Source organism: Ascaphus truei, chromosome 12, assembly GCF_040206685.1.
Source record: "Ascaphus truei isolate aAscTru1 chromosome 12, aAscTru1.hap1, whole genome shotgun sequence".
NCBI lineage: Eukaryota > Metazoa > Chordata > Amphibia > Anura > Ascaphidae > Ascaphus > Ascaphus truei.
In genome coordinates, this window is record NC_134494.1 from 16,242,679 (window position 1) to 16,314,767 (window position 72,089).

Genomic DNA, 72,089 nt, shown 5'->3' on the forward strand with positions numbered 1-72,089 from the left:
CAAGCTGCTATATGGTTTTAGTAAAGCTGTACTGACTGTTCAGAGAAAATGTTATCATGCATGTCGAATGTGATAATAATTATGTGAAATGTTTTACTGTTATTTTCAGGTTATCTTCAAGGATTAGACATAAGCGTGGAAGTTGGGGTTCCACCAGAGGGAGAGTGTAGCCAAGTCACCTGATGGCTACTATTCTGCCCTTGCGCTGGCAGTAAACGCTGGTACAATGAGGTTGCCAGTAGTTGATATGGGGTTTTCCCCCTCCATGGTACTGCACTTGTGTGACAGCGGGAGGTGGTGACATCAGGCCTGGGCATGACCAATCATGAGCCAGACCTGGTGCCCTCCTCTTGGCTGTACTTAAGGGCAGGTACCGCCCAAATTTAGTAGTGCCTTCACCCACGTGAGGGAGGCAGGTCACACAGTGGAGAGGCTGATTATTGGGCCTTCTCCAGTCCTCTTCCCTCCGGGGGAGAGTGAGTATGGACCATACCTCTGCCTCTGCTAGGGAGACAGGGAAGAGCAAGGATGGCTGTGGGGGCCCTTGGCCTGTAGTGATGGTCCAGGGACCATCCTTCAGTGGTAGCTGAGTGAGACTACATTGGGAAGAACCCTGCCTTGTTCCTGTGCTGTACAGAAGAGGTAATAAACCGTTCCTGTTGTTATATACCTCCTGCCTGGTGCGTGACCTTACTGTGGGTAGAGGTAATAGTTCTACCGTGGGAGATCACCTTCAGTTCCTGGAGCCTACGGCAGATGGAGGCGCTGCACTGCTAAAGAGATATGTAGGGTATGAACCCCAGAAGCCTAGTCCTGTGTCTCCATTACCACTGGCACACGACTCAGCCCTCCTGTTACCAGCAGGTATCATGCACCACACGATAAGTAATGGCCAAATCTCCCAACGGGTGGGGGAAACACTGCTACACATGTAAAGAATTTGCTAAAAGTCTCCGTGTTAGCCTTCAACAGAAGGTAAAAACACATAAACCGGCGCCTCAAAGAAATAAAAATAATAGTCTGACCGAATATAGTCCAATAAAGCTGGGATGAGTTCCAAGGAAGTATCTTCAATGTAGACTCAAACAAACAAACATAAAAGACGACAACATAGAAGAAAAAAAGAGAAAAAAGATCATAGTGCAACTAAAAACAAAAGATCACTGATAAGGTATGCAAGAAATGATAGCAGTTTAATACAATGAATAAAAATAAATATAAAAACAACAAACACTTGATTGTTGGGCAAGAGACACTAATAAAGCAATGGCATCCAGTGGGGATAAAATTAAAACCCTACTTACAGCAAGGCTGATAAACGTGAGCCTGTAGCACAATGTCACTTTTCACTCTGAAGCACATGTGCAGCATCCAAAACAAAAGAAGGTAGTTTCTCTATATATCCATGTTTTAAAAAGCGTGTGCTGTTCTGCTTTGGAGCACAGTTCTTGGACACCTTTTTTTGTTTGACTCGGTGGATTACAAGAGCTCCCCGGCACTCGCGTGTGTTCTTCCCCTGTCCCTGCCTATAGTGGTGACGTCACTGACATCGCGAGACCTCTGGTCCGCGTGGTTTGCTTCAGTGAGTCCCCCGGCAGCACTGAGTTCAGGCTGTTGCCAGTTTTGCTTCCTGCTCATGTGCTGACTCGTGGGTGTGTGGACAGCGGTGTTTTTCGGCGGTGTGGACCCTCAAGAGCGGTGCTTCCCAGCGGTGTGGAGCTTCCAGAGCTAGAGCTGTGCCATCTCTCTCCCAGGCTTCAGAGTGAAAAGTGACATTGTGCTACAGGCTCACGTTTATCAGCCTTGCTGTAAGTAGGGTTTTAATTTTAGCCCCACTGGATGCCATTGCTTTATAAGTGTCTCTTGCCAAACAATCAAGTGTTTGTTGTTTTTATATTTATTTTTATTCATTGTATTAAACTGCTATCATTTCTTGCATACCTTATCAGTGATCTTTTGTTTTTAGTTGCACTGTGATCTTTTTCTCTTTTTTTCTTCTATGTTGTCGTCTTTTATGTTTGTTTGTTTGTTTGAGACTACATTGAAGATACTTCCTTGGAACTCATCCCAGCTTTATTGGACTATATTCGGTCAGACTATTATTTTTATTTCTTTCAGGCGCCGGTTTATGTGTTTTTACTGTGTATATTGGTTTGTGTGACCTATTTTTTTCCTGGCTGCCTCCACTCCAATATTTGAGTGTGTATTCCTATTATGTTAGTTGCTTAATTGTCACTAATTTTTTATATTAATTGCATTAGCGCTGTTCCCACTGCCCTTCCCCTTCTTCAACAGAAGGTGGCAACCCTGGGTAGGAGGGGTAGAGGGGAAAAAGGGTGAGAGAAGGGAGAGTGTAAGAGAAAGGGCGGGGGAGTGTGAGAGAAATAGAAGGAGAGAGGCGGGGGGCAGAGTAAGAGAAAGAGAGGGGGGAGGGCCTCGCAGGGGAAAACTAACGGCAGCCCTGTGTGTATACATGTCGTGGTGTGACAGTGTGTGTGTATGAGTGGGGGAGGCTGGTACTGCGGCTGCCTGCACTGTACCTGTGCTGTGTATATATGTCATGATGTAGCAATGTGTTTGTGGGGGGGGTTGTGGAGGGGGCGGAGAGACTAGCACTATGGCTGCCTGCACTGCACCTGTCCTGTGTATAAACCGTACAGTCTGGTAATGTAACGCAGAATTTATTACCATGTTCAGGATGAGGCATAAAAACCAAACACCTTCAACTTGGCAAACGTTTATTTCAAATGGATACATTCTGCGACATAACACGGAAGAGAGAAATGATTGATTTGCCTTCACTTCCAGAAAGCAGACAGCGTACAAAATTACCCAAAAGCACAGCAGAGACTAGAGCTCAATCAATACATTCACCAATCGGTCAAAGGTCAAAACCAAGTGGCTGCTGAGTCGTTAAGATGCAGTGTATCAGGTTGCTAAGCAACCTAATAACCACCCTTAACGCCCATGGCTATTTTAATTGAAAGGTGTAATATAAATCTTTTTGTTTAGGATCCCTTTAAAATCTATGGGGCAACTGATATTACATAGTAGATGAGGTTGATAAAAAAATATATGTCCATCAAGTTCAACCTATGCTAACTTTAGCGACAGAGGGTGATCCTACTGAAGTCCACTGGGCCAGCTAATCTGTGTAAGAGGGTAAACTTATTGACTTCTACCGGGGCCAGCTGAGCTGTGTATGAGGGGAGTTGAAAGGTTTGCAGCTTAAATGGAGACATTCTAGCTCCGCCAAATAATGCTACACACTAGCAATTAATTAAAGTTCAATTAACACAGTATTTAGGTTTAACCGATTTTTAAAAGGCCGGAAGTTGGTTCCTTTGGGATTTTCGGACTTGTAGAGTCATCATTTCTTCCTCACCAGAGATTTGGGTAGCGGAGTATCTTCACTCAGGCTGGCGATGAGATGGCCAACTGCTGGACATATGGACCTGCTGCTCCTCTGAGTGGCTTCCAAAGCGTCATTGTCTGATAGGCTGCCGGAGACAAGAGGGTTGTTCTCAAATTTCCCCTGATTGACCTTAATGAAAGAGCCCCTTTAACCCTCCCACTAAGAGTAAATATGTCTTCCAGGCTTCCTGTTGTAGGCGACCAATCAGTAACAGGGACCAAGGGTGTCTGCTTTTCTGATTGGCTCATGAGGCAGGATGCTGATTGGCAGCAAAACTATTGTTGATTATTGTGCAATTCCACCCTGAAATGTATTTCAAAAACATCTCTGACTCTATTCTATACCATGGTGACTGTGGCTGCTATTCCCTCTCCCAGAATCCTTTACTCGTTTCCCCCTCCAAAGTGGGGCTAGTGACATCCACAGACTGGAATGAAAGCTTCAGCTCATTCTAGCTGCCATTTTCTATCCCGCACATCAGGTATTTTCAGAGGCACAATTAAATATTTCTTATGTCAGAGATGGCAACCTTCAAAAACCAAAATAAGTGAGACTGGAGGGTTCTGGCCTTAAAAATGGCATTTTAATAGAAAAGTGATCATTATTATCTGTGAGCTTTCACGAATACTAAAAATCAATGAGCATGACCCCAAATCAGTGAGTCTGACTGGCAAATTTATCATGTTTTGTCCAAAAAAGGAAAGGGTTAATTTCTGACCCGGGAATTTGGGATCCGGGTGTGCGCTGGTATTTCATTTGATCTTTACCTCTCAAACTCACCTGTCATTCAGAAAGGTTTGGTACAACCAGATAAAGCAAACTTCCTCAAATGTATGATCCCCTTCCTCTGAACTATTCACAAAACGTGGTTCTGTGTTGCTAAAGCAAAGGAATAATAGATTAACCAGGACATCATTCGATGTAGTTGACAATGGTTTTATGTTAAAAAATGGTGTGTGCCATTTATATACATACATACATAGTTACATAGTAGATGAGGTTGAAAAAAGACGTAGGTCCATCAAGTTCAACCTATGCTAAATTTAGACAACAGATACTTTATCCTATATCTATACTTACTTATTGATCCAGAGGAAGGCAAACAAAAAAACCCATTAAGGGGAAAAATTAATTCCTGACTCCAAGAATTGGCAATCGGATTAATCCCTGGATCAACATCCTTCCCATGTATACTTATTTGGTATATCCCTGTATACCTTTCCCATCTAAAAAGATGTCCAACCTTTTTTTGACCAAATCTATTGTATCTGCCATCACAGTCTCCATGGGTAATGAATTCCACATTTTAACTGCCCTTACTGTAAAGAACCCTTTCCTTTGTTGCTGGTGAAATTTCCTTTCCTCCAACCTTAAGGGATGGCCCGAGTCCTTTGTACTGCCCGTGGGATGAATAGTTCTTTTGAAAGCTCCTTGTATTGTCCCTGAATATACGTGTATATGTATTTGTGTATCCCAGGCAGCAGTGGAAGGATTGTATGCAAGAGATAATGGGGGAAAACAGGGGTGCAGACCTGTGGAACGTGAATATGCTCACAAGTGGCATTTTAATTTACTGTATGTGTGTGTATATACAGTATGTATGTATAAATATATATATATATATATCTCTCAAAAACAAGGAACAAAGAGTAGCGCTATAAGTGTGATAAGTAAGTTCTAATGTGATGGTGAATAGGGCTAAATTATTAAATAATCAAATAGTGCTTATATAATATTACTAAATAAAAATTAAAACAATAAGAAAATAAGAATAATAAAACCATATAACGTGACTATCGGAGAACAAACCAGTCCAAATGATGGAAACAGATGAGAAAAAAAGTTCAGATACAGAGATTAATTGTCAGTCAATGTGGAGTAGGCCGCTCCTTGGTTGATCTAGCCAGATCAGAAGAATCTAAAAAAGAAGCACCAGCTCCATGGCATAATATTGTTTGTAAAATTGACAATTTATTAAAAAGGAAAAAGTGGCCGCCAGGAATTGCACTCACTTCAAATAGTGAAAAAGCATTCAAGGGAGACAGTCTGTAAACTGAGACTGTAGGAGGGTAGAAAGCCAGATATTGCTGTAGATATACACAAGAGGTAAATGAGGATACTTATCCGTGGCTGGATGGAAGATGGTAGTCAGTGGAAGCAGGAGGGGTGGTGGTGTTAGGCAGGTAGCTGAAACACCATCCGGTGTAGTAGGAAAATATCCAGTTGTCAGCTACTTCACTCCATGTGCCCGACGTGAAATCATAGTCCCAGCATTCAGACCTTAGAGCACCCAACTCCGCAATAACAACTCTGTTTTGCGCGGAAGTATCCTCTACCTTTCTTCGTGTGTAATAGGAAATTGGCAGACCTCGACACAGCCTCAACCTGCGTGATGACGTCAGTGCGTCACTACGTCACTGCTGGGACTATGATTTCACGTCAGGTACATGGAGTGAAGTAGCTGACAACTGGATATTTTCCTACTACACCGGATGGTGTTTCAGCTACCTGCCTAACACCACCACCCCTCCTGCTTACACTGACTACCATCTTCCATCCAGCCACGGATAAGTATCCTCATTTACTGCTTGTGTATATCTACAGCAATATCTGGCTTTTTATCCTCCTACAGTCTCAGCTGGTTTACAGAGTGTCTCCCTTGAATGCTTTTTCACTATTTGAAGTGAGTGCAATTCCTGGCGGCCACTTTCTGCTTTTTAATAAATTGTCAATTTTACAAACAATATTATGCCATGGAGCTGGCGCTTCTTTTTGTCTTTGTATGTATATATATATGTAAATACAACTGTATGCTCATCTGCATGTCTTAGGCAGGTTTGCAACCCCGCCTTTCCCCATTATCACCCAGCACACAGCACTTCCACTGCAGCAAGGGATTCTGGGAAATGACATGCAAATGAGCACACAGTGCCACTTTTTGCTTCAAAAAACATTTTTAACATGGTTCCCTATAGGCTTAAGCTTGCTGCATGGTCACAGCTTTGAGCACAAATATATATATATATATATATACACATACAGACAGACAGACACATACAAGTGGGGATATTAGGTAGAAAATAATAATTAAAGTGCTTTTGTTGGTGTGTGTATGTAATTTGTCACAGTTTAGTGGAGTTGGCTTTCCAGGTTGGGGAACAATTGTGTGCTGTGTTGAATTTGTACCAGTTAGTACATTATGGGTCACAACTCTTTGGGGCTATTTGGTTTTGGGGAGTGCTCCTCGTCATCAATAATACATCTGCCAGTCCAGAGTTCCAGCAGTAGGGATTACAATGCCGCTGGTTCAAGGTCACTATTGGGCAGCCTGGCAAGGTCATCCGGTTGCATATCATTTTAATAAGCCTTAACGCGTTGTGTGTTTATTTAATTCAAAGGAAGCTAGAGGGCCTCTAGGGCATCCTGTATTCCTGGGACCCAGGAGACACAGGTCTGCACTTAGAGGTAGTTGAGCGGGGCGTACTGCGAGTGGGCCTGGGACAGTGCTTGGTGGGCCTGGCAGAAAAAAGGGGGGCTTGGCCGATCCTGGGAGTTGCGTCCGACTTCCGATAGGAACCAACAACCGGGGGTGGCTGGCCAGTCCCACTTCCCTGCCAGGCCTGGGGTAGTTGGTATGATGCTCCTCCCCCCTGACCGCGGCTCTATAGGCCTGCACCGGTCACACATTCTTGCCTGTACCTGCGTTTGGAGGTGAGAAGAGAGTTGATATAGTTTCTCATGGCCACGTCATTCTTCATCTTGCTGAGCTCGCTGGTAAACAGACCATCCGCGTGTCTCTGAAACCTGCTGTAATATACGGCCAGATATATCATTAGGGACATGCTTTGAGTACAATAAGTCTCTTTAATTAGCGTCCTGCAAAGGGTCTTGATGCAGCTTTTGGACTCTCTGATCCTGCTAATTTCATACTAGGGCAGCAGAGTGCAGTTTTTCACGCTGACACTCAAGGTAATGTAAATATATATGGCACATACATGTTTGCAAAATGTTGAAATATAATAATTTTGAAATCATTTAATATACTGTATCTAAAATGATATTGCAATAAGCTTATGGTCCTTCTACTGTACTTCAAAATGTTTTCCGATGTGGTCTTTTGGAGAACTGGTTGAAGAGCCCATGTGTACAGTATACAGAGCCTCTAGTGTGAGAAGGTGGAACTGCAGCTAGAAATTACGTTTCTCTCTCTCTCTCTCTCTCTCTCTCTCTGTCAGAATATATTGCTATCATAGCCATTATGTGTGTGTTTACTATCATTATATCACATGCTACTGCACCGACACACTTTATTCGAGCAAATACCCAGTATGTACCTGGCAGATACCTGGAATGCGCCGCTTCTCACCTCTGACAAGCCCCGTTGCGTTTGCCTTCCCAGCCTGGGTTCATGCCTGGCTGACGGGCGGCTGATCTGTTAAATGATAATGATTAGGATTTAATAGGCTGCAATGCTTCGCGTGTCTACCAGATGGCATAAATTCATGAATTGTAATGCAGTATATATATATATATACTGTGCAGTATTGCAGCCAGCGGGAATAAAATGCTTCAATCCCTGCCTGAAAATACCTCAATGCACTCGGGCAGAAAACAGTCACAAACCTCAATACACCCGGGTATACCCGAATTCGTGGGACTAGCCGAGCTCGAATAAAGTGTGTCGCCAGTGTATATATTAGTTTATATAACACTGTTGCAGAGTAGATGCAACTACACACGCGGGTTCTTTGGATAAGGCTTATTTATTTTAGCCTTAAAACATACAACACACCAAAAACAAATAGCTTCTCATCAGCAAACAAAAGAAAAATAGCTTATCTTCAACATGGCAAACAAAGCAGGTTCTCTTCAGCATGCAGGACACAACAGTTCATAAAAAATGTACTTTGCAAACAGACCTTATATCAGTAATCTCTTCAGTAACTCACTCCTGTCTCCTGACCAGCTAGCTGTATGTGTGCACATCCTGGGTTTTTTAACACACCTTGATTAGGCAGCTGGGATTCAACTAATTGCCATGAGCTTCCCAGCTGAAGTTAACCTCATCACTGCAGACTAAACATATGTCTGCAAGGCATATAGCTGGTGGCTTTTATTCACCCTGTCACATTCCTCCCCTGTTAGTGTGTGGCTGGGGCTACGTACGGCTGAAGCCGACCATCCACCCCTTCTCTTGAAAAGAAATCAGCATTTGCGTTTTCTTTTTTTCCGGCCTGTGCTGAATTTCAAATGAGAAGGGTTGGAGGGCCATATACCACCTAGTTAACCTAGCATTGGAATCTTTCATACTATTTAACCACTTCATTGGAGCATGGTCCATCACCAAAGTAAAATGGACTCCTGCCAGGTAATGCCTCAAATCCTCGATTGCCCACTTTACTGCGAGGCACTCCTTCTCAATCACTGAGTAGTTTTTTTCCCTCAGGAACAATTTCCTACTCAGGAAAAGGATAGGGTGTTCAACTCCCTCAAACTGTTGTGACAACACTACCCCTAACCCTATCTCTGATGCATCTGTTTTCACTACAAAAGGGATGTTGAAGTCTGGGCTTCTAAGGACGGGACCCTCTGATAGACACCTTTTTATGTCCTCAAAGGCTCTCTGACACTCCCTTGACCATACCACTTGTGTAGGGGCACACTTTTTTGTGAGGTCCGTTAAAGGGGCTACCACTTCCGAGTAGTTGGGGATGAACCGCCGGTAGTATCCTGCTAAACCCAGCAGAGAGCTTACCTGCGTTTTTGTTTGGGGGGTCGGAACTTCATTCAGGGCAACTACCTTGTCGGCTAGTGGCCTTACTTTTCCACCTCCCACTGCATACCCTAAGTATTTGGTTTCCGCCTTACCCAAGGCACATTTCTTAGGGTTGGCTGTGAGCCCTGCCTCTCTTAGAGATTTGAGGACCGCTTTCAGCCTATTTAGGTGGGCCCGCCAGTGTTTACTATAAATGACAATGTCATCTAGGTAGGCTGCGGCATAAGTCCAATGGGGTCTCAGCTCCTTATCCATGAGTCTCTGAAATGTGGCTGGGGCTCCATGCAGTCCAAATGGCATTGTCACAAACTGGTATAAACCCATGGGAGTGGCAAAGGCTGTTTTGCACTTGGACTTTTCCTCTAAGGGTATTTGCCAGTATCCTTTTGTCAAGTCCAGCGTGGATATATATTCCGCGTTACCAAGGGCGTCAATTAATTCCTCCACCCTTGGCATCAGATATGCATCAAACTTGGATACCGCATTGACATTTCGGAGGTCCACACAAAATCTTACCTTCCCATCGGGTTTAGGGACCATAACTAGTGGACTACACCACTCACTGCATGATTCCTCAATCACTCCTAAGTGTAACATTTCTTGTACCTCCTTCTCTACCAGGGCCCTACGACTTTCAGGCAACCTATAAGGACGGGAACGTACTTTTACCCCACGTGCTGTCTCGATCGCATGTGAAATTAAGTTAGTTTGCCCTGGTAAATCAGAAAAAACATCATGGAATTGTGTAAGTATTGCTAACAAGTCCCCTTTTTGTTCAGAGGACAACTGTTTACCCATTGGGATTTTATCATCACCCACGATGTTCTCCCGTGGGGGCTGAGGACCCAAGTCCGTTTCCTCCTCCACCGGGTGGATGAATAGAGACTGCTGCATCTTCCAGGGTTTCAGCAAGTTCACATGGTAAATTTGTTTACCCTTCCTGGACCCTGGTTGAGCGATCTCGTAATCCACATCACCCGTGCGGCGGAGTACTTCGATTGGGCCCTGCCATTTGGCCAGGAGTTTACTCTCGCAAATGGGTAATAATAACATCACCTGGTCTCCCGGGTGAAACACTCTCATGTGAGCATTCTGATTGTAATGTCTCTCCTGACTGTCCTGGGCTGATCTAAGATTCTCCCTAGCAAAATGGCCGACCACATCTAGGCGCTTCCTAAGGTCTAGTACATATTGCAGGGTATTCTTAGAAGGGGACCGTTGTTCCTCCCAGGACTCCTTTCACGTCTAGGCCCTTGTAGATTTGGGCTCTGGGAAAACTCTGGTCTTCCAGGAACTGTTACCGCCTAATGTGTGTTCTTTTGACTCCCCATGGAGTATAGAATGTATACACGACGATGTAAAGCGGTATCCAACGGCCAAAATAAGGCTACAGGTAAAAGGCCAGGAGGCCTACCTCGAAGTAGGAGTCGCTCCTTGGCTCCCTGCCCCCGTTGTGCTCGGCCAGGACTGGCCTTTCTTTTCGGACCTAATGGCTCCAGTCTCTCACGAGGAGCCTTATTCTATGGCTCAGGAGAACCCTGGCAAACTGTTTCCATTCTCGGCAGACCTTTTTCCCAGTAGACACCGGGTTCAAAAGACTTGGAAGCAAAGACGCTCTGACAAACAGGACTGGTTGCAGAAATCTGGGTCTCAAGGTGACCATTCTAATAGCCAGAAGTCACAAGTGATGACTGTGGATGGCCAGAGGGAGGGGGATATGGGCCCTGGAGATTTACCAGACCTATACCTCCCTGATTTTCACCAGAGGCAAAGGGAAGACCAAGTCCTTGCAAGACAGTATGATAAGGTGGTATAAATTGATGAGCAAATTTTGAATGCACAGGGGGTGATAGTATTCCCCCATTTTGAGTTATCAAATGATATCCTGTATAGGGTGAATAGGCAGACACAAACAGGGGAGGTCAACAGACAGATATTGGTTCCCAAGGCGTTTGTTAAATCTGTGTTCACTCTAGCCCATACTGTCCCTTGGGGTGGTCATCTGGTCAGGTATAAAACATTGGACCGTATTTCATCCCTATTCTATTGGCCAGGGATGCATTGCTAAGTTATGTGCGGCATGTCTGGAGTGCCAGCTAACTAGTCCAAAGGGACAAAAAGCAGCCCATTTGGTTCCTCTACCCTTGGTGTCAGTTCCCTTTGAGAGGATTGGGGTAAACTTGGTTGGACCTCTAGAACCTTCTGCAAAAGGACACAGGTTTATTCTTGTAATAGTTGATTATGCAACAAGATATCCTGAGGCGTTCCCCCTGAGAACAGCAACGGCGAAGCAAGTAGCCAACAAGTTGTTGGAGCTGTTCCCACGGGTTGGACTTCCCCAGGTTATGTTGACAGACCAAGGTACAACTTTTATGGCTAAACTGATGCTGGATGTCTTAAAATTACTAGAGGTCATATATATATATATATATATATATATATATATATGTGTGTAACCATGTGTAGTTTTGGGGTTATATGTCTTTCTCCTCCTGTGCAATAATCCCTGGTAAGGGCAGGTTTGCCAGGAGTGATCATGGGGTTTTCCCCCACACACTGGTGCTGTGTATTATTCAGTGAAGGTAGTGACATCAGGCTGTGTCCAATTACAGTGACACAGGGGTGGTGCCTATTGAATCTATTTAATATACAGCACTTCCTGAATTTAGGCAGTGTCTCACCCCTCATGAGTGAGACTAGTCTGACCTCGAAAACTGCCAGGGCTCTGGCAGATTTTGTGGCCCTCCCTTAGGGGAGAGGTGTGGGAGACTATTACCCTTACTCCATCAGGGAGTAAGGGAAGAGCAAGGACAGCTTCTACGGCCCTGACTAGGAGTGGTGTCCAGGAACTTCCTTTGGGTTGGCAACCTACGATGAGCAGCTAAAGACAGGCCGCTATGATGGGCAGCATGTTCATGGAGGCTGTAATAAAGGATGCCAAAGATAAAGAACGCTTCTGTCCTGATTGTGGAATCACTCGGGAAGAAGGTGCACACAGAGGTTCTCTTTCAGAGACTCCTCCCTACTACGCTGGGGGTTTGGAAGAGATGGAGGCGCTGTACCATGAGTGAGTATGTCTCAGCTATACCTCATAAGCCAGTCCTGATGCCATCCCCTATACCATCGCGGGAGAATCAGGAATTCTGTAAGCCAGCAGGTGCACCACACTACACCTCATGTAACATGGGTTGGGTTCCTGGAGATAGGGCTCATATGAGATTGAGCCAGGGAAACACATATATATATATATATTGTGCTGGTCATCTACTTTTGTATGTGGACATCCCTCTGCTGAGCATCCAGGCAGCTAAGTATTGACAAAGTGGCATATAGGGGAGTCTCAAGTAAACAGCACTAGGATCTAAGCAGCCATTTTGTTTGCAGCCATTTTGTTTGTCTGTTCTTGTCCCTGTTTGATGTTTGTCTGCATGAAAGCACTGCTCGGGTTTGAAAGATGTTTTCGCTCTCAGTAATGTGTACGGATACCAGCCCTGGCCAGCCCAGTTGCAAAGGAAGGAGGGAGCGTACAGCCTTGAGAAGTGGGATCAGAGTTAGATTCGACTTCTCAACATTGAAGTGTCTGGTGGAATCAGAGATAGAAATCACTTCTCACATTCACCCCCTTACAGAATACACAAACACCCAGATGCGTATATGGGAGAAAGGTTACTGAGCTTGCATAATGATTTTCAGCTGATTTTCTCATATTCATTTGTTTTTCTTATACATTTCAGTTATTTTCTATGACGTACAAGTCACCCCATACATTGACCACTAATTTGTATTTTTTCTTCACGCTTTCACAGTATATACTGTGTGTGTATATATGTGTTGTTTTTTTAAATATTATATTTGCATTACTATTCATATTATACTATATCTTTGTACACTTGTGAGGTACCCCCGCTACAGCTTTTAATTGTGAATAGAGGAACTGGTGCTGCAAGGGGCAAGTAAAGTGATGTACTAGAAGATGAACAGAACCCCTGTAGATAGCACTCTTTTCCGGTGTGAGATGATGAATAAATTAAAATTGCTTTATTTATTGAACAACTTCGTTAAAACAATGGGGTTTAAAACAATTATTAAATAGTACCAAGTTTTGCCAAATCTTGGAATTAGTGGTTCCAGAGGAGTGTATAAAGGATGTTAATATCCAGTGTTGGGATACTCACTGGCCCTAGTGTCCCTCATATAGAGTGATTGACTAGAGATTGATATGGTGGTAGGAACGGTGATTGGGACCATATATGTAGTGCCACAGTAATTGAATACTAATAGGTGCGCTAACACAATAAACCTTAACTTTGCTGCTATATACTGCAGCCAGTTGTGTAATGTTGATTTGTGAATTGCAAATTTAGGTTGTTGTGCACCCAATGGTGTCCACTTACACCAACAGTGGAATTCATTGGTGTATAAGTGCAAATAGGTTATACTGATATAACGTGTGAGCCCCGGATCTGTGGTAGCAGATCTAAAGTTAACACTAGTATTCATAAATTACTGATGAAAGTAGTGGCACTGCTGAAACTCCTGTATGTTCTAATACGGAGTTGTCTGCTAAGTGCTGCTCCTTATAGGGTGAATAGACCGATCAGCTGTATAAGACCTTTCCCTAATGGGTGCAGTACTACTCCATATGTGGTGATAGACTGGCACTCCAGAGGTTAATGACTGGATAGTCATGTGCATTTATATATAGTCACATTATATAAATATTTTTTTCTTACACCTACAGTACACACACATATAGACACATGCCATATATATATATATACACACACATACCCACATACACACACACACACGACTATGGGGGTTATTCACTAAGCTCCAATAGTGCACTATCACACGGAAACTCCCAATAAAGTTTCACGACTGTCCCCTCATAGTCTCACACACTACATGCTGATGTATTTCCCTCACCTCTCCAGGGCAGGAAGAGACGCGGAGAACGGGAACAGGACAGACAGCAGAACCAGCGCCGGCCCCAAACAGACCAGAGACCCAGCCATGACTCCACACCCTGAAAGGCAAGCACTGACGTCAGGGACATAACGAGCGGCCATTTAAGGAGTCCGCAAAAAATGATTTATCAACAGTTTCTTTGCATCCGCATGAAATAGCTGCCTAACTTTTTCGCTGCAAGAGGTGCTTACGACACTTTATGTTTTACAAGTATACTGTAAGCTTTTTTCCAGAGACTCATTAGAGGAGCGGTTTACCCTGACCTGCTGCTGTATGACCTGGCTCTTTGAATACATTTTTAAATATTTAACATTTACACAGGCAGACGCGCTCATACACAGGCAGACGCGCTCATACACAGGCAGACGCGCTCATACACAGGCAGACGCGCTCATACACAGGCAGATGCGCTCATACACAGGCAGACGCGCTCATACACAGGCAGACGCGCTCATACACAGGCAGACGCGCTCATACACAGGCAGACGCGCTCATACACAGGCAGACGCGCTCATACACAGGCAGACGCGCTCATACACAGGCAGACGCGCTCATACACAGGCAGACACAGTGTTACACAGGCAGACGCACTCATACACAGTGTTACACAGGCAGACGCGCTCATACACAGGCAGACGCGCTCATACACAGGCAGACACAGTGTTGCACAGACAGACGCACTCATACACAGGCAGACACAGTGTTACACAGGCAGACACAGTGTTACACAGGCAGAGACACTCATACACAGGCAGACACAGTGTTACACAGGCAGACGCACTCATACACAGTGTTACACAGGCAGACACGCTCATACACAGTGTTACACAGGCAGACGCGCTCATACACAGGCAGACGCGCTCATACACAGGCAGATGCGCTCATACACAGGCAGACGCGATCATACACAGGCAGACGCGCTCATACACAGGCAGACACAGTGTTACACAAGCAGACGCACTCATACACAGGCAGACGCACTCATACACAGGCAGACACAGTGTTACACAGGCAGACACAGTGTTACACAGGCAGACGCGCTCATACACAGGCAGACACGCTCATACACAGGCAGACGCGCTCATACACAGGCAGACGCGCTCATACACAGGCAGACGCGCTCATACACAGGCAGACGCACTCATACACAGGCAGACGCGCTCATTCACAGGCAGGCGTGCTCATACACAGGCAGGCGTGCTCATACACAGGCAGGCGCGCTCATACACAGGCAGACGCGCTCATACACAGGCAGACGCGCTCATACACAGGCAGACGCGCTCATACACAGGCAGACGCGCTCATACACAGGCAGGCGCGCTCATACACAGGCAGACGCGCTCATACACAGGCAGACGCGCTCATACACAGGCAGACGCGCTCATACACAGGCAGACGCGCTCATACACAGGCAGACGCGCTCATACACAGGCAGACGCGCTCATACACAGGCAGACACAGTGTTACACAGGCAGACGCACTCATACACAGTGTTACACAGGCAGACGCGCTCATACACAGGCAGACGCGCTCATACACAGGCAGACACAGTGTTGCACAGACAGACGCACTCATACACAGGCAGACACAGTGTTACACAGGCAGACACAGTGTTACACAGGCAGAGACACTCATACACAGGCAGACACAGTGTTACACAGGCAGACGCACTCATACACAGTGTTACACAGGCAGACACGCTCATACACAGTGTTACACAGGCAGACGCTCTCATACACAGGCAGACGCGCTCATACACAGGCAGATGCGCTCATACACAGGCAGACGCGATCATACACAGGCAGACGCGCTCATACACAGGCAGACACAGTGTTACACAAGCAGACGCACTCATACACAGGCAGACGCACTCATACACAGGCAGACACAGTGTTACACAGGCAGACACAGTGTTACACAGGCAGACGCGCTCATACACAGGCAGACGCGCTCATACACAGGCAGACGCGCTCATACACAGGCAGACGCGCTCATACACAGGCAGACGCACTCATACACAGGCAGACGCGCTCATTCACAGGCAGGCGTGCTCATACACAGGCAGGCGTGCTCATACACAGGCAGGCGCGCTCATACACAGGCAGACGCGCTCATACACAGGCAGACGCGCTCATACACAGGCAGACGCGCTCATACACAGGCAGACGCGCTCATACACAGGCAGGCGCGCTCATACACAGGCAGGCGCGCTCATACACAGGCAGACGCGCTCATACACAGGCAGACGCGCTCATACACAGGCAGACGCGCTCATACACAGGCAGACGCGCTCATACACAGGCAGGCGCGCTCATACACAGGCAGGCGCGCTCATACACAGGCAGGCGCGCTCATACACAGGCAGACGCGCTCATACACAGGCAGACGCGCTCATACACAGGCAGACGCGCTCATACACAGGCAGACGCGCTCATACACAGGCAGACGCGCTCATACACAGGCAGACGCGCTCATACACAGGCAGATGCGCTCATACACAGGCAGGCGCGCTCATACACAGGCAGGCGCACTCATACACAGGGACGCGCGCTCATACACAGGCAGGCGCGCTCATACACAGGCAGACGCGCTCATACACAGGCAGGCGCGCTCATACACAGGGAGGCGCGCTCATACACAGGGAGGCGCGCTCATACACAGGGAGGCACGCTCATACACAGGCCGGCGCACTCATACACAGGCAGATGTGCTCATACACAGGCAGACGCGCTCATACACAGGCAGACACAGTGTTACACAGGCAGACACAGTGTTACACAGGCAGACGCACTCATACACAGGCAGACACAATGTTACTCAGGCAGACACAGTGTTACACAGGCAGACACAGTGTTACACAGGCAGACACAGTGTTACACAGGCAAACTCGCTCATACACAGGCAGACACAGTGTTACACAGGCAGATGCCCTCATACACAGGCAGACACAGTGTTACACAGGCAGACGCACTCATACACAGTGTTACACAGGCAGACACACTCATACACAGTGTTACACAGGCACACGCGCTCATACACAGGCAGACGTGCTCATACACAGGCAGACGCGCTCATACACAGGCAGACGCGCTCATACACAGGCAGATGCGCTCATACACAGGCAGACGCGCTCATACACAGGCAGACGCGCTCATACACAGGCAGACACAGTGTTACACAGGCAGACGCGCTCATACACATGCAGACGCGCTCATACACAGGCAGACGCGCTCATACACAGGCAGACGCGCTCATACACAGGCAGACACGCTCATACACAGGCAGACACAGTGTTACACAGGCAGACACAGTGTTACACAGGCATACACAGTGTTACACAGGCAGGCGCGCTCATACACAGGCAGGCGCGCTCATACACAGGCAGGCGCGCTCATACACAGGCAGATGCGCTCATACACAGGCAGACGCGCTCATACACAGGCAGACACAGTGTTACACAGGCAGACGCGCTCATACACATGCAGACGCGCTCATACAGAGGCAGACGCGCTCATACACAGGCAGACGCGCTCATACACAGGCAGACACGCTCATACACAGGCAGACACAGTGTTACACAGGCATACACAGTGTTACACAGGCAGACACAGTGTTACACAGGCATACACAGTGTTACACAGGCAGACGCGCTCATACACATGCAGACGCGCTCATACAGAGGCAGACGCGCTCATACACAGGCAGACGCGCTCATACACAGGCAGACGCGCTCATACACAGGCAGACGCGCTCATACACAGGCAGACACAGTGTTACACAGGCAGACACAGTGTTACACAGGCAGACACAGTGTTACACAGGCATACACAGTGTTACACAGGCAGGCGCGCTCATACACAGGCAGGCGCGCTCATACACAGGCAGGCGCGCTCATACACAGGCAGGCGCGCTCATACACAGGCAGGCGCGCTCATACACAGGCAGATGCGCTCATACACAGGCAGACGCGCTCATACACAGGCAGACACAGTGTTACACAGGCAGACGCGCTCATACACATGCAGACGCGCTCATACAGAGGCAGACGCGCTCATACACAGGCAGACGCGCTCATACACAGGCAGACGCGCTCATACACAGGCAGACACAGTGTTACACAGGCATACACAGTGTTACACAGGCAGACACAGTGTTACACAGGGATACACAGTGTTACACAGGCAGACGTGCTCATACACAGGCAGACACGCTCATACACAGTGTTACACAGGCAGACGCTCTCATACACAGGCAGACGCGCTCATACACAGGCAGATGCGCTCATACACAGGCAGACGCGATCATACACAGGCAGACGCGCTCATACACAGGCAGACACAGTGTTACACAAGCAGACGCACTCATACACAGGCAGACGCACTCATACACAGGCAGACACAGTGTTACACAGGCAGACACAGTGTTACACAGGCAGACGCGCTCATACACAGGCAGACGCGCTCATACACAGGCAGACGCGCTCATACACAGGCAGACGCGCTCATACACAGGCAGACGCACTCATACACAGGCAGACGCGCTCATTCACAGGCAGGCGTGCTCATACACAGGCAGGCGTGCTCATACACAGGCAGGCGCGCTCATACACAGGCAGACGCGCTCATACACAGGCAGACGCGCTCATACACAGGCAGACGCGCTCATACACAGGCAGACGCGCTCATACACAGGCAGGCGCGCTCATACACAGGCAGGCGCGCTCATACACAGGCAGACGCGCTCATACACAGGCAGACGCGCTCATACACAGGCAGACGCGCTCATACACAGGCAGACGCGCTCATACACAGGCAGGCGCGCTCATACACAGGCAGGCGCGCTCATACACAGGCAGGCGCGCTCATACACAGGCAGACGCGCTCATACACAGGCAGACGCGCTCATACACAGGCAGACGCGCTCATACACAGGCAGACGCGCTCATACACAGGCAGACGCGCTCATACACAGGCAGACGCGCTCATACACAGGCAGATGCGCTCATACACAGGCAGGCGCGCTCATACACAGGCAGGCGCACTCATACACAGGGACGCGCGCTCATACACAGGCAGGCGCGCTCATACACAGGCAGACGCGCTCATACACAGGCAGGCGCGCTCATACACAGGGAGGCGCGCTCATACACAGGGAGGCGCGCTCATACACAGGGAGGCACGCTCATACACAGGCCGGCGCACTCATACACAGGCAGATGTGCTCATACACAGGCAGACGCGCTCATACACAGGCAGACACAGTGTTACACAGGCAGACACAGTGTTACACAGGCAGACGCACTCATACACAGGCAGACACAATGTTACTCAGGCAGACACAGTGTTACACAGGCAGACACAGTGTTACACAGGCAGACACAGTGTTACACAGGCAAACTCGCTCATACACAGGCAGACACAGTGTTACACAGGCAGATGCCCTCATACACAGGCAGACACAGTGTTACACAGGCAGACGCACTCATACACAGTGTTACACAGGCAGACACACTCATACACAGTGTTACACAGGCACACGCGCTCATACACAGGCAGACGTGCTCATACACAGGCAGACGCGCTCATACACAGGCAGACGCGCTCATACACAGGCAGATGCGCTCATACACAGGCAGACGCGCTCATACACAGGCAGACGCGCTCATACACAGGCAGACACAGTGTTACACAGGCAGACGCGCTCATACACATGCAGACGCGCTCATACACAGGCAGACGCGCTCATACACAGGCAGACGCGCTCATACACAGGCAGACACGCTCATACACAGGCAGACACAGTGTTACACAGGCAGACACAGTGTTACACAGGCATACACAGTGTTACACAGGCAGGCGCGCTCATACACAGGCAGGCGCGCTCATACACAGGCAGGCGCGCTCATACACAGGCAGATGCGCTCATACACAGGCAGACGCGCTCATACACAGGCAGACACAGTGTTACACAGGCAGACGCGCTCATACACATGCAGACGCGCTCATACAGAGGCAGACGCGCTCATACACAGGCAGACGCGCTCATACACAGGCAGACACGCTCATACACAGGCAGACACAGTGTTACACAGGCATACACAGTGTTACACAGGCAGACACAGTGTTACACAGGCATACACAGTGTTACACAGGCAGACGCGCTCATACACATGCAGACGCGCTCATACAGAGGCAGACGCGCTCATACACAGGCAGACGCGCTCATACACAGGCAGACGCGCTCATACACAGGCAGACACAGTGTTACACAGGCAGACACAGTGTTACACAGGCAGACACAGTGTTACACAGGCATACACAGTGTTACACAGGCAGGCGCGCTCATACACAGGCAGGCGCGCTCATACACAGGCAGGCGCGCTCATACACAGGCAGGCGCGCTCATACACAGGCAGGCGCGCTCATACACAGGCAGATGCGCTCATACACAGGCAGACGCGCTCATACACAGGCAGACACAGTGTTACACAGGCAGACGCGCTCATACACATGCAGACGCGCTCATACAGAGGCAGACGCGCTCATACACAGGCAGACGCGCTCATACACAGGCAGACGCGCTCATACACAGGCAGACACAGTGTTACACAGGCATACACAGTGTTACACAGGCAGACACAGTGTTACACAGGGATACACAGTGTTACACAGGCAGACGTGCTCATACACAGGCAGACACGCTCATACACAGGCAGGCGCGCTCATACACAGGCAGGCGCACTCATACACAGGCAGACACAGTGTTACACAGGCAGACGCGCTCATACACAGGCAGACACAGTGTTACACAGGCAGACACAGTGTTACACAGGCAGACGCACTCATACACAGGCAGACACAGTGTTACACAGGCAGACACAGTGTTACACAGGCAGACACACTCATACACAGGCAGAGGTGCTCATACACAGGCAGAGGTGCTCATACACAGGCAGACGCGCTCATACACACGCAGCCGCGCTCATACACAGGCAGACACTGTTACACATGCAGACGCACTCATACACAGTGTTACACAGGCAGACACGCTCATACACAGTGTTACATAGGCAGACGCGCTTATACACAGGCAGACGCACTCATACACAGGCAGATGCACTCATACACAGGCAGACACAGTGTTACACAGGCAGACACAGTGTTACACAGGCAGGCACAGTGTTACACAGGCAGACACACTCATACACATATACATACACACTCATACACATACACACTCATACACAGGCAGACACAGTGTTACACAGGCAGACACAGTATTACACAGGCAGACACACTCATACACAGGCAGACGCGCTCATACACAGGCAGACGCGCTCATACACAGGCAGACGCGCTCATACACAGGCAGACGCGCTCATTCACAGGCAGACGCGCTCAATCACAGGCAGACGCGCTCATACACAGGCAGGTGCGCTCATACACAGACAGGCGCGCTCATATACATGCAGACACATGCAGACAGACACAATGATATACACACAGACACCCTGTTACTGTGTCTGTGTGTCTGTGTGTTGCAGTGTGCCTGTGTATGTAGCAGAACCTTTGTATGTGTTAGTGAATTTGTGCAGTGGGATACAAGGCCTCAGCTGCTGGCAGTTTGGTAACCTCCGCAGCATTAAGTAACCGAGGGCACCATTAACCCTTTTCCTTTCAGGGGCCAGCGTTACGCAGGCAGACGCGCTCATACACAGGCAGACGCGCTCATACACAGGCAGACGCGCTCATACACAGGCAGACGCGCTCATACACAGGCAGACGCGCTCATACACAGGCAGACGCGCTCATACACAGGCAGACGCGCTCATACACAGGCAGACGCGCTCATACACAGGCAGACGCGCTCATACACAGGCAGACACAGTGTTACACAGGCAGACGCACTCATACACAGTGTTACACAGGCAGACGCGCTCATACACAGGCAGACGCGCTCATACACAGGCAGACACAGTGTTGCACAGACAGACGCACTCATACACAGGCAGACACAGTGTTACACAGGCAGACACAGTGTTACACAGGCAGAGACACTCATACACAGGCAGACACAGTGTTACACAGGCAGACGCACTCATACACAGTGTTACACAGGCAGACACGCTCATACACAGTGTTACACAGGCAGACGCGCTCATACACAGGCAGACGCGCTCATACACAGGCAGATGCGCTCATACACAGGCAGACGCGATCATACACAGGCAGACGCGCTCATACACAGGCAGACACAGTGTTACACAAGCAGACGCACTCATACACAGGCAGACGCACTCATACACAGGCAGACACAGTGTTACACAGGCAGACACAGTGTTACACAGGCAGACGCGCTCATACACAGGCAGACGCGCTCATACACAGGCAGACGCGCTCATACACAGGCAGACGCGCTCATACACAGGCAGACGTGCTCATACACAGGCAGACGCACTCATACACAGGCAGACGCGCTCATTCACAGGCAGGCGTGCTCATACACAGGCAGGCGTGCTCATACACAGGCAGGCGCGCTCATACACAGGCAGACGCGCTCATACACAGGCAGACGCGCTCATACACAGGCAGACGCGCTCATACACAGGCAGACGCGCTCATACACAGGCAGACGCGCTCATACACAGGCAGACGCGCTCATACACAGGCAGACGCGCTCATACACAGGCAGACGCACTCATACACAGGCAGGCGCGCTCATACACAGGCAGGCGCGCTCATACACAGGCAGGCGCGCTCATACACAGGCAGACGCACTCATACACAGGCAGACGCGCTCATACACAGGCAGACGCGCTCATACACAGGCAGACGCGCTCATACACAGGCAGATGCGCTCATACACAGGCAGGCGCGCTCATACACAGGCAGGCGCACTCATACACAGGGACGCGCGCTCATACACAGGCAGGCGCGCTCATACACAGGCAGACGCGCTCATACACAGGCAGGCGCGCTCATACACAGGGAGGCGCGCTCATACACAGGGAGGCGCGCTCATACACAGGGAGGCACGCTCATACACAGGGAGGCACGCTCATACACAGGCCGGCGCACTCATACACAGGCAGATGTGCTCATACACAGGCAGACGCGCTCATACACAGGCAGACACAGTGTTACACAGGCAGACACAGTGTTACACAGGCAGACGCACTCATACACAGGCAGACACAATGTTACTCAGGCAGACACAGTGTTACACAGGCAGACACAGTGTTACACAGGCAGACACAGTGTTACACAGGCAAACTCGCTCATACACAGGCAGACACAGTGTTACACAGGCAGATGCCCTCATACACAGGCAGACACAGTGTTACACAGGCAGACGCACTCATACACAGTGTTACACAGGCAGACACACTCATACACAGTGTTACACAGGCACACGCGCTCATACACAGGCAGACGTGCTCATACACAGGCAGACGCGCTCATACACAGGCAGACGCGCTCATACACAGGCAGACGCGCCCATACACAGGCAGACGCGCTCATACACAGGCAGACGCGCTCATACACAGGCAGACACAGTGTTACACAGGCAGACGCGCTCATACACATGCAGACGCGCTCATACACAGGCAGACGCGCTCATACACAGGCAGACGCGCTCATACACAGGCAGACACGCTCATACACAGGCAGACACAGTGTTACACAGGCAGACACAGTGTTACACAGGCATACACAGTGTTACACAGGCAGGCGCGCTCATACACAGGCAGGCGCGCTCATACACAGGCAGGCGCGCTCATACACAGGCAGATGCGCTCATACACAGGCAGACGCGCTCATACACAGGCAGACACAGTGTTACACAGGCAGACGCGCTCATACACATGCAGACGCGCTCATACAGAGGCAGACGCGCTCATACACAGGCAGACGCGCTCATACACAGGCAGACACGCTCATACACAGGCAGACACAGTGTTACACAGGCATACACAGTGTTACACAGGCAGACACAGTGTTACACAGGCATACACAGTGTTACACAGGCAGACGCGCTCATACACATGCAGACGCGCTCATACAGAGGCAGACGCGCTCATACACAGGCAGACGCGCTCATACACAGGCAGACACAGTGTTACACAGGCAGACACAGTGTTACACAGGCAGACACAGTGTTACACAGGCATACACAGTGTTACACAGGCAGGCGCGCTCATACACAGGCAGGCGCGCTCATACACAGGCAGGCGCGCTCATACACAGGCAGGCGCGCTCATACACAGGCAGGCGCGCTCATACACAGGCAGATGCGCTCATACACAGGCAGACGCGCTCATACACAGGCAGACACAGTGTTACACAGGCAGACGCGCTCATACACATGCAGACGCGCTCATACAGAGGCAGACGCGCTCATACACAGGCAGACGCGCTCATACACAGGCAGACGCGCTCATACACAGGCAGACACAGTGTTACACAGGCATACACAGTGTTACACAGGCAGACACAGTGTTACACAGGGATACACAGTGTTACACAGGCAGACGTGCTCATACACAGGCAGACACGCTCATACACAGGCAGGCGCGCTCATACACAGGCAGGCGCACTCATACACAGGCAGACACAGTGTTACACAGGCAGACGCGCTCATACACAGGCAGACACAGTGTTACACAGGCAGACACAGTGTTACACAGGCAGACGCACTCATACACAGGCAGACACAGTGTTACACAGGCAGACACAGTGTTACACAGGCAGACACACTCATACACAGGCAGAGGTGCTCATACACAGGCAGAGGTGCTCATACACAGGCAGACGCGCTCATACACACGCAGCCGCGCTCATACACAGGCAGACACTGTTACACATGCAGACGCACTCATACACAGTGTTACACAGGCAGACACGCTCATACACAGTGTTACATAGGCAGACGCGCTTATACACAGGCAGACGCACTCATACACAGGCAGATGCACTCATACACAGGCAGACACAGTGTTACACAGGCAGACACAGTGTTACACAGGCAGGCACAGTGTTACACAGGCAGACACACTCATACACATACACATACACACTCATACACATACACACTCATACACAGGCAGACACAGTGTTACACAGGCAGACACAGTATTACACAGGCAGACACACTCATACACAGGCAGACGCGCTCATACACAGGCAGACGCGCTCATACACAGGCAGACGCGCTCATACACAGGCAGACGCGCTCATTCACAGGCAGACGCGCTCAATCACAGGCAGACGCGCTCATACACAGGCAGGTGCGCTCATACACAGACAGGCACGCTCATATACATGCAGACACATGCAGACAGACACAATGATATACACACAGACACCCTGTTACTGTGTCTGTGTGTCTGTGTGTTGCAGTGTGCCTGTGTATGTAGCAGAACCTTTGTATGTGTTAGTGAATTTGTGCAGTGGGATACAAGGCCTCAGCTGCTGGCAGTTTGGTAACCTCCGCAGCATTAAGTAACCGAGGGCACCATTAACCCTTTTCCTTTCAGGGGCCAGCGTTACGCAGGCAGACGCGCTCATACACAGGCAGACGCGCTCATACACAGGCAGACGCGCTCATACACAGGCAGATGCGTTCATACACAGGCAGACGTGCTCATACACAGGCAGACGCGCTCATACACAGGCAGACGCGCTCATACACAGGCAGACGCGCTCATACACAGGCAGACGCGCTCATACACAGGCAGACACGCTCATACACAGGCAGACACAGTGTTACACAGGCAGACACAGTGTTACACAGGCAGACGCACTCATACACAGGCAGACACAGTGTTACACAGGCAGACACAGTGTTACACAGGCAGAAGCGCTCATACACAGGCAGACATAGTGTTACACAGGCAGACACAGTGTTACACAGGCAGACGCACTCATACACAGGCAGACACAGTGTTACACAGGCAGACACAGTGTTACACAGGCAGACGCGCTCATACACAGGCAGACGCGCTCATACACAGGCAGACACAGTGTTACACAGGCAGACGCACTCATACACAGTGTTACACAGGCAGACGCGCTCATACACAGGCAGACGCGCTCATACACAGGCAGACACAGTGTTGCACAGACAGACGCACTCATACACAGGCAGACACAGTGTTACACAGGCAGACACAGTGTTACACAGGCAGAGACACTCATACACAGGCAGACACAGTGTTACACAGGCAGACGCACTCATACACAGTGTTACACAGGCAGACACGCTCATACACAGTGTTACACAGGCAGACGCGCTCATACACAGGCAGACGCGCTCATACACAGGCAGATGCGCTCATACACAGGCAGACGCGATCATACACAGGCAGACGCGCTCATACACAGGCAGACACAGTGTTACACAAGCAGACGCACTCATACACAGGCAGACGCACTCATACACAGGCAGACACAGTGTTACACAGGCAGACACAGTGTTACACAGGCAGACGCGCTCATACACAGGCAGACGCGCTCATACACAGGCAGACGCGCTCATACACAGGCAGACGCGCTCATACACAGGCAGACGTGCTCATACACAGGCAGACGCACTCATACACAGGCAGACGCGCTCATTCACAGGCAGGCGTGCTCATACACAGGCAGGCGTGCTCATACACAGGCAGGCGCGCTCATACACAGGCAGACGCGCTCATACACAGGCAGACGCGCTCATACACAGGCAGACGCGCTCATACACAGGCAGACGCGCTCATACACAGGCAGACGCGCTCATACACAGGCAGACGCGCTCATACACAGGCAGACGCGCTCATACACAGGCAGACGCACTCATACACAGGCAGGCGCGCTCATACACAGGCAGGCGCGCTCATACACAGGCAGGCGCGCTCATACACAGGCAGACGCACTCATACACAGGCAGACGCGCTCATACACAGGCAGACGCGCTCATACACAGGCAGACGCGCTCATACACAGGCAGATGCGCTCATACACAGGCAGGCGCGCTCATACACAGGCAGGCGCACTCATACACAGGGACGCGCGCTCATACACAGGCAGGCGCGCTCATACACAGGCAGACGCGCTCATACACAGGCAGGCGCGCTCATACACAGGGAGGCGCGCTCATACACAGGGAGGCGCGCTCATACACAGGGAGGCACGCTCATACACAGGGAGGCACGCTCATACACAGGCCGGCGCACTCATACACAGGCAGATGTGCTCATACACAGGCAGACGCGCTCATACACAGGCAGACACAGTGTTACACAGGCAGACACAGTGTTACACAGGCAGACGCACTCATACACAGGCAGACACAATGTTACTCAGGCAGACACAGTGTTACACAGGCAGACACAGTGTTACACAGGCAGACACAGTGTTACACAGGCAAACTCGCTCATACACAGGCAGACACAGTGTTACACAGGCAGATGCCCTCATACACAGGCAGACACAGTGTTACACAGGCAGACGCACTCATACACAGTGTTACACAGGCAGACACACTCATACACAGTGTTACACAGGCACACGCGCTCATACACAGGCAGACGTGCTCATACACAGGCAGACGCGCTCATACACAGGCAGACGCGCTCATACACAGGCAGACGCGCTCATACACAGGCAGACGCGCTCATACACAGGCAGACGCGCTCATACACAGGCAGACACAGTGTTACACAGGCAGACGCGCTCATACACATGCAGACGCGCTCATACACAGGCAGACGCGCTCATACACAGGCAGACGCGCTCATACACAGGCAGACACGCTCATACACAGGCAGACACAGTGTTACACAGGCAGACACAGTGTTACACAGGCATACACAGTGTTACACAGGCAGGCGCGCTCATACACAGGCAGGCGCGCTCATACACAGGCAGGCGCGCTCATACACAGGCAGATGCGCTCATACACAGGCAGACGCGCTCATACACAGGCAGACACAGTGTTACACAGGCAGACGCGCTCATACACATGCAGACGCGCTCATACAGAGGCAGACGCGCTCATACACAGGCAGACGCGCTCATACACAGGCAGACACGCTCATACACAGGCAGACACAGTGTTACACAGGCATACACAGTGTTACACAGGCAGACACAGTGTTACACAGGCATACACAGTGTTACACAGGCAGACGCGCTCATACACATGCAGACGCGCTCATACAGAGGCAGACGCGCTCATACACAGGCAGACGCGCTCATACACAGGCAGACACAGTGTTACACAGGCAGACACAGTGTTACACAGGCAGACACAGTGTTACACAGGCATACACAGTGTTACACAGGCAGGCGCGCTCATACACAGGCAGGCGCGCTCATACACAGGCAGGCGCGCTCATACACAGGCAGGCGCGCTCATACACAGGCAGGCGCGCTCATACACAGGCAGATGCGCTCATACACAGGCAGACGCGCTCATACACAGGCAGACACAGTGTTACACAGGCAGACGCGCTCATACACATGCAGACGCGCTCATACAGAGGCAGACGCGCTCATACACAGGCAGACGCGCTCATACACAGGCAGACGCGCTCATACACAGGCAGACACAGTGTTACACAGGCATACACAGTGTTACACAGGCAGACACAGTGTTACACAGGGATACACAGTGTTACACAGGCAGACGTGCTCATACACAGGCAGACACGCTCATACACAGGCAGGCGCGCTCATACACAGGCAGGCGCACTCATACACAGGCAGACACAGTGTTACACAGGCAGACGCGCTCATACACAGGCAGACACAGTGTTACACAGGCAGACACAGTGTTACACAGGCAGACGCACTCATACACAGGCAGACACAGTGTTACACAGGCAGACACAGTGTTACACAGGCAGACACACTCATACACAGGCAGAGGTGCTCATACACAGGCAGAGGTGCTCATACACAGGCAGACGCGCTCATACACACGCAGCCGCGCTCATACACAGGCAGACACTGTTACACATGCAGACGCACTCATACACAGTGTTACACAGGCAGACACGCTCATACACAGTGTTACCTAGGCAGACGCGCTTATACACAGGCAGACGCACTCATACACAGGCAGATGCACTCATACACAGGCAGACACAGTGTTACACAGGCAGACACAGTGTTACACAGGCAGGCACAGTGTTACACAGGCAGACACACTCATACACATACACATACACACTCATACACATACACACTCATACACAGGCAGACACAGTGTTACACAGGCAGACACAGTATTACACAGGCAGACACACTCATACACAGGCAGACGCGCTCATACACAGGCAGACGCGCTCATACACAGGCAGACGCGCTCATACACAGGCAGACGCGCTCATTCACAGGCAGACGCGCTCAATCACAGGCAGACGCGCTCATACACAGGCAGGTGCGCTCATACACAGACAGGCACGCTCATATACATGCAGACACATGCAGACAGACACAATGATATACACACAGACACCCTGTTACTGTGTCTGTGTGTCTGTGTGTTGCAGTGTGCCTGTGTATGTAGCAGAACCTTTGTATGTGTTAGTGAATTTGTGCAGTGGGATACAAGGCCTCAGCTGCTGGCAGTTTGGTAACCTCCGCAGCATTAAGTAACCGAGGGCACCATTAACCCTTTTCCTTTCAGGGGCCAGCGTTACGCAGGCAGACGCGCTCATACACAGGCAGACGCGCTCATACACAGGCAGACGCGCTCATACACAGGCAGATGCGTTCATACACAGGCAGACGTGCTCATACACAGGCAGACGCGCTCATACACAGGCAGACGCGCTCATACACAGGCAGACGCGCTCATACACAGGCAGACGCGCTCATACACAGGCAGACACGCTCATACACAGGCAGACACAGTGTTACACAGGCAGACACAGTGTTACACAGGCAGACGCACTCATACACAGGCAGACACAGTGTTACACAGGCAGACACAGTGTTACACAGGCAGAAGCGCTCATACACAGGCAGACATAGTGTTACACAGGCAGACACAGTGTTACACAGGCAGACGCACTCATACACAGGCAGACACAGTGTTACACAGGCAGACACAGTGTTACACAGGCAGATGCGCTCATACACAGGCAGACACAGTGTTACACAGGCAGACACAGTGTTACACAGGCAGACACATGCAGACAGACACAATGATATACACACATACAGTACACCCTGTTACTGTGTCTGTGTGTCTGTGTGTTGCAGTGTGCCTGTGTATGTAGCAGTACCTTTGTATGTGTTAGTGAATTTGTGCAGTGGAATACAAGGCCACAGCTGCTGGCAGTTGGGTAACCTCCGCAGCATTAAGTAACCGAGGGCACCATTAACCCTTTTCCTTTCAGGGGCCAGCGATACTGTACATTATTCTGCAATTATGGATCACGTACATGAGATACGTGCAGCACCTGCTAATTTGATAACGTTGTTGATTACACATGACCCAAAAAGTGTAGGTCGCTTTAGAAATAAAGTAATATTCACCTTCTTACAGCAGACCGTGTCTTCAACGCCAACTCAGAGATCGTTCTTAAGCCTTAGGGGCGAGCCGCCCTTATAAATGCTGGAGACCCATCATCGCAATTCATTACCGCCCAAACACCCGGCTAATCTTTATGCTCAACAAACAACCTGTGTTTAATTGCTTTGGTAAATATCGCTCCACAATGGGTTAATTAGCACCTCTAATAGATAACATCCCTCCACTCGTTAATTGATGGGGACAAAACAATCATTCATTTCCAATCTGGACGTCGAAACCCATAAACGTCCGTTCTTTGGTAAACGATCTCGTATGCCTTTTTAGCAAACATAACAGTGATAAATTGAATTTGCATAGTGCCGTCCATTTCGTTGGAAGGACAGATACGTATAAGCAGGGACATAACAAGTTCTCTGCAGCTCATTTTTTTAAGGTGCTGTAAAAATAATTAAAAAGAGTTACTTTTTTTTTCATTAATCCCCAATTTAGTCCACTTAGGAACAAATTGTACTGTACAGTACCAATGTTAGTGACATAATTATGGTGTCTCTTCCACCTTGGTCCATGGTGTACTAATGGCAGTGACATGTTTCTTTATTAAAGTGAATATAATATAAGACCGGTATTGGCAAATATTCATAGTGTTAATGCTTCAATATTACAAAAATACACACCAGTAAAATTATATGATATATGGGACTTTCAAATTACAAGTACAGAAATAATGTCACAATAACAAACCGTCTATAATTAAAAATCAATACACTTTATCTTGGCCATCAAACAACCTGTTTCACACATTTTTTTTAATGTTTAACTTTCATAAATGGAAGTGACATGTTTAAGGGATCAGTCTCAGTCAGATGGGGAAGGGGAGGGGGGAGAAAATGGGATAAAGAGAAAGAAGAAAGAAAGCACTCTGCCGTTCCTCACATCTCGCCGAAAACTCCTCCACACCCAGCACCCTATAGTTCTTTTTAGTCTATCCCAAGACCTGTGTAGCAGTGCAGTGGACACCCAGTCTGAATATCTAAAGGGGCCCATAACCTCTTTAAATGTGTAAGGAGGCTGTGTGTCCAAAAAGGGTTTCCACTTACTCAGGAATTTATCTGTTTTTGTCGTGAGTGGAGTGCCTCAGGGATCGGTACTGGGACCCCTGCTTTTTAACTTGTTTATTAATGACCTTGAGGTTGGGATCGAGAGCAAAGTCTCCATCTTTGCTGATGATACTAAATTGTGGAAGGTAATAGAATCAGAGCAGAATGTAATTTCTCTTCAGAAGGACTTGGAGAGACTGGAAACGTGGGCAGATAATTGGCAGATGAGGTTTAATACAGATAAATGTAAGGTTATGCATTTGGGATACAAGAATAAAAAGGCGACTTACAAATTAAATGGAGATATATTGGAGGAATCCTTGATGGAGAAGGACTTAGGAGTGCTTGTAGACAGCAGGCTTAGCAATAGTGCCCAATGTCATGCAGTAGCTGCAAAGGCAAACAAGATCTTATCTTGCATCAAACGGGCAATGGATGGAAGGGAAGTAAACATAATTATGCCCCTTTACAAAGCATTAGTAAGACCACACCTTGAATATGGAGTACAATTATGGGCACCACCCCTTAGAAAAGACATTATGGAACTAGAGAGAGTGCAGAGAAGAGCCACCAAATTAATAAAGGGGATGGCCATTCTAACTTATGAGGAGAGGCTAGCTAAATTAGATTTATTTACATTAGAAAAGAGGCGTCTAAGAGGGGATATGATAACTATATACAAATATATTCAGGGACAATACAAGGAGCTTTCAAAAGAACTATTCATCCCACGGGCAGTACAAAGGACTCGGGGCCATCCCTTAAGGTTGGAGGAAAGGAAATTTCACCAGCAACAAAGGAAAGGGTTCTTTACAGTAAGGGCAGTTAAAATGTGGAATTCATTACCCATGGAGACTGTGATGGCAGATACAATAGATTTGTTCAAAAAAAGGTTGGACATCTTTTTAGATGGGAAAGGTATACAGGGATATACCAAATAAGTATACATGGGAAGGATGTTGATCCAGGGATTAATCCGATTGCCAATTCTTGGAGTCAGGAAGGAATTAATTTTCCCCTTAATGGGGTTTTTTGTTTGCCTTCCTCTGGATCAATAAGTATAGATATAGGATAAAGTATCTGTTGTCTAAATTTAGCATAGGTTGAACTTGATGGACGGAAGTCTTTTTTCAACCTCATCTACTATGTAACTATGTAACTATGTAAATCTTTCCATCATAACTGCGAACAGATAAGATTCTAATTGTCCAATTGTTGGAGTGTATGGCTTTAGCCAGTTGACCAGAATCAGCTTGCGTGCCAAAAGGAGAATCATTCCCGCCAGCTGCGGCAAACTGACCGTCAAGGTATTCCAGCCTTTCATATATCCAAATAACATTGGTTTAAAGACATGGGGAAACGTTGTTTCTAGCAGTTTGTTTAGAAACCTTAAGGTTTTATTCCAGAATTTCTTTATTTTTCTGCAGTACCATAGGCAATGTGAGATATTGGCGTTGGTACTGACGCACTTTTTACACCCAATTGGAGAAATGTGTTGAAATTTGTTTAGTTGTGCTGGGGTGAAGAATGCCCGGTTCAATATCCTAATCTGCAGTTCCCTCAAATTTGCATCCAGAGTAAGGGAACGGACAGTCCCGTAGCGTCTGACCAAGACCTATTGATCTATCAGATCAGGGAAGTCCACCTGCCACTTAACCAATAAAAGACTCCAGTGACCCACAGTACGGGTCTCTATTAGGGCGGTATAGATACGTTTAGATGTAAAACCCGTTTGAATGGAGATCTCAAGACCGGACTCCACGGCATTGTGTTCTAATAGGGATGGATGTTCCCTCATCAAGGAAGTCACATAATGTTTTAACTGTAAGTAGGCAAAGAAGTATTTATTTAGTAATTGATATCTTTCTCTGAGTTGTTGGAAAGTTGGGGAAATGTATTGTCCCGTGTTAAAACAGTCTGCGACATGAACAAGTCCTCTACTGGCCCAAGTCCTGAAAACTGTGGTCTCCTGGGCTGCCGCAAAGTCTGAGTTCCCAACAATCGGTAACAACCTGGATACTCTCAGTGGTAGTTTAAAATATTTTCTTACTTTACGCCAGGCTCTTACAGTAACTCCAAACATAATGCAATTCAGAATGTTATTTGCATTGTCCTTCTCCTGTAGGAAGGGCAGGAATCCCAGGGAGTGTGGGAGAGCCAGCTGTCCCTCTATTTCAGAATTCCCAAACTCTGCCTTGTCAAGTAGCCAATCCCTAATGTACCTAGTCAGCGCCACCACGTTAAACGCTCCCACAACGGGGAGGTTCAGACCCCCCTGTTCTCTATCGGTCTGTAGCCTTTTTAAACTGATCCTGTGTTTTTTGTTGTTCCAAATAAAATTGGAAAAAACTCTACGTATATTTGTGATATCTTTTTTCCTTATGTAACGGGTATTCCCCCCCAATCGCAGATATAGTGTGGGGTGCAAGGGCATCATATGGTGTTACCATAGGTGTGGTGCATTACCTGTTGGCTCGCAGGAGGGCTGAGCTTCCGCCACGGGGAACCTGGGGCAATTATACTAGGGGTACTCACTTACAACGATGCAGCGCCTCCACCTGCGATGGCTCCCACCAGAGGGGGAGTGGTTCCTCGCAGGACAATCAATAATACCATACACAGTGATTTATATATTAACTAATACCAATTACTGGGAACAGCATATAACACATCATCACATCCGTACCATAACATATCAGAACAGGGGTCCCTCTCTCGAGGAGACACTTACTGCGACGTCCAGCAGGACGCTTCCCCAACACCAGGTGATCCCACCCAGTGTCCAAAGAACCCCACCCAATGTCCCGCACTCTTGCAGAGAGAGGCAATGGGTGACTGCGCAGTCACTAATTACGCTAAGGGCCCGGTGGTGCACTTATGTATTAGATACCTGCCGAGCACTCCGGTGCTCGGGTCAGCAATCTTCACAAAGGGTCAGACGTGTGATGAATCCGTCTGATCCTCCAACCGAACTCCGGCACGTGCGGACCGCCAGGGCGGTCCCACTCTGGAATCGTCTCTGTAGACCCCAACGTCCAACCGCTTCCACAGGAACAGCAGCAGCCGCGGTGTCCCTATCTATCTAAGTGGTACTAACGTGACAGGAACCCTAACCTAGGGCCTGTCCCTGTAGTACAGCAACCTGCAGTGGCTTGGGCAACTCCTCTGGGCCTACAGGGGTTAATGGCCTATCCCACTCCCCTAACTATCCAAGTCCCTTACAGCTCCCTGACTCCAACTCTCTGTAACCTTTCTTTCCCAGCTCCCACTAATGTAAGTGGCAGGGTCCCTAACCTGAGGGCTGTCCCTGGCAACACACACTTTACTGGGGAGCTGAGCTATCTCGGGCCCTGGGGGTGCTGGCCTAGTACAGGGAGTCCCTGACTCCTGTACCCTACCTCCTTCCCTGGGCTGCTCCGGTCTATGACTGACTAGCGTGCTCCAACAGACAAAACCCCTGTCTGCACACAACATTGTTGCAACTCTGCAGCATGAGAAGCTGCCAGCTCTATTGGCTTCAATGCTGCCTGTGACAAGGGTGAAAGTGCAGTCCCCAGAGGCTGCTGGGAATTGTAGTCCTTGGCAAAGCTCTTTTCTATGGGGACCGCGTGCGCGATCTTTCTTGCGCATGGGCGAAGCTCGCGCCATAACCAAGAGGGCGGGGCCCGCCGGGAGAAGTCGCCGTCCCCTTCCTCCACTGCCACAGGGGTAAGGCAGGGGGCAAAGGAAGATCAGGGGAACCGGGGGTGACCCCCTTACACTTATAAGCAGGGGAAGTGTCTGAATTAAGTACAGAAGCTTCGGGAAAGAAACCATCTTAATTAAAGCAATCCTACCAGACATAGTTAATGGTAGATTCATCCATCCTGCCAACTCTCTGTCAATTTTGTTTATGATGGGAATATAATTCAGCTCACATAGCTTCTGTAGGTTCAGGGGAAACTGAATACCCAGATACTTAATGGAATCCTTAGCGACTTTAAATGGTGTTGGTGGGCCTAGGAAATCTAGAGTTCCCTTCCTCAGCCAGAGAACCTCAGATTTTGTCAAATTAATTTTATAGCCTGAAAAAGTTTGGTAGTTGTCAATAATTTGCATTATTAGCGGTAACTGATTAGCCGGATATGCACAGAACAAAAGCAAATCAACTGCATATAAAGCCAATTTCATTATTTGGTTCCCAATTTGTAACCCTTTCATTGATTCTCTCAAAGCGATAGCCAGAGTTTCAATAGCCATATCAAATAGCAATGGCGAAAGTGGGCAACCCTGTCTGGTCCATCTATAGCGTTTGAACGGTCCCGATGATTTACCGCTGAAAGAGATTGAGGCACTTGATTGGGCATAGATAGTTTTAAGAGATTCTGTAAAATTCCCTCTGAGCCCGAACCTCTCTAGGGTCTGAAACAGGTGAGGCCAGGCTATCATATCGAACGCTTTCTCCGCAACCAGACTTAGAACACAGGCCGGTCCGTGGTCGTCTGGGGCAGCAGAAGGTCCATTGGCCTCTCCATAATATTGAATGGCCGTCAATAGTTTCCGTATATTGGTGACTGACTGTCTACCCTTCACAAAGCCAGTTTGGTCTGGGTGAATCACCTTGGGGAGAAGATGTTTAAGTCTGTCTGCCAGAATTTTGGTGAATATTTTGTAGTCAAGATTAAGAAGGGAAATTGGTCGGCAGGAAGCCGACTCTTCCAGGTCTTTATCTTTTTGGGGGAAACGTTTGATTACCGCTGAACCAAAACCCAGGGGACTTTCTCTTAGTGACATTATTCTATTATATACCTCTACCAGATGTGGTGTTATTTCTACAGTCAAATGTTTAAAATATTCGGCCGAGTAACCATCAGGTCCCGGTGCTTTAAGTGTTTTAAGCTGTTTAATGGCTCTAGAGACTTATTCTGTGGTGATGGGGCTGTTTAGAATATTTTTTGAGCTCTCTGACAGCTGAGGGATCCACAAATCTCTCCAGAATATATCATGTTGATCTTGGTTAATATTTGGATGATTATATAGGTCTGCATAGAATTTATGCAAGATAACAATTTTTTTGGTACAAGTGTGCCTAGTCCCAGTCTGGTCTCTCAAGGCCTCTATATGACATGTGGAGCGATTATTTACTACTAAGTTAGCTAGCATTTTCCCAGCTTTATTTCCGTAACGCATGAATCTTTTTTCACCAAATACTCCTCCTTGTTTTGAGGAGTTGGGGATTCTTTGAATTTGGAGTATGTTTCAATTTAATTTTTGGTTACAATAAAGATATTTTTCGTTGTTTTTTTCTCCTGGTAAGAGACGTACGATATTATGTTCCCTCTTTGGACTACTTTAGCTGTTTCCCAAAACAAAAAGGGGTCCCGTATATGTTCTGTGTTATTTTCCTTGAATTGTACCCATTTATTATGGACTGCAGCTACAAAGCTGTCCGGAACTAACAATTTGAAGTGGAACGACCATGTTCTCGGGACCATCGTATCAGGGTCCAACTGTATTTGGAGCCCTATGGGGGAGTGGTCTTATATACAGGCATTATATATCTTAGCTTTGGATATTTTCTGGAAAAGAGGGGACGAGACCAACAGGTAATCAATGCGTGACATTGAATTATGTGCATGCGAAACCATGGGTAGAGCAGTCTCCAGGGGTCTACAAGATTCAATTGTTTTTTAAGAAATGTAATGTCTGACTGGCTTTTGATCTTATATTGTGTCCTTTTAGATTTGGTTGTGGAAGATGTTGACCTATCCAATATTGGGTCTTCTACTATATTAAATACTCCCCATAGTATGGTTTGGTGATCCATGGCTAGGGGTGCTAGGTTACCTAAAAGGGAAGTGAAAACGGTTCTGTCATGAACTGTTGGCGCATATATGTTTGTCAGAGAAGTCTTAATCCCCCTTAATTTTCCCGAAATAATTATGAATCTACCCTTAGTGTCACACAGCTGATTTTCCAGTTGGAATGGGACCCCCTTCCCAATGAGGATCGCGACCCCTCTCTTTACTGTTGTAGTGTGAGGAACAATACGATTGGACCCAGCCCTGTTTCAGTTTCTGATGTTCCGTCTGTGTCAGGTGTGTTTCCTGTAACAAGGCTATGTCTGTATCTAAACTCTTTAGGTGATTAAGTATCTGTCTTCGTTTCATCGGGGAGTTAATACCACCCACGTTCCAGGAAGTTATCTTTGTCCTCTTATCTGGTACAGAAGAATACCTTGCGATAGGAACCTTTCTGTGATTGATTGAGATATAGAGACGTGGATCTGCAGCACCTGCGAGTCAAGGAGAGAGAGCGAAAGAGAGCAGAGAAAAGGGGGGAAATGGGAAAACAGAGGGGAAGAGGAAACCAAAACAATAAAGAGAACAAATTTAGATAACAAACCATGTCGTACACTAAGCATGTTAACTCAGACTGTGGATGCTACCTGGAGACTTGGGAGTCTCCCCGCGTATCCCAGCCATCTTAACGCTAGTCAGAACAAATCTACTCAACAGGTCTACACATCGTTAATATACTTTCTTAATCTAAGGCTACATAACAGTGTTATATTCAAGAACATTAGGCAGTGTGACCACTGCCCACCAGCAAAAGGGAAGTATACAGAGCCCAGGAGTATCAATGAGTCCTTCAAGAATTCTGTTCCATAGCCGTGTTTTGTGTTTCTCGAATCAAATGCTCCGCCTCCTCTGGTGAATCAGAAGGATTGAACCCCATCATCTCGGAACACTTTGAGGATCGCCGGGTATCTAGGGCGAACTTGATTCCCCTTTTGAAAAGAGCGGAACAAATAGGGGTGAACTCCCTTCTTCTCTTACTGAGGTCTACTGAAAAGTCCTGAAAGAGGAACATTTTGTTTGCCTTAAACAAGGTTTTGCTATAAGCTCTCAGCATGGCCACCTTATCCTGAAAGTCCAGCATCTTACTGTAATCAGTACCGGTCTGGGTCTTGTAGTATTGGAGCGGTTATCTCTTTTTGGGCCCAACCTGTGTGCTCTCTCAATTTTGAATGGGATGTGTTGGTTGTCCATCTTTAAAAGTCTTGCGAGATCCTCTGAGGCGAATGCCAGGAGATCTGTTGTTTTGACCTCCTCAGAGATGCCTACAATTCTTATGTTGTTTCTCCTTGATCTGTTCTCCAAGTCATCTATCTTGATGGTCAATTTGGAGTTTTGTCTCTTTAGCTCGTCCATGAGCATCATGGGAGGTAGTTTGGTCCTCAATGTCTGAGACGCTTATTTCAACATTATTGATTCTAGATGTGTGGTCATTGTTTTGCTTAGTTATTGTGGCAATCTCTTCTTTAAACTCTGTAAACCTCTGGTTGATTAGTTCTTGTCATCTCACCCCTGAACTCTGCGAAGAGCCTGTTCGTATTAGTGACCGTCTGATCCCTGAACTCCGCAAACTGCTGGGCCGCATTAGTGGCCATCTCTTCCCTGAGCTCTGCAAACAGCCTCCCCATATCAGCGCTGTTCTGCCTCATATTAGAATCAATGGTCTGTGTGATGGATTCATGTGTCTCACTAGACTTTGATTTGTCCAGCTGGTCTGGTTCCAGTTCAGAGGTACAGATGGGGTCAGTGGGTTTTGGTATGTCTTTTTTTCTCTCTTTCGCCGCTCTTTGAGCCTGTTGCGACATATTGGTGCCCAGTGGGGAAAGAAATCTTTCCATATGACAGTGCAGAGTAATCTAGCAGCCTTTTAGGGGTTAAAAATTCAAACGATGTGTACAGTGACTTGTTTAGAGGTTACATTCTGAGTAGATGAGAATTTACATTTGTGCTTTGCTGGCAATAGGGAGTGGGGAAGACATGTGCCCACGCCTTACATCTTAATTTCTCTGTCCATTAAGCCACACAGGTCATAGGTCAGATACCCGGTAAGAAAAGAGTGAAAATGTAGCTGTCTGCTGTGTTTTTGTGAAGAAGTCGTTGTACTATTGGAGTAATGTTATTGTTGTGTACCGCCCTTTACGTGGCACTCCTCCTTTGGCCTGCAGTGCTCTGTGGTGTACAATATATGCAGCTCCCTTTACCTTTACATGCAGGCTTCTCAGGGCCTTGTGATGGGATCAGGCCTCACTCACCTCCCAGCAGCTGCACGCGGTCAGGGATGCTCCCAGCGATGTCTCCTCTCAGCCCCCCTGTTCCCTGCACTCCTCCCACCGCCGCACGGATACCGGAGCTCCCGCGTGGACGCGACCAGCGCTGTTCCCCTCAATCACTCACCTCCCAACAGCAGGTAGGGGAGATGGACCCTCTGACTGTGTCAGGGATGTGTTAGTGCAGTAAGAGAGCCTCTGCCTTACCCCTGGAGTTAGGCCTCATGGGATGTCAGGCCTCAGTCTCTTTATCCTTTATTTCTCTGGGACTTCCTGGGCGAGGGGTCGCAGTGACAATACACCCCTAGTTATAGAGCCCCCGGTCTGAGCTAGCCACAGCTGTGTTTCTTTTAGCTTTTTAAGCCAATTCATGCTGGGATGGCTGCAGATTCTGCAAAGGCCCAGATGGAGCTCTAGGTGCAAGCGGCCATCTTGGATAACCATAACCAGTGGCAATGACATGTTTAAGGGGTAAGTCTCTTCTAGGAGCAAAGCGTACTAATGGCAGTGACATGTTTAAGGGGTCAGTCCCTCCTAGGAGCAAAGTGTACTAATGGCTGTGACATGGTTAAGAGGTCAGTCTCTCCTAGGAGCAAAGTGTACTAATGGCAGTGACATGGTTAAGGGGTCAGTCTCTCCTAGGAGCAAAGCGTAATAATGGCAGTGACATGTTTAAGGGGTCAGTCTCTCCTAGGAGCAAAGTGTACTAATGGCAGTGACATGTTTAAGGGGTAAATTCCTCCTAGGAGCAAAGTGTACTAATGGCAGTGACATGAATATGCATGTATGAATATCTCTTTTGCAAGCTCTCAGGAGCAGGGCCCTGTGACGATAGCCTCCACAGGTGCATTAATATTACACAAAAATAACTGGGTTTGAACTGAAACGAGTCTTAGATATAATAAAGTGATTTTATTCCTTAGGATAGGTGAACACACGAATAATACAGTAACAGACAAGAAGTACACTTACTTAGGAGTTGGGGAATGAGAAGTTAGATGTAGCATTTCTCTTCAGCAATCAGGTAATCATTCAGGTGATATCAGGTAACCATACCAGCAAACGAAGACGATTACCACAGTGAACTAAGACTAACAAAGGATATATGGGGAACAGCAGTTTATAAACCTTTTGTTCCTCTATCCTTAACCTTAAGTACCTGTGATTGGTTTTCAATTACCTCCAGCCAATCTTTGATGGGGGAACACATTGTAGGACATGCCCCCTGCTAGCTGGCACAGGCGCAGTAGAACTCTGGGGTCTCATTTCTGTAGCCCCCCACATACAAATGGAATGTCAGCCAGTCTACCCATCTGGATCTCTAGCAGGATAACCTTTGTTGGAAGGCGATAAATGGGACACTTGGAGACTGCTCTGGTTTGAGCCTCCTCCTCCCTTAAATCATCAGGGAGGGTGATAAGACCCTTTGAACAATACTTAAATCCTAGACATTGGGGCGCCTCTAGAGCCATCTGCTATCCTGGTATGCAAAGGAATTCTTTGTCCATACCTTGGGACACAGTATTAAACATAAAACATTACAATGGAACAGGGGAACAGGGGAATACACATGCACATGTCATTACAGGGGTTAAATCACTGTTCTGGGTCTTAGCCCAGTTAACCCTTTGACTCCCGGGTGAGGTCGGGGGATGGCCAAATGGGGTGTAACCCCTTTAATCCCGGGCCACCCCCTTTCTCCCTCTACAGGCCCTCATTATCCTCTGTATCTATTTGCACTTGTTTGTCCTCACTTGTATGTCATTCTGTTTAATGTAATTGATGTCACTCTGTACCCACATTGTACTGCGCTGCGGATTATGTTGGCGCTTCAAAAATAAACGATAATAATGTGTGTGTGTATAATGGGTATATGTGTTATGGCTTTTTTCTGGGTGTACTGTCCAGTACACAGTACTGGCACCTCTCTTTCCCCAGGTGCTGGGTTTTTCCCTGCTTTCTGATGGGGCAGGGCCATCACCCCACACAGTCAATCCCTCCCCATCCTGCCTGTTTCCCCGCTCCCCTCTCCCCCCCCCCTCCAGGTAACGTGTGTCTGTTTTCTCTTTTGGAACACCTATCTGGTGGACATGCCCAGGAATCCAGACCTTCTGGAGTATGGTCCGCTCACTGGTTGAGGAGATTGTAGGGGTTGATGGTAATCCTTCTCGTGAAGCCTATCGAAGATATTTCAGCCCCTCTTAAGAAACTGGCCTTGTTCATCCTGACTGCGGCTCTCTTTAGTGGCTAAATTAATCATTCAAGTCATTGAGCAGCATTTGACTGACTTGTCTGAGTTCCCCAATGCAGCTGCGGTTGCGGCCACTAACGCCCTTGCCAGAGGCTCGGGGGACGACGCCCTTATGAGTGATTCGGAGGAAGAGGAGGGCAACCCTGTGGTTAACCAGGTCGCTGCTCCTCCTGTGGCGGTTAATGTAGAGGCGTTTGTGTGGGCTGGTCTAGTGGCCTCTAGTGGCGGTTGGGTGGTCTGGTCTAGTGGACTTGGGGCATCTATGGAACAAAGCCAGCAGGTCATCCAGCTGCTGGCTGCATGTCCTGTGATACATGCCCCAGCCCCCTCTCCAACTAGTAATCACGGTTCCCGAACCCGAGTGTCAGTTTGTGGATGGCACCGATGACATCCATGGATTCCTGCATGCGTTTGAGAAACAAAGCTCATTGCACTAGCTGTTGGAGTCTGAGTTGGTAAAATACATGAGCCCACAACTGAGCGGGAAGGCACAGGATGCATTCCGGGAGATCGACCGTGCCGACGCCAGCAATTATAACTATGTGAAGGCCAAGTTGCTGGCCAGGTATGCGGTCACGCTGGAGTCCTATTGCGACAAGTTAGGGGCTCTGGACAAAGTCGCCGGGGACACCTATGTGGAGTTCGACTCCCGGCTAGCCCATCACAGCCATTGGTGGTTAGCCAGATGCAGAGTCACCATGTTCCAGGGCATGATAGACCTCATCCGTGAGCTCAATTGTGTACTGGAGGTATGCGGTCACGCTGGAGTCCTATCGCGACAAGTTCAGGGCTCTGGACAAAGTCGCCGGGGACACCTATGTGGAGTTCGACTCCCGGCTAGCCCACCACAGCCATTGGTGGTTAGCCGGATGCAGAGTCACCATGTTCCAGGGCATGATGGACCTCATCCGTGAGCAGTTCTTGCTCAATTGTGTACTGGAGGTGCGGGAGTGGGTCATAGACCATAAGTTGGAGACGCACGAGGAGGCCGCCATTATGGCGGATTAAATTGTGACCACGCGGCCACATTTCAAGATGTGGGTCATGACCCCCACTCCAGTACTGACAACCAAGGTATCCAAGGCAGCTGACCCTCCCAAGGTCACCAAGCCGTGACGGAACAAGTCAAGTGCCAGAGGTGCTGCAGCTAAGCCCGCAGAGTTTGTCCATGAGCGCCGGTGCTACCAATGCAACTGGCCGGGTCATCTGCGGGTAGACTGCCCCAACCCACCCATTCCAGTAACTCCAATTCGGGGCAACGCTCACAAATGGTGAGGCCGATCGCCTACGTGGGGTTGGCCCCAACAGCGGAGCACGAAGAAGCCGTGCAGCAACTGACTCAGCTAGCGATCCCAGCAGCAGCAGTCTGCATCACGAAAGCAGATCCGGATGGACATCGTATTGCAGCCGTCAGGCTGGAGGCCAACGATGTCCACCAAAAATATTTGCGCCCGGTGACCATAAACAATCGGCAGCCAGCCTGATGGACAGCCCAGAGCACCTGCTCCAAGGGACGGGGATGTAGGGGAGAATGCCGGACAGAGCCCCCAAGTCTTTGCAAGTTGCCCGGATGTTCCTCGACTGGGGCTCCGGTAGAGGAGTCCAGGATGTTGGGGTGTTACCAGGCTTGGACACCAACATCCTGCTGGATAACGACTTGGGGCACTTGATTTGCTCCTATGTGGAGGCTGGGCATCTTCCTCCAACCTGATTGGCTGCTGTGTAATGCAGCCAATCAGGATGGAGGTGGCAGAAGCCTGGGGGTGGGGCCAAAGAGCGGAGGAAAAGCATGGAGCAGAGAGAGGTGAGGTTGTGTCATATGTGTGTGTGAGTATTTGTACTTGTACATTTTGTGTGTGTGTGTGTGTGTTTTCACTGGCTGTCCTGTGGGATGATAATGACAGGGAGGGGGAGGGGTGAGAGAGGAAGAGAAGAGGGGGTGAGAGGATGATGGAAGGGGGGGATGAGGGGAGGGGGTGAGAGGATGAGAGGGGTGGGGGTGTGAGAGGACGAGGGGAATGAGAGGATAAGGGGAGAGAGGATGAGGAGGGGTGCAACAATCTTGGAATTTGTGGGAGGAGCATTAAGATCAGTATTGCTCACCATGTACAGTATGACTGCAGGTCAGTTATTTATAAATGATCTGACCTTCACGTCATTTGTTCTAAATTTCACTCCAAGCGTGCACCAATTTGCTACAATTTGCACTATTTCATATTCTATTTCCTACAAACATCCTCGGAAGGGCGCTCCCTCCCCAGATTTTTTACGTATATAAAGTGGTGCAAATTGGTGAATACTTGGAGTGAAATTTAGAAAAAATGAAGTAACAGTCGGGTCATTTATAAATAACATTCTTCCCACCAACAATTCTCGCGCGTGTCGCACCGTTCACCATTTTGTCCAGTATCTTTGGACAAGCCACCTTAGCTGAGGTTGTAGATATTTTGGGAGACTATTCACAACCTAGCAGGTGTTTAAGGTCCCCATATACTGAGTTACCTGATGTGTCGGGATCATAAAAACTAATATTAAATCATCAGTATTTATAACCTAAAATATTCCTTACAGTTGTAACAACCTTATTCCCCCCCCCACCTCCCACCTCCCTGGCTGCAGAAGATAGGGTGTACACGTATTCAGTGTCTCTTTGCACTGCAGACAGTGTTTCTACCTGCTTCAGCGTAGCGCAGCTCAGTTCGTTTTTACCTTTAGTCCCAGGGCTTCTCTGGTGGATCCAGCCAGGCAAGCAGTGAGGAGTACAATAAGTATAAAAGGCGCCAGGAACTTTTAACAGGATGCTTGCTTTATTGAACATTAGGCAACAGCATAGAAATGACTTGTTTTCAGCATCTCTCCCATGCAGCAGTTCCCCCTTAGCATGCAGTTCCTTCCAGGACCCAACTCAACTCTGGATAGGAGAAGAGTAGGCTCAGCCCCAGATCCCTACTTAAATCTGGGCTATAGCCCTGCTCCCTGCAGCATGGGAACCTCTGTGTCTGCAACAGACACCTAGGTCTCTCTGCCCCAGCACACAACAGAATCAGAGCAGGATGTAATTTCTCTCCAGAAGGACATGGGGAGACTGGAAACTTGGGATTTATTTACATTAGAAAAGAGGCGTCTAAGAGGGGATATGATAACTATATACAAATATATTCGGGGACAGTCCAAGAAGCTTTCAAATTAACTATTCATCCCAAGCGTAGTACAAAGGACACGGGGTCATCCCCTAAGGTTGGAGGAAAGGACATTTCACCAGCAACAAAGGAAAAGGTTCTTTACAGTAAGGGCAGTTAAAATGTGGAATTCATTACCCATGGAGACTGTGATGGCAGATACAATACATATGTTAAAAAAAAGGTTAGACATCTTTTTAGAAAGGAAAGGTCTACAGTGATATACCAAATAAGTATACATGGGAAGAATGTTGATCCAGGGAATAATCCGATTGCCAATTTTTGGAGTCAGGAAGGAATTTATTTTCCCCTTATAAGATATCATTGGATGATATGTCACTGGGGCCTTCCTCTGGATCAATATACTGTAAGTACGGATATAGGATAAAGTATCTGTCGTCTAAAGTTAGCATTGTTTGAATTTGATGGGCGTATGTCTTTTTTCAACATCATCTACTATGAAACTATGTAGAACCCCATCTCTAGGGTTGGTCCTCGCCTTTTATACCCAGGGGGTGTAAACGTTTCCCCCTCCCAGTCTCTGGGCAAAACATGCTGTAGCAAGTATGAGGTTTTGCCAAATCGGTCCCGGGTTTTCAGAGTCCGCTCCAGGATTTTGCTCTTGCTTGCACTCTGTGGCAGGATACTCCAATGCTGCTCCTGACAACGTCCTTTAAAAGGACAGCCCAGTAAGCAGGAAGTTGGCAAACAAGGTTTTCAGTTTATGCTGTGTACAAGCAACGCCCTTTTCGATTGTCTTTCCCGTTTCCAGACCCGGCTACGTACCACGACCATCCTTGTCTTCCGCTGGTCTTGACCTCTGCATACACACGACTACGCAACTCTGCCGCCAGCCGTGACCTTCGGCCTACGTCTGACTACTCTTTCAGGACTCTGTCCTTCGGCTCAGGTCGGTTCTTTCACACTCCTACCTCAGCCCTGCGGGTCACTTCCTGTTTGAGACGAGCATCGTTACAGCAAGTCTCTCACCCCACCTGTCACATGACCTACTAGAACTCTCCAGGCCCTGCCAGACAAGCATGTGCCTGGATATTGCAACAATATAACTTGTCTCTGGGATTGCTCACATGCAGGACCGTGTGCAAGGGGTTTAACCCCAACACTGCCGTAGCCTACACGCTAAAAGGGCATTAATTTTAGCAAGGGGCTACACCGTTAAATAGTCTCCAGAGCTGTGAGATACAGTGAGGCTTAATAACACATTTAACAGAACAATAATCAGATAAAGTGAACTTCTCTCAGAGTCATATGTTTCAACAAGGTGAGCAGTCATGAGGAGACATTAAGAAAACATTATAACACTAGCTGAGAGACCCGGCGTTGCCCGTGAGTTAAATTTCCTGCTATGAGTGTCCCACACACACACACACACACACACACACACAGTGACACACACACACACACACACACAGTGACACACACACACAGTGACACACACACACACAGTGACACACACACACACACACACAGTGTCCCACACACACACACAGATATGTCACCTCTCCTTCCGGGCGCCGCCATCTTAGGCACTCGGCGCCGCAAGGGAGGAAGGGGGTCCTTCCGGGCGCCGCCATCTTAGGCACTCGGCGATGCGAGGCAGCTGCAGGCTGGCTGACCACTGCCTGTCCCCCCGCCGGGGAGGTAGGTGAGTGAGCGCCAGGGAGGGAGGTGAGTGAGCGCCGGGTAGGGAGGTGACTGAGCGCCGGGGAGGGAGGTGAGTGAGCGCCGGGGAGGGAGGTGACTGAGTGCCGGGGAGGGAGGTGAGTGAGCACCAGGGAGGTGAGTGAGCACTGGGGAGGGAGCTGAATGAGCACCGGGGAGGGAGCTGAGTAAGCACCGGGGAGGGAGGTGAGTGAGCGCCGGAGAGGGAGGTGAGTGAGCGCTGGGGAGGGAGGTGAGTGTGATGGGGGGGAGAGGACAGAGAGAGAGAGAGAGGGTGTGTGTGTGTGTGTGTGTGTGTGTGTGTGTGTGTGTGTGTGTGTGGCCTAGGGGGAAGAGAGTGGCAGTTGGGTGACGTCAGACCCACCAATCTGATTGGCCAGAGGCTGAGGACCAATCAGATTCACCGCAGCTAGTACCAACCTTTCGATTTTATATATTAAGATTATAACAGAATCCATAAAACATTAGCATAGAACAAGAAAACAACAAACCTAACTAGGTCTAGGACCCTGCGAAAAGAAAACTTGTTATATCAACACAGACAGCTCACGCAGAGTTAAACTTTAACCCTTTCGCAGTGACAAATTAAATGATTGTCTATAATATAGGAGATTATTCCGAAAGGAAAGAGGAGCGTCCATAGCGAGCGGATCCACCATGAAGGGCTGCCCCCTTTACGGCGGTAATTGAGGGAATAGCGTGTCCTCTCTCGGGGGGCATCTCTGGGGAATTTTTGGAAAGTAAACGTTTCTGGTCGGGGAGGAAGAGAGAAACCTTTCTCTTGTAGGATTTTGAAGTGATCATTTGCCATCTCACTGACTTTGTCATAACTGGTCCAGGGCTGAGGTGGGTGTGCGGTGATACGGCGGCGATATGTGGCGACTCAAGGTGGAAGTCATAGTCTGAGCCCGCTGCTGGTAAGGTAAACTTACTGATCAGTTGTGTCCGATAAGGGAGTTCTTCCGCCAGACCTGTAAGCAATGGCTGGATGACCATTAGCAAATCCAGGAATCGGAGGGAGCATGTTCATCAGGATCACCCCAGAATGAGAGAAAGGCATGAGGGTGATACTGATGAACATGTTCCCTCCGATTCCTGGATTTGCTGACTTGTAGCTGGGATTGTGTACATTATCCTTTGGAGGTTGAGACTTCATTTTTATCACTTTACAATAATTTAATTGTTCACTTGCATTTAAGTATTTCACTTTATTAGTTCACTTGTGTTTAAAAGCGCCTGTTTGAATCACTTTGATGTATATGGCTGACCATTAGTTCAGGTAAGGCCTTGGTCCCGCTGCGTCCGGTGGCGCGTGCGGCCGCGTGCGCGTGCACCACCAGCCCCTTACCTGCACTCTGTTGGTCCCCGCTGCCTCCTCCCTCCGTGGCTCACTACGTGCTGTGACGCGTCAGCCGGCCAGCGCTACCAGAAGATGGTGTTCTGGAGCGTTGACGCGTCACGTGGTGCGCGAGTGAGCCAAAGAGGAGGTAAGCAGGGGAGCAGGGAAGGAGCTCGTAGGGAGGCGGCCTGTTGAGCTGTGTATCATGGCTTGTTTTTTTTTTTTTACCGGCTTAGTTTCATTCAGGAGGGAGCCTGGCCTCCGGGCTCCTGCACACCGGAAGAGGGGAGGGGGGTACGAACGGACGGACCCTCCGTTCAAACCACGCCCCCCCCCCCGCTCAAACCACGCCCCCCCCGCTCCGGCTCCCGCTCCCTACAGACTGCAGATAGCGGTCTGTGCCTCCCAGCGCGCTGCCTGCATGCAGTGCGGGCGCGCTGACTGAGGGTGCGGGGCCTAAGCCTGAGATACTCATGCTGCTAGGTCCTGTCTCTAAGGCTAAGGCCCCGCTGCCTCAGACCACGCGCCCGCACTGCAGACAGGCAGCGCGTGGAGAGGCAATTGACCGCTCCCCGCGGTCTGTAGGGAGCGGGAGATGGGGGCGTGGTTTGAGCGGGGGGGGGCGTGGTTTGAGCGGAGGGCTCGAGGGCTCTCGTGCTGTCATCACCCCCCCCCCCCCATCGGGCGAAACGGGCACCAGAGGGGGGGGGCGCTATGCACGGCTGAACAGACAGGGTAGCCGCCTCCCTTCCCTCCCTGAAGCCGCCTCCCATCCCTCCCCGTAGCCACCTCCCTTCCCTCCTCATTGGCTGACTGCTGCACCACGTGACACGTCAGCGCTTCTGATCACCAGAAGCTTGCAGCATCAGCCGGCTGACGCGTCACAGCACGCAGTCAGCCACAATGGAAGGAGCCAGCGGGGACCTCCAGACTGGAGGAAAGGGGCTGGTGGCCCGCTGCGGTGCGGTCGCGCGCCGCCGGACGCAGCGGGACCAAAGCCTAAGACTTTGTCCTGAGGCTGTGCATCGATGCCCCCTTTCTGCAGCCCTGTCACCCTCGGGTATTCAGGGGTGAGTTGGGCTGGGCAGTAACATGTTTACGGGGTCCTGCTAGGTCTGTGGCCTTTTTACACATATCTGATACCTACAGTATAAGTATTTTTACATTATTTTTTTAAGTTAGCTTGTTAACATTGCATGCTGAGTCTTGGGACGGATTTGGTCGCTGCTCCCTTTTGTCCAATGTCCCTGTTTGACCCCAGACTTACACTGAGCTTCCTAGCCATACTGTAAAGGGGACATTTATGTGACGTGACATTGTACAAAGCTAATAGGATCAGTGAGTCGCAGGTCCGTCTGGCAGCAAAGATTAATAGAATAAGGATTACTTCACGGAAATGTCCCGTATATGCGATCGATGCAGGAAGCTTTCCGGGAAGGGTACGGTAGACTCAGTTGCCAGGAGGGCAAAAAAAAAAACAACGTTGTAGCTATAGAAATAATATGATTATTGGATTGCAAATCCCATGGCAAACACACAGCGCTTGTGTGGGAGAAACAGGACTTTTTTTTTTAAAGTCTTTTCCATTATGGGTACAGGAAAATATCAATATATCCTTGTATATTGATGGAGGAAAATAATAAGACATTCTTATTTGTGTACAATACATTTGCAAATGAAAGCATTAGGCTATGTAATAATCTCTTCCATTCTAAGGGTTGTTTCATCAAGTAGGATAAATTTAACTGTGAAAAGATAAATAATAAATATCACAGAATATGCAATACATGCGGCTTTAAGTGACAGTGACATGTTTAATGCCCCTTTATAAAGCATTAGTAAGACCACACTTTGAATATGGAGTACAATTTTGGACACCACTCCTTAGAAAAAACATTATGGAACTGGAGAAAGTGCAGAGAAGAGCCAACAAATTCATAAAGGGGATGGATAATCTAATTTATGAGGAGAGGGTAGCTAAATTAGGTTTGTTTACATTAGAAAACAGGCGTCTATTTTATTTATTTTTATTTATAAAATGTTTTACCAGGAAGTAACACATTGATAGTTGTCACGAGAGCTTGCGACAGGCTGTAATTGTACACCAAAACTATATATAAATATATATATACCTGGGTTTGAACTGGGACGAGACTTAGATATGATAAATATAATTTATTCCTTGATAAAGGTGAACACAACAGATTATACAATAACAGGCAAACTATAGACACTTACGTAAAAGATGAAAATAATGAAAACAGTCCCATCTGAACTGGCAGTTTCATCCAGCAATCAGCCCAAGACATTGCATGGCATTTCTCTCAGCAATCAGGAAATCATTCAGCAAACGAAGACAAATGATATATGGGTGGACAGCAGTTTATAAACCGTTTGTCCCTCTATCTGTAACCTTAGGTGCCGAGACGGCTAGCAAATGTCCCTTGGAAGCTTTTGAAGCTAGGTGGTCAGTGTGAAGAGTTCCACTTCCTCTGGTTAATTCCTTTTGTCCGTTGGGCCAAGCATAAGCAATTAGCCAAATAGTCTTTGATGATCAGGTTTGTAAATTCTAGCCTTTCCTGCTCATCACCACAGGGGTTCCTCAGACTTAACCAAAAGTTCATATTTACTGCAAATCATTGCATAACTTCCGTTCCGTAATACACACAGTCAGGTGAGATATATTACTGCATTCTGGGACACCTGACGCTCGTAGAGAGACCCATCATTACATTGTAATATGAACATTAATAGAGATATTAATATCTGGCATTTCGTAACAGTTACATATTCAATGTTTAGACTCCCCAAGATCGGCTGCCCCCCGCCAATACACTTATGTAATTCTTAGCCGGTTCAGCCAAGGACATCTCATAGTATTCTTATATTTAATAAAGTTACTCACTTTTGATATCCAGTTGGGGTAGCCCCCCCCCCCCCTGGCCCCATCAATAAAACATTTTGAAGTGGGGAGGATGTTTGTCATGTTTCCTCCTGCAGGAAACCTTGGTGTGTAAGTGTGAGCTGTTACACTTAACTATTCCTTGTGCCTGCCTCCCGCATAAACAATTAGGTAATTACTTCTTGAGCTATCTATCACACCTAGCCCAGACCTCTTCTTTTGATATGCATTACAAAGACAGGCATTCTGCCTGTGTATTTCAAAAACTGCAAAAAGTCACTTTATCCAAAATATATGTCCCTCTTATGACAAAGTTATATTTTTAATATGTGTGTACTTGGGGGGTGACCCGGAGGCTGTACCCCAAGGCTCAGAATACCTTGCGGGCACAGGCAGTTGCAGGCCCATGAGGCAAAGGGAATACACAGATAACGCATTAACTAGCCCACTGGGCTTACACAATTAACCCCTGATGACCCAGTGTGTGTGTTATGCAGGTACTGATTAACCCAGACATTACAATGGAACAGGGAAGAATACATTTACAGGTTATAACAAGGGTAAAATCACATTTCTGGGCCTCAGCACAGTTAACCCCTTGTCTCCCTGGCGACGTTAGAGGGGGGCCCTTCGGGGTTAACCCCGGGCCAAACCCTCCCTACCGCCACAATAGTTACTTCTCGTTTTCAAGTATGTCCTGGGCACAGAGATAAGATGACAAATAATACAGGTATAGCAGGCTTCCCCTTACCCCCTTTACCTCTGGTTGCGTGCGCGCACCCCGGCGAGGTGCGGGAGGTATTGCGGGGCTGGTGGAGCGGCGAGTGGATCGCCGGAGGCTCCGGCGACTTTCCTTGAAGGGCGCCGCCATCTTGCGCATGCGCAGTAAGTGCTGGGAGTTACTGCGGCCATGGCAGAGCTCGTGTGTGCGCAGGACAGTCAGCAGTGCGAGAAGAGGCTCAGCGGGAACTACAGCCCCCAGAAGGCTTAGCAGGGCTGCAGTCACATGTCGCGCAAGAGCCAATAGAGCTGCAGTATTTCCCTGCAGGAATTAGTTACATTTGGCGCGCTCAGACCTCGCTAGTCAGTCGGAGCTGGGAGACAGTTAGGGGAGGTTATATGTGCAGGATGTCAGTGGCCCCTGCACTAGGCCAGAGACCCCCTGATAGGCCCCAGCTAGGCCCCAACTCCCTTGGGAAGATTGTGGCTGCTATAGGGACAGGCCCTTAGGTAGGGACACTGCCCTATTAGCTGTTTAGGCCAAAACTCAGCTGCAATGTTGCGCAGCACTGGAGAGTGGTGGTCTGGGACCAGATCACCCTGCAGAGCCTAGAGATGATCTTCGGATGGGACACTCCAGCGGGATACCACCCCAAGCGGAGGCGTACTCGTCACGGATGACATCGCTGTATCGACGGATCCCATCTGTCATCCAATCAGCGCGCACGGGTGTGGACACACCCGGCAGGTACCTTCACCACAAGTGCACCAACACACACAGTACAGTGGCAGCGCTGACCATATATAGAGAGTGGGGCTATATCCTTGTGGACACTAGAGCGGTTGAGTGCCCGATGGCCTCATAAGGTACTGTGGGTATTGTGGACAAGAGTGGGGGACACTGGTGGGTGGGTATGGCCGTGTGAGGCTGATGGGTAGCTGTAACCAATAGCATCACTATCCTTATTATCGTTTTATATATATATGTTTGTGAGTAAAGGTTATTGTTATGGTATACTGTGTGTGTGTATCAGTATTTTGGGTCCTGTGAGGGGCTCCTCCCACTATGTTGGGATCCCTCCCAGGTGGAGGCGCTGCACCAAGATTGTGTTGTTATATCACCCCGGGCTCCCCGTGGCGGACCTCCGTGAGCCAACAGGTAATGCCAACACCAGTAGACTCTTTACACTAGGGGGAAAGAGGGCTACACATGGTTATAAATAGTTTCATAAGTGAACAGGATATACATTATATACACAAGACATAGCATGCACAGTTAGAGATAATATATATTACAGACGTATGTAGCAGTTACAGACCAGGTTAAAATGTGAGACAGCTTTGGTTTTGAAAGAACTTAGACTGGTGGCGGCTGTGAGAGTCTCCGGTAGACTGTTCCAGTTTTGGGGTGCATGGTAAGAGAAGGAGGAGCGTCCGGATACTTTGCTGAACCTTGGGACCATGAACAGTCTTTTAGAGTCAGATCTCAGATGATAAGTGCTGCATGTGGTAGGGGTGAGGAGCACAGGCAATGTGAGGGAGCATCTGCCTGCTAATTAAAGACCAGCAGCTCTCTGGCAATAAGGGTTAGAGAGAGGCTGACTTTCTGCCAGGAAGTGAGGAGCAGGAATTGCCGGGAAGCAAGATGGCCACGGTAACTTCAGTGAGAGTGAGAGGTCACTTCCTGTCAGCAGCCATCTTAGGTATCCAGACAGATCCCTTATATGTTCGTATTTAGGATAACGTGATGTCTATCCCACATATTTCTCTGTCTTGAGCGGCTATTCCACGAATCTAGCATCCTTTCCGTGACTAAGTACTTCCTTTCATTTCCCCTGAGCCTCCCACCCTCCAGCTTCAGAGTATGACCTCTTGCTCTATCATTACTCTTTCCCTGAGTTATTTTTCCCTCCTGTACTTTGTTTAAAACCCTTAATGTATGTAACACCCCTATAAACACACAGGTATAACGATGGACTTCTTCCGGCCAATGACTGTACCAAGGAAAAGACTGCGATGATAGGGTAACCAAGAAGGATGACATCATAGAAGGAGGCGCTAAGAGAGGAATATACTGTAGCAGGAGAGAGAGAGAAGAGAGGAACTGTCTTGAGGAGCCTGGTGAGAGATACAGTGCAGTGGCAGAGCCTTCCCAGTCTGGAAGAGAAGCATGTACTGGAGGTAGCGGGTACAAGCGAACGCAGAGGACATCGTCAAGTAATGGGGACCCGTATAAACTGGGGGTCCTGAAGCTTTGAGTAGATCAAGCAGAGACACATCCAAGGGTCGGTATTACAGCACTTCAGTATTCTTTTTTCATCATACATATCTTTGCGAAGTACCAGGTCTGCACCTATTAAAACACGTACATTTCACACGAGCTCCAACACTGTACCGGCGCCAAAAATGGTGCATTACTGTAGTTAGCATCTGGGCCACGGGGACTGTGTAAGAGACACTAGGGACAATTGCGCAGCGGGATACACTATTATCCTCTCTATGCGCTTCTCATAAGTGCTATGTGGGGTCCTCCAATTCTGAGGGCCCCCGATGTGTGATTTCTGTATTTCTCACTTACAGCATATAAAGTATTGTTATACAAAAGATCTTGTGCTCTCTCTCGCTCCTTTTCTATCTCGCGCACTCTCGCTCCTTTTCTCTCTCTTGTGTGCTCTCTCAATCCTTTTCACTCTCTCTCGCTCCTTTTCTCTCTCTCGTGTGCTCCCTCGCTTCTTTTCTCTCTCACTTCTTTTCTCTCTCTTGCACGCTCTTTTTCTCTCTCATGTTCTCCTGTGCACTCTCACTTCTTTTCTCTCTTGCAAGTTCTGGCTCCTTTTCTCTGTCTTATGCTCTCTCTTGCTTTCTCGCTCCTTTTCTCTCTCGCTCATTCACACACACTCTCACACGCAGTATCACACACACTCTCACACGCAGTATCACACACACTCTTACTCACTGGACTCGGGTCCCTGACGTAGTATCCAAACAATCTAGGGAGACAAGGAGGGGTTACATGTATTTGAAAGTTTTGATTCTCTCTCTCTTTCTCTCTCTCTCTTTCTCCTTGTAAGTACATACACTGCCCCTTGGCTGGCTGCAATAGGAAACTACAACTCCCAGCTTGCTGTGCTGCAGGAGGATGTGATGGACAAGAAGGACCTCAGCCAATGAGATTGGACTCTGTGGGTGGGGCAAAGTGATGGGCCTCTAGGATTCCCTGGCAGGAGCTGCATGGGGATAGCTGCTACAGCAGATCTGCACAGCCTGAATGAGTTGAGGCTTGTGTCCTGAGAAGCGAGAGTGGACATTGACTGGAGTGAGAGCAGTATACATAGCATGCCGAGAGGCCCAGCAGATCATCGCCAGGAAGCCGCATGGAGTAGCAGTCCATGATTGCAGTTAAAGAAGTACCAAAGTATTTTGTGAAGTACAGGCCTGCTACACTTTCTTGCATTAAAGAGCTCCAACTGTGTGCTGACACCATCACACAGACCTAGATACCCAGACATACACACGCGCAGTGTTTAAGTGTAGTGTTATATTGATGTGTTATTATATGACTGTGATTATCCTTTCTTAAAGATCACAAGGTTATCTAGTATCTAGCTTAAAGTATTTAAAATCTGTTATATCACACCTGCATTGTGTTTGTTTCCTTTTGTCTGACCACAAGCCACGTGTGACATACCACATAGACATAAAGGACTCGGACCGCCACCTCAGCAACGGGTATCAGTCTGGAGCTTATAGGAAGAGAGGTTACATTGCAATACCACGGTTTGAGCACATTCACATTTCAGACAGGTCTGCAGCCCTGCCTCTTCCCATTATCTCTTAGCATACAGTGCTTCCACTGCAGCCAGGGATTCTGGGTAATGACATGCAAATGGGCAGTCGCAGTGTGTCACCTTTTGCTTCTTGTCCATTTTAACATGGACCCCTATTAGTGTATGCCTGCTGTATTACACAGGTTTTTCACCCCGGCCTGGGATAAAGACATGCAGAGCCAGTAACCCTTCTCCCAAACAGTTTATGTTTATGGAATGCTGTAGACCATGCACCATTTTAGTAGCCCTTCTTCGAACAATGTCCATTGTCTCTCTGTGACCGCTCTTCATGGAGTGGCTACCTGCCCTGGAGTTCAGTGCCATTCAAAGGAACGGAACTCAAATCCTCTCCAGCACTGGGAAGGTGGCTTCACAGTGTATACAAATAGTCATCTCAACTTACAGTATTCAATAGGGTGAGTAGCATGGTAATTACATACTTAATGATGCGCAAACTTACGTTCATTGGAATAAAAGCACATGGCTTGACCAGTGATAATGTCACTGCCTTTTGAGGTGGGCGAACCCAGTGTCAGCTCTCCATGTGACCATAAGGGGAGGAGTTTATCGCCCTGTGCCTCGGGTGCCATAATTAGATTATAAGCTCTATGGGGCAGCAATTCATTGTGCCGTGCAAAATATTAGGTACAGAGGAGTTTGGGAAGCAAAAACATTTTTAAATAAAAGAAAATGTTTCCTGTGTTCCCCATATTAATTTATAGCTCACACCATTAAAAATAAAATTGTGCACTTTATAGGGTTGGGATAAATTAGCTGGTAAAAATATTTTGTAAGAATACATGTTTTATATATATATATATGGGCATAGTTTGATATATATTTTTTATGGGTATGGTCATTGTTCCCCTTGTGGTTTTATTTTCTTAACATGTCATTAAGTATTTTGCAGTTATTGTGTAATGTTGCTTAGATGTTTTTGCGTTTTCATAAGCATACTAGGCATGTTATGCTAGTTCAGCACACCAAGGGTTGGTCACATTATTATTGTCTGGTGTGCTGTTGCATGGCTCTATAAAGCTTCACAGATCATGTTTATTAACCCCTGAAGAAGTCGCCATCTCATGGCGAAACGCGTTGGGCTACGATCATTGCGTCATCACGCAACGAGCCTGACAAGGCTGTGTCCTGCTCTGTGTGTTTCTGGCTGCGAGATTTGAAGTCTCCTAAATCAAGGACTTTCCTTCTATTTGGGACTCTGCTGGATCAAGTCCTTTGCGGACCTGCCTTGTTATCCTTCATGAGACGACTGCCAGGATTGTGGTTCTACGTCTATGGGATTGCTGGCCATTGATTATATCACAAACTGCTTTTAAATGCCTTCCCTTGTGAGTGCACTTGTTTCCCTCCCCCTTCATTTATTAAAAGGTTGTACAATTTTACGCTATGGGTTATGCGCTATATATCCCCTGGAGGTATCCCCTGAAGAAGTCATCATCGATGACGAAACGCGTAGGGCGTGGCTAGAGCAGAGCAGACATTTGTCCCACTGAGAGCAGACCGAGAGGAACACAGCTTGTGGGAGGCTCAGCAAAGCAGATCATTGGACACATCGGTTGGCTTGATTGGTGGTGCAGCAGCTAGAGGCAGTCAGGAGAGGCCTCGGTTTCCTGGAGGGACTTCCGTTTTGTGCGGGACACCAGACCGGGTGAGCGTCACTTCCGGTAGAAGGAGACCGCGCACGAGAGGACACCATTACAGGCTTGAACGGCACCACTGGCTTATGAGGGCCAATCTCATAACTGCTTTCTAATAACGCTATACTTGTGAGTGGGCATTTGTCTGATTTTAAATGTTCCATAAAATTATTGTTAAACTTTAATGCACTAGGTGTGCGCCTGTTTTCTTTTCTTTTTTCTTTCATAGGTATTCCTAGGGAGTTGTGATCCCTTATAAACGGGCTGCCTATACCTAGATGCATTCACTTGGAACAGGACTCTGTGACTTTTAAGGTTTTTCAAAAGTTTTTAATAGTTTTTTGGAAAAAGTTTTTATTTTCATTTTTTCATATTTTTTATATTTTTCATTTTTCTAGATATTTTTTGTATTACAACAATTATTTTATTTTTTCCAGAAGCATTTTTTAACAATTTTGTCATGTACACCTTGTATTAAAGTTATTACACATTTTATCTTAGAATCACATAGGGTTTTTTAATTCTAATATTCCACTTTAGCCACCCCATAGGTTGTATCAACGCAGTTGGCTACTTATTCACAGTTAGGCAGGTTGTTGCATTAGGCGCTCCTTTATTATTTCTGTTTTGTTTTGATATATATATATATATATACAGTGTTCGACAAACCTATACATTTGCTCGCCCCGGGCGAGTAGATTTAACCCCCGGGCGAGTAAATATTGGCCCAAGCAGCACACGTTTGGTACTAGGTGGCGAGTAGATTTTTTTGTGTGGCGAGTAGATTTTTTGGTGATTTGTCAACCACTGTATATATATATTGGGATAAAAAACGAAGCCAAGTAGAATTGAGGAGAAACAGGTGAAATGACATCTCTAGAGAAGTGACTAAATCCAGATACATAACGCAATGAAAAAGGGATACCAGAAAAATAAATGTAACTAATGATAAAAAGTTCTTGGACTGATCAAAAAATGTATTAAAATGTAGACAAAATTAGATATAGAGGTAAGGATGGTCCTTGGAGACTGCAGGCAGCTTCCCACAAGAACACCACTTCCCACCGGGACAATCGACAAAACAGAAAGGGAGAGTGCACGCTCCATAGCGCCATCTAGCCCTGGTCCCAGACCGGAAGATACGCCATTAGGAGGACTGCACCATGGCCGGCTTCCCGTTTGATATTCTTGAGTCTTGAGATTGATCTTAGATATGCGTTTCCTTGATCGGCGTTTGTGAGTGTATTGATTTTAGATTTTCGTCTGATTAAATGTTTTTTTTTAATGTTTTTTTACACTCTGGAGCGTGCGCTCTCCCTTTCTGTATGTATATAAATATACAAATACTGCAATATTTTAATTCTTTTTCATTTGCATTTAACATTTAATATTAAATTGCACAGAAGGTGGTGCTGCTGCAGCATTATTCAGTAAGGCAATAGATAGATCAGTGTTTCTCAATCGGGGTGTCGAGGTTCCATGTTGTGCTTCGACCCTATACCCAGGGTGCTGCAGCCCCAGGGGAAAACACTCTGCTAGATGATCTGACGAGACATAGATCTGCCTCTCCTCTATCAGCCCGCCACAGAGAAAAGAAAGGAGCCTACACATATCCAGACACCGGGATATGTGCCCGCTGAGCAGCTGACATGTTTTATATTGTCAAGACACATCTAATCATTTTCAACACGTTAAGGGGGTACACATTTACTCTCTCTCCGCCTTTAGGACCTTTCTTAAAACACACCTTAACGAAGCATATAGGTAGCTCCGCTGGCTGACACTATACATCTCATATGCACTGACCGTGGCCCCTTGCAGACGCACTTAACAGAACACCCTCACTCTGTCTCTGTAAATTCTCCCCACTTACCACTTAGATTGTAAGCTCTTCGGGGCAGGGACTCCTTTTCCTATTGCTTTATATCTGAAGCGCTTCTTCCCACTGTGTTATAATATTATGTCACGTGTATTGTAAAGCGCTGTGTACCTGGATGGCACTATATAAATAAAGACATTCATACATTGACAGAAGGGACTCAGGGGTGGGGAGGGAAGAGGGCGAGCTGTCTGTCATTCTACTCATAGGATAAGGTCATCAGATGTATGTACAGCCCCTTCCTGTCAGTAGTCCAACCCCTTCTTGTCAGTAGTCCAATCAGGGAAGAGCACAGGGTAAAATAAGAGAGAGGGGCGGTAAGGCCTCCTCCCTGCTTATTATTTTGATTTGATTTTAATTATCACTAACTTATAGGAAAGCTTCTTTTAAGAATAGCATGTTAGAGATGTCACCTTTTCAGAATACATTCTGAAGTTTGGCTTTGTAAATAAAAAGTTGTGATGCTGTGGGTGGGTAAATCCTTTTAACAACCCCACCATTCCCCTTTCTAGCAAACCCCAAAAGATCTTTGCCCCAAAGCTCAACACATGTAAGATCTTTTTTGTTTGTTTTTTTTTTTATTATTATTATTATAAATCCAGCACAGTGCAGCTGTATTTTTTTTTTATAAATCCACTTACCCCACTTTAACTAGATTAACACCTTCTCACGCTGTGCCCTGAAATATTTTTGCAGTCATGGAAAATCCGCAAATGTTCTTTAAAATCGGATTGTAATAATAATAATGGAGCATTAAAGACCCGCTGGGGGGGGTGAGGGAGAGGGTGGGGGGGGGGGGGGGTCGGTTTTGCAGTTTGCACACACCTAATGCCCCTAAGAAGGCTAAATATTTAGGGCAGGGTGGAAGGGGGAGGCCATTAACCCCATGTTTACTAAGCATGCCTTCTGCCATAATGCACCTTTCAGCGCAGGAAGACACCTCACAGCTCATTCAAGTCACTAGTCTGTAAGGCATTGGTGGGCAAAAGGTGGCCCTAAGCTGCAGGCCCCAACTTCAGGCTTTTCCAGCCGCCCGTTCTCCTTCTCTCCCAAGCGCAGAGGGAGTGGAGATGTTGCTGGCATGAATAATAGCTTGTTCGCACTCCCTCAGATAACAAATACAGTACTGCCCCACTCATCTCAGTAGTTCCCTGTGTAAGAAGAGGAGAGGGACAATATTCACCAGCGTTAAGCAACTAACAAGAGTGGGGACAACATCCCTTCGGCCTAAAATAATTCAGAAGCTTCCGGCAAAGAAGTATGGAGAGATGCATGCTGGGTATTTCCCGAATAGACAGGAAAAAGAACGAATGGGTTCGAAACCAAAGTATGTGACATCATCACAAGAGGGTGAAGAAATTAAAATGGCAGTGGGCCGGACACACGGCAAGAAGAAATGACGATCGTTGAACAAAGATGGTGGCACTCGACTGGATTCCAAGAGAGACTAAAAGACCAAGACAACGACCAAAAGTAAGATGGGAGGAAGAAATCAGAAAATTGTTGGAGCAACGTGGAGAAGAGAGGGCTTGTAAACGCAGTACCCGGAAGATCATTGGGATTGCCTTTATCCAGCAGTGGATCGACCAGGGATGCTGATAAGGTTTCAAGGGCCACACATGAATGTAGTCTATCACTGCTGCACGGTGCAGCGTCGGAATGGTGTCATATAGCAGAAGACTGCTTAGTAAATATGGGCCCAAATCTTTAGCCCTGCATAGGGACATGTATTCTAACCATTTTGCTGCGAGAGGAGCTTACACCAGGGTTAATTTTTGCTTTTGACAATCAGAATAATAGCTTTGCAAGTCCAGGCCTCACAGCCTAACTTGAAAAACATCAATAACAAACGTCACAGAATATATATCATCCGCTGCTTTTTTGTTAAGTGATGATTCCTTAGCCGCATCTGTAATAAGCTTTCTCTTTAATAATTAGCGAATTCCTAATGGGATAATTACTTGAAGGGGGTTGTGAAGCAGGTGGATTAATTGGAATTGGCGGTGCAAGACATTCCTTGGCACAGATTCACTAAGGGTCAGACATACATTTCCAGCCATATTCTCCCTCCATTTATCCTACTCACAAGGTTTAGTGGGAAATCCTCTTAAGTTTTTTTTTTTTTTGAATCCCAGTGAAATATTTATTTAAGATCAATTTTGTGGGGCCTCAGTTTTAAATCTCTTTTTTTGCGGTCACTTTGCCTTCTCTCTGTCACCTGGTCACAGTCACCTCTGGTCCTTCACACAGAGAAAAGCCTTTCTCTCTGTCACTGGCCCATCTCTGTACCTTCTCTCTGTCATTGACCCTTGACTGCAAGAACTCCTCCATAATTCCTTTGGCCTGAGACCATCCCTCACCCAAAACCCCAATAAATACACAGACACCAATGAGCTTGGATGAACCAGAACGTTCATAAAACCTATGAACCCTTTGGGTGCCACATGATGTAGCATGGGGTCTGATGCTCCTATGAAGCATTGAGCACGATCTCTCCGCTTGAGGAACGGAAGAGGAGAACTCCTCTGTTCTATAATCGGTGAGGGCTGTGCCCCTGCAACACTCAAAGGATTAATGCATATTTAGCCTGGCTAGCTAACCAATAACAAAATATTGTATTAATGCCAGTTACTGGTCAAAGGTCCACTGGGCATGTATACACTTCCATAATGTAACATAGGTTTTGCCTCCAGCCACTTGAGTGCCACAATCCCGGGGGATCCACTTCTATTTCCAACGTTCACTCCCATGGATCTGTGAACGCGATCGTCTAAAAAACGAACATTCAGAGCCTGACGTAGAGCAGGGGTGGCTAACTCCAGTCCTCAAGGGCCACCAACAGGTCAGGTTTTAAGGATGTTCCTGCTTCAGCACAGGTGGTTCAGTCAAAGTCTATGTATTTTTGTCTCGTTTTTTCTGTCACTGTCCCTTCTCTGCCCCCTCTACAAAAATAGAGGCGTAGTGCGAAAAACCGTAGCACAGAATTAGCAAAAATGATGCCATATATATAAATGGATATTCCAAAAGCGAATCCTGGATATTGAATTGCTCAAATAAGGACAGGTACTAGGTGTGGCCTCCTGATTGGTTAACCGACAAGTGATAATGCAATGAAGGTATAATACACAATGTTTTCAGGAACCATAGCAATAGAATCACCAAAATAAGTACCTGATGTCCGTTGATAAGGCCAGAAGAAAAAGTAGCAAGCAAAACACTCACAGATGTTCTGCAACGTCCAAGTCTTCCAAGGCTCCAGGTATTCAAAGTGTGCCTCCGTCGTAGAATACAGGATGAGGAGGTTTCAAGAAGGTAACAGAGCACTACTAGGAGTATCCAAACTTGAAAAAAGAATTTATGAGAGGGAAAGTGTGTTTTCCATAAAAAGATTATTTATTGGTCATAAGACAAAAAATGGGCAATGGTATTGCCCTACCAACGCGTTTCGTGTCAAAAAAGAGCGCTTTCTCAAGGTCCCCTCTGCTCCTTCTCTCAGTCCTTCGGTCCCTGTCCATTCTGCTCCTTGACTCTGCCCCCTATGCTCCTTCTCTCTGTCTCTGTCCTTCTGTCTCTGCCCCTTATGCTCCTTCTCTGTCTCTGTCCTTCTGTCTCTGCCCCCTATGCTCCATCTCTCTGTCTCTGTCCCCTCTGCTCCTTCTCTGTCCCTTCTCTTTTCTGTCCCCTCTGCTCCTTCTCTCTGTCACTGTCCCTTCTCTGTCCCCTCAGCTTCTTCTGTCTGTCACTGTCCGTTGTCTCTCCTTTTTGTCTGTCCCCTCTTCTCCTTATCTCTGTCACTTTCCCTTCTCCGGCCTTCTGTCCTCTCTGCTCCTCCTCACTGTAACCTTCTGTCGTCTCTCTCACTGTCCCTTCTCCAATTAACGGGGACCTCCTTTAACTACTTTGTTGCGCGCCGGTGGCCTCTCTGGCAGGGAAAGGGTTATCAGGAAGGATTGCGACAAAGGGCATCACTTGGAGATCATCGGGGTCAGATATCCGCCTGTCACCAGAAGGGCATTTAAAACACAGAATCCCTCAATCCCCTTAATTCAATTACAACCTGCATTGTGAATGGATCAGTTTATTACATAACGAGCAGAAATCCATGTTTACCCTTCATAACCCTTCACTATCACAACACTGCCGTTGCAGAGAGCACAGTGAGTGAGGAGGAGTAGAGGGGACAGTGACAGGGAACAATGACAGAGAGGAGGGACAAGAGGGGTAAGAGAACAGCACAGACATTGAAAGAGGGAGCAGTGGTAAGGTACCGTGACAGAGAGCATGTAGTAAATCACAGTTCCCCAGCCTCGGTGTGTGTGTGTGTGTGTGTGTCATATCTGTTGTATCTGCTATCACAGTCTCCATGGGTAAAGAATTTCATATTGTAACAGCCCTTACTGTAAATAAATATTTGAATTAATAGCTGCAAGGGAGCAGTATGACATCATAGGCATTACTGAAACATGGTGGGATGAAACTCATGACTGGGCAGTTCCTTTAGAGGGTTATTCTCTTTTTCGGAAGGATCGAGCAAATAGAAGAGGAGGGGGACTATGTTTATACACGTTATGTTAAACCGGATCTAAAATCTATTATAAGGGAAGATGTTTATGAAGGGAAGGATGAAAATGTAGAGATCTTGTGGATAGAAATTAGCAGTGGAAGTAAAAGTATAAAGAAAATGTTTGACGGGATATGCTATAAACCACCAAATATCTGTGAGATTGAGGAAGCTAAAATACTTTTGCAAATGGAGAAGGCATCAAAACTGGGTCATGTTTGCATAATGGGGGATTTTAATTATCCAGACATAGACTGGGGCAATGAGATTAGCATTACATCAAAAGGAAACAGGTTTTTGGGGTGCTTAAAGACAATTACATGACCCAAATTATTGAGAAACCAACTAGGAGTGGGGGAATACTGGATTTGGTAAGTAGAAGTAATAACAAATATTGGTCTCATTTGAAATAAATGGTAAAAAAACATATTACTTGTGTTCAACGAAGACTTTAAACTTTAGAAAGGCAGATTGTAATAAACTGAAGACTAGTCTACAAGGAATACATTGGGATGATGTTTTTTCAGGGAAAACTGTGTGAAGATAAATGGGCAGCAGGGGCGTAGCTATAGCCCGGGAAAAGACTGCGGGCCCACGCTCTTGGGGGGCCTGCTATCTAGTCCCCCTGACCCCTGTAGAGACAGGCGGGGGGACATGGTATGCGACGGAAGCAGCGGCGGGCCCCCAGCATTTAAAGATAAGCTGGTAGAAGAATCAGCACTTGAGACAGAGGCAGAGCAGGACGACAGGGGAGGAGCGCGCTCTAGTAGTCTGACCCGGAAGTCTTTCTTACTTCAGGTGTCTGCTGCTAGAGCGTGCTCCTCAACTCGTGCTGTCCTGCTCTGCCTCTGTCTCAAGTGCTGACTCTTCTACCGGCTTATCCATTAACACCGGGGGACCGCCGCCGCATACCATCTCCCCCCGCCTGTCTCCATTACCACAGGTAGGCATGGAGGAGGGGGGATATCTGATGATGATGATGATGAGGGGGAGTGGAAGATATCTGATGATGATGATGATGATGAGGGGAATATATGATGATGATGATGATGATGATGATGAGTGGGAGATCTGATGATGATGAGGGGGACTGGGGAAGATCTGATAATGGGGACTGGGGAAGATCTGATTATAATGAGGGGGACTGTAGGAGCTTTACGTCCCCCCTGCCTGCTCTCCCCCCTGCTCGCGCCCTCCCCCTTACCTTTTCTCCAGCATTTCTGACATTACTACATCATTTGACGTTGCGTTGCCATGGCAATGTGTAACCAGAAGCCGCCGGAGAGCAGGTAAGAGACTACAGAGGCCTCGCGCACTCCCCCGGCATTTAATTTAAATGTTATTGGGAGGAGTGCGAGGCCTCTGTAAGTGCCACCTCCCCACCCTCCCCCCCCCCCAAAATGTTGACTCCACCAGTGTGTTAATGAATTAAAATGGCTGAATATATATAGTGCAGAATAAATGAGTTCTTCAGTATTAGGTGATACCTTTTTTATTGGACTAACAATTTATGTCATAGGACAAGCTTTCAAGAGTTATCCTCTCGTCTTCAGGTCAAGCATTTTTATTGCTGCACTATTGCAACTGGACTAACACGGCTATTTTCTGCTATATATATATATATATATATATATATATATATATATATATATATATATATATATATATATATATATATTGTGTATCCCCATGCACTCCTAATGTACATTTGCAGACTGTGTGTTCTTTGGCGTTTGCAATCTGATTAATGCCTGAACTCGTCAATAATCATATTAGCGATGCATCTGGTCGCTGTTAATCTGGTTATCATTGACTAAGTACGTCACCTTTTGCAAAGAGAAATCTCCATTCCACTGTCCTGGTGTTGCCAAGTCTGCCGGCGATTATAAATCTCTCACTCTCATCTTTATTCAACGTTTCCGCTCCCGACGTGTATTTCCAATGCCTCTAAGCATTTAGCAGAGCACCCGTCCCTCCTGTTCATCAACTGATCCAGCATTCTGGAGATGCCCTGTATCTGTGTGTATATATATATATATATATATATATATATATATATATATATTTATATATATTTTTTTTTTTAAAGTTATGGTGAGTGAAAAAGGCGACAAAAAACCTCCACCGTTAGCATATAGCCAATAAAGAATATCTCTTTGCTCATTTGCATGTAATTTCCCAGAAACCCTTGCTGCAGTGGAAGCACTGTATGCGAGGTGATAATGGTTGAAAGGCAGGGTTGCAAACCTGTCTAAGGCCTTGCCCCCGCTGCCTACTACAGAGCCCTCCCCGCAATGGCGCCAGGCCCGCTGCGAGGGGGGGCCGCAGCGCTCGCGCGAGAGCTATTCCTGCTCTCAATAGAATTGAGAGCAGGACTCGCGTCGAGCGATTAGGCACGCCCCCCGGCGGTTCAGCCAATGAGGGCGAACCTGCCGGGTGATGTCATGGCCGCGCCCCCGTCACTCCTCCGCCACGCCCCCCCGGTCTCTCCTCCTGCAGTGAGCTGCAGACCGGGGAATCGGCTGAACGCGCCGTCAAAAGCGCGGGCGCGCGTTACAGCGGAGAGACCGGGGCCTTAGCCTAAGACATGTGATGTGCTCACAAGTGATATTCTTTATTGGCTATATACTGTATATGTTGCGCATGTTCCCCTGGGAGATATGGCTGCTACCGTGTGTGTACTGTGTTACCTGTGGCTCACAGGACGACCGAGGCCCTGCTGCTGGGAGCCTGGGGTGTGTCTGATCCGTCAATTGCAAGCGCCTCCACCTGTAGCGGGATCCTACTATGTGGGTTGACCCAAATAACAATAAACACGTAGGGATAGATAACAGTTTTACTATAGGCAACCAAACAGAATAACAGTACCACCCCAATGTGGACCACGCACGGCCGTTTCCTAAAGGGCCCGTCAACCCAACCCCCACACCCCGATGGAATGTCCCCTCAAAGTACTGAGGTGCCCCTGGGCATCTAACCTCCCCGGTGTCCACAAGAGCTAGCCCACCCAAATGTGTGAGACAGCGCTGCCCCACTAGAACTGAAGGTGTACAGTTGGTGCACTTGGTGAGATGAGGTACCTTTCGGGTGCTCCAACACCCGGTAGCACTGATACGGTATGGTGGGATCCACTGATCCAGCGATGTCATCCGTGAAGCCTCCGCCTCTACGTTGGGTGCTGTCCCGCGTGTACGGTTCCACCATGAAGAATGTCTCTGTATGTATGTGTGAGGATTCGGGGGTCACGGCGGTCGCAGCGTGACCCCCCCCTTACCTCTCGTTGTGCCCGCTGCTGCAGGATGTCCCCCTCGCCGGTCCCGTCCGGTCCCCGTGGTTGGGGGACTCCCCCTTCGTCCCCGGCGGGCGGCCGCTGTTCCGCGGGCGGCTGGGGCTCCGGCGGCTGTAATATCTCACGGGCGCGCGCTCCCCCTCGTTACGGAGCGCGCGAAGGATCAAGTTAATTTATTCACTGCTCCTGCAGTGAAGCCACGCCCCCAGCTCACACACAGGCAGCAATTATGCCCCAAAGCTGCTCACCTGCATCTTCCTCAAGGCAGCCTATCCAGGACAGCTCCATGCACTCCTCCAGGTCTGCCCCTCTGCCTATTCGCCAGACGCACTATTTAATGCCTGTTTTGCCATTCCCACATCGCTCAACATAGTTTCTTCTAGCGGATGTCTATGCTGGCTCTCTCTCTCTTCTCTTCATTATTCAGGTTACGACCTGGCTTGGCGGACTTCACTCTCTGGCTCGGACCCCGGCTCACACTTGACCTCGCTGCTTCTCACACCCGTCGATCTCAGCTTGGACACTGACCTTCCGGATCTCTCCTCTCCCTGACCTAGGCTAAAGGCTACACGACGTCTCTTCATGTATCGGTACCGGCAAGTATTGCTACAGCTATTTTCACCTGGCCTGGCAACGCCAAAACACCACACTCCGGACACGCTCCTTCTGCTGTGGCTGCGTGCATATATACATCCCCACCTCAGTATAAGGGACGGGTCTGGTATGCGGGCAGAACCGGCGTAACATTATGTCGAGCCCACAAGACGCAGACCAGACTGATCTGGCCTCTATGATGACGGCCATGTATCAACAAATCCAGGCCTTAACTGATCAGATGGCTCTCCTGACTCAACAGGTACAGGACCTGTCATTTCAGGCACCACCTGTGGCCGCACCTCCGACGCAGGTAGAACCGGTGCCCGCCGTGTCTACAGGCCCGAAGATTCCGGCACCCAAGCCATACGCGGGGGATCCGCACGCCTGTCGTGGATTTCTGAATCAATGCGAGATCCAGTTTGAGATGGCCCCGCAGCAGTATACTGGTCGTAAGAAGGTGGCATATGTTTACAGCCTGCTCACTGGAAATGCGCTGGCATGGGCCTCCCCGATCTGGGAACTACGTCCTGAAATCACCCGAGATTACGCTGCCTTTAGACGAGACTTTCGACAGGTATTCGATACCCCCGCACGCCAAGAAACTGCCCCTGACTCTTTGCTTCAGCTTTCACAGGGACGTCGAGCCGTGGCCCAGTACGCCTTGGAGTTCAGGACCATAGCGGCCGAGACACGATGGGACCAGGAGGCTTTAGTCTCAGTCTTCTGGCGTAGATTAATGAATTCTGTGAAGGACGAACTCGCCTCACAACCCAGGCCGGGACTTCTGGAAGACCTCATCTCCCAGGCCATTCGAGTGGATCACCGTCTTCAGGTACGCCGCGCTGAACGCCAATACCCCCGGTTCATGCCTTTTCGTGCTCTTATTCCCAGGTTCTCTTCTACCACGGGACCTGCCATCTTCCCGCTCCCCGCTCTGGAGGCTCCCTTCCCGGGCACTGATGCGACAGTTTCGCCAAGCCGGTGGCTCATGTTACTACTGCGGATCCTCCGAGGATCTGGTCCGTGAATGTCCACTACGTCCGGGATCTACAGTATAGGGTCCTTGCAGCAGCCACAAGCTATTACAGTGATTTGGGCCTAGCTGGGACCTAGGGCCTACACAACCTACCCTAACCTTGTCCCAGCTCTGACTGGTGTGCTCCTCTGCGCGCAAAATGTATCCTTTCTCCGAGCAGGGAATCTGGACAGCCCTATTGGCTACTCTCTGCGCATGCATGACTGCACTGCGTATGCGCGACCATACTCAAGACAGCGGTGCTCTGCAAAGGGAGCCGCCAGGAGTCTCCGGCGACCCGATCTCCTCAGCCATCTGCCTGATTCTGACAGCACCTTCCCCCTGCCTCCACTGCCTAGCACCCACGCCGAGAGGTAAGGGGTTTACGGGGGACCAGGGGTACTCGGGCTAGACTCTCCCCCTGGTGAAAACCCCAACGACCCCGCTTGGGCACAGACTATAACATAACAATACTATAACCACACAGGGCATTATATAATAAAAATGCAGTATCATGGTTACAACTTATCACATGAATTTACTTTAAATCAAGTTGTACATTTCGGTAAACATGACTATAACCGACTTGATCTTACTACGAGACCACTGCTGAGCCTCATAATGGGGTGCCCCGATTGAATCATAAGCCATCCGATTTGGAGGATGCCTACACGTTGGCTTCGCCTAAGCCCTTCTTCAACTCCCTCTGGGGAGTAATGTTCATAGTCTTGAGGCTCAGCCTCTCTCATTGCAGGTACAAATGTCTTTGTAATGTCTCTTTGTGGTATGACACATGGACTCCTTGGGTACAGAGGTTGGCTCATTGGAGCCACCAGAGTAGGCGTTTGTTGTCTGGACCCTTTACCCATAGCTCCTTCAGGAGGTGTACCTTGATTCCTGGGGGCCCTTTGGGATAAGAATAAGGGACCGAATTGTCACACGGTGGCATAAAATCCACCATATAAATGACAGAATATCATAATCAATATAACTTCAGAGGCAATAAAAAACCATTGCTATAGGAGGTATACAAATGTACTGACATAAGCCAAAGCTATACTGTCAAGACAGCAAGGTATTATTAGTTTAAGAGAGGAGTCTGCCTTAAGTCTCGCATTATACACTCAACAAAGGATATGGGCAACACCACATCTACTCTCAATATTACATGAATGGATATCAATAGAGAAGCAATATCTACATATAATCACCCTCAAATGTGTAATGACGAAATGCCACATATTAGGACCTCAAAACATAGGGTACAGTAGAAGACATGGAAAATGTATCATTCATAGCACCGCCCACATGTCAGTATTCATGTACATAAACAAGGACTGAGTATAAGCATTGTCATCCGTAATAAATCAACCGTATGTCTAATGATAATGCTGCTAAGATACAGGAACTAGGGTATAGTAGACTAACGGAATAGCAAAACTCAAAGTCCACTCCTTAATAGTATGGTAATAGTATGGAGGGCGGCGGGAGGGCGGATGGCGGGTTGGTGAAAGCCAGTGGTGGGTGGGCAGGCGTGGGGTGGGTGAAAGGCAGAGGCGGGAGTGCGGGCGGCGGGTGGGTGAAAGGCAGAGGCAGAGGGTTGGAGTTACTTACAAGGTATCTGATCTCAGACGCACTATTAGTGAGGGTTGGGGTTACTTACAATACACCTGATCTCAGACGCGCTATTAGAGAGGGTTGGGGTTACTTACAATACACCTGATCTCAGACGCGCTATTAGAGAGGGTTGGGGTTCCTTACAATACATCTGATCTCAGACGCGCTATCAGAGAGGTTTGGGGTTCCTTACAATGCATCTGATCTCAGACGCGCTATTAGAGAGGTTTGGGGTGCCTTACAATACATCTGATCTCAGACGCGCTATTAGAGAGGGTTGGGGTTCCTTACTATACATCTGATCTCAGACGCGCTATTAGAGAGGGTTGGGGTTCCTTACTATACATTTGATCTCAGATGCGCTATTAGAGAGGGTTGGGGTTCCTTACAATGCATCTGATCTCAGACGCGCTATTAGAGAGGGTTGGGGTTCCTTACAATGCATCTGCTCTCAGAATTAGAGAGCTGGGAAAAGAAAAAGAAAAAAAGCGCACAACTCATGGTGTAGTATTTAAAATATTATATTGATAAAAATAAGGGTGAGAATCACACGTCCAAAAATGTAGTTCTTTTAGTCATGTAATGCAATAACCAGCATAATGATACCGCCAATGATGGGAGACTCTCGCAGGTGGGCTACGTGGTCAGCGCTCAATCAAGTAGGTAGGATTTGTGTTTAATCAATGATGACAGGATACCGTCCGTCTGGAGGACTGAAGACACTCCTTTCGGAATTCAATCCCAATGTCCAGGGGAGTAACAGTCCATATATACACCAGATATCGCTAATAGTAACAAGATCAGCATAAAATAACTGCAATTATTGCCATGTAAAGTACTTCAGGAAATTGAACCTGTATAGCAGTATGCTGTGACACTGCCACATGGCTATAAGCGCTGCTGGGCAGTGAAGCTTACCGCAGGTAATGTGCTTCATGCACTTTTACTATCCGCAATAACCCTGTAAACGTGGGAGGGCTCCCTTGCATGAGGTTGCAACGAGTCATATTGGCTATTGGGTGATTCGGGCTTGATCCTCTCAAATACTGTCTACGCCAAGCTTCGTCCATTTCGGAGGCAGGAATCAACTTGCGACGGAGTAAAGTACCTAAGATCAACTGTAGGCAGTGAATGAAAGCCGACAACGCTTCTCCCACTTTCTGGCAGAGGGCGTAGTATCTAGCCCAGATCTCTCCTTCGTCCTCTTCCAACCCGTAAGCTTCCATCAGGAAATCCACTAACATCCGTGGCGTTAGGTCAGGGTGTTTTTCCCGATGGATGCTTACTATGGTCGAGGCAGGCGGCCTCAGGCATTCCATGATGTGCTGTCTTTTTACTGCATCAGTGCATGGCCATTCTTCCAGTACCTTCAGCGTATGTTCTTTCCAGGAGTCTATCCTCTCTTCTCCAAGAGGCGTGGGAAGAACCCCGGAAAAGGTTTTGAGCTTCCGGTAACTGGGATGACATGGTCAGGGCCTCCACCTATTGTGGTAGAGTCACCCCAATGCAGAGCCGCCACTTGTTAAGCGACTGTCACTGATAGGTTGGGGACTTGGTCCAGAGAAGGGGGTAGCCGTAGGGGGTGTACTGCCGGCCCAGTTGGTAGCCCCTTCTAGAAATTTTGGGGTAAAAGTCACTCGTGGTAGAAGGGCGGTTACCCAGTTAGGGGTACTTGATACAGGAGCAGT

The 72,089-nt window shown here is 48.2% G+C and overlaps 1 long non-coding RNA gene across 2 annotated transcripts; it reads left to right on the top strand.

Annotated features, from left to right (window-relative positions):
* The first annotated feature begins 1,516 nt into the window (after positions 1 to 1,516).
* Positions 1,517 to 56,558, top strand: LOC142463927 (uncharacterized). Of its 2 annotated transcripts, XR_012787543.1 has the most exons (4): positions 1,517 to 1,808; positions 14,129 to 14,227; positions 53,926 to 54,246; positions 55,033 to 56,558. It is a non-coding gene; the product is annotated as an uncharacterized LOC142463927 (long non-coding RNA). The 2 variants fall into 2 exon arrangements; XR_012787544.1 differs by lacking the exons at positions 1,517 to 1,808; positions 14,129 to 14,227 and adding an exon at positions 45,981 to 46,227.
* The last annotated feature ends 15,531 nt before the right edge of the window (positions 56,559 to 72,089 follow it).